Here is a 71,090-nt window from a genome sequence, read left to right as displayed (position 1 = left end):
ATGTGTCAGAATGTCCTTCCTTTTTACGCCTGAATAGTTCTCGACTGTACGTTTTGCTTATCCATGTATCACTGATGGACTGTTGGTTGTTTTACCTATTAAGAGTAAAGCTGCTATGATCATGGGTATATAAATATCTGTCCAAGTCCCTGCTTTCAATTCTTTCGGTTATACACTCAGAAGTGAAATTCCTAGACCTTGATATCCTTTGCTTGTCTACACTTTTTGAGAGCTGCAAAAATTATGCTTGGAGAATGTAATAAATTTTGAAATTATACAAATTAAATTCAGATTTAGAAACTTTGCGGCTTTTTTGCTTTTTAAAATATTTTTTTGGTTATGAAAAAAATTGAAACCTAAACAAAAGCAGTATGAAAAATTTACTTGTGCCAAAGTTTAGCTCCTTTACCCAACCTAAAATCTGCTATCCTTCGAAAATAGTATATTTTTACAACTCTATTTACATGCTAAAGACATCATTCTTAGATGGCATCTAATTTCTGGAGTTAAAGAAACATAGCATATATGTACAAAATGATGTTTACTTATTTTCCTAACTCATTTCAGAAACGCTTAAAGATTTTCAAGTTGTATTTCTTTAAAGATCATTCATTTAACTGACAACGCACACGCCCTGCAGTAAGCTCCGTGAACTCCCGACACCTGAATGAAGACGCTTCTGGAGAGCATCTTGTAAAGCCTGCTGAAAGCATCTGGTGGCTAAAAGGGGCTAATCAGATTCATCAGAACATATAGGAGCAGCATTTTTAGGGCTTAAGGGGACAAAGGTGAAAGCACAATAAAAACCAACAGACAAATGTTCATAAAATCACAGTGAACTGCAAAAGTAAACTAAGTAAACAGTGGAGTTGCTGGAGCCACCTTGGGAAAAAAATGACATTCTCTAGAGTGGTGTGGGTTCTGAGCAAGATGGCAATGGCGAGGCATGTGAACCCTGTCTCCTCATTTAATGAACGCTCACATCAAAGGCGGTGGAGGAAACCCCAGCCAGTGCTGATGCTAACAAGACTGGATTGGACTGAAATGCCTTTTGAAAGTGATCAAATGATTTCTGTGGACTATTTGGGAAGGAAAGCTAAGCAGTTTGACATTTTCCAAACACATGGGAAATAATTAATATTTTAGAAAAACTCCAGATGAGTGAGTATAAGAATGTGAAAAAACGTATACTTGTGCCAATTAATAGCTATGTGAAATCGGACAAGTTGCTTAACTGCTTCCTTGTGTGAAAGATAGAGTTCCTTGTAGTTATTCATGGACTCAACCACCACTGTGTGCAACATATGTTCTGGGTGCTGGAGAGCCAACAATAAGGTCCCTATTCTCACGTAGCTAAGATTCCAATGAAGGGAGAAGGATAGCAAAAGATAGGTTTAGAGAGGGGTAGGTGCTATGGAAAAAAAAAAAAAAAAAAGGAATTATAAGAAGATCATGTGAATATTTGAGGGAGGGTATTTTAGGCAGAGAGAATAGTAAGTGCAAAGATCCTGAGGGAGAAAGGAGCTTGGGGGATTTCAAGAAGAGGAAAGAGGCCAGTGGGGGTGGAGCGAGCAAGTTGGTGAGGATAGGAAAGTGGACGGAAATGTTAGGAGGTGTGAGAAGTGGAAAAACAGTAAGTCTTCTAGAACACTGCAAGGAGTTTGGATTTTATCCTAAGTGTTACAGTAAGTCTTTGGATAAATTTTTTTGCAGGGAGTGGCATGATCTGATTTACATTTTTCAATAGTTATCTGGCTATTGCATGGAAAGTGGAGAGAAGGGAGCTAAGAGCACAGAAAGGAGACCAGTTGGAAGGCTAATTCAGTCATCTGTCCAAGCAAGATAAGACAGTGGCCTGCACAGTGGTGGAGAGGCAGAGTCAAATGAACTCAGGCATGACTTGGATATGGGGATTGCAGGGAAGCTGAAATGAAATGGGACAGCACATGTCAAGTTAACACACGATATCCAGCTCAGTAATGTTACTGAGATGAACATGACATTGACAATAACTAAGGCCAGGAATAGGAGAACGGGGGAGAAGGAAGAGGAGATTGTGGCTTGCCCTTTCCTGTAGGACCATGAACTATCTGACTTGCTTTTAGGGCAGCAAAAGTTTGACAAAGTCTATAAAATAGGCAAGTTTTATACTAAATTTCAGAATGTAGAATATTGGAATGTTCTTTTGCCTTATGCTTTTTCTGTACCTGTTGAGATGATCATATGATTTCTATCCTTCACTCTGCTAATGTGGCATATCATATTTACTGATTTGCATATTTTGAACCAACCTTGTATCTGAGGGATAAATCCCACTTGATCATGGTGAATGATCTTTTTAATGTGCTGTTAAATTTGGTTTGCTGAGGATTTTTTTCACCTGTGTTCATCAGGGATATTGATCCATAATTATCTTTTTTTATAGTGTCCGTGTTTGGCTTTTGTGTGAGAGTAATGCTGGCCTTTTAAAATGAATTTGGAAGAGTTTCTTTATCTTCAATTTGTTTGGAATGCTTTCAAAGGATTGGTGTTAAAGCTCCCATGATGCTATCTGGTCCTGGACTTTTTCGTTGCTGTTGTTGAGAGGTTTTTAATTACTGATTTCATCTCCTTGTTGATCTATACAGATTTCCAATTTCTCCACTATTCAGTCTGGGTAAATTGTATGTTTCTGGGAGTTTATTTCTTCTAGGTTATCTTAGAATAATAAAAATTCATGATAGTCTCTTATGATCCTTTTTATTTCCTTGGAATCAGTTGTAATGTCTCCCCTTTTATTTATAATTGGGTCCTCTTTCTTTTGTTCTTGGTTAGTCTCGTTAAAAATTTGCCAGTTTTTTTTTTTAAACTTTAGTTTATTTCATTCTTATTATCATATTTCTAGTGTCTATTTCATTTATTCCTGCTCTAATCTTTATTATGAAAACTCCAAGCAAATTTGGCATAGAAGGAATGTACCTCAACATAATAAAGGTCATATATGACAAGCCTACAGCTAACATGATTCTCAACTGTGTTCCCCTATGATCCAGAGTAAGACAGGGGTACACACATCCACCACTTCTATTCAACATAGTATTGGAAGTCCTAACCAGAGCAATTATGCAAAAAACAAACAAATGTATAAATGACATCCAAATTGGAGGAAGTTAAATTGTCTCTGTTTGCAGATAACATGATCTTATACGTAGAAAACCCTAAAGACTCTACCAAAAAATGGTTAGAACTAATAAACAAATTCGGTAGTTTCAAGATACAAAATAAAATACAAAAAGCAGTTGCATTTCTATACACTAACAAAAAAACTAATCAAAAGAAATTTTTAAAAATCCCATTTTTAACAGCATCAAAAAGCATAAAATACTTACGAATAAATTTAACCAAAGTGGTGAAAGATCTGTATGTTGAAAACTATAAGACATTAATGGAAAAAATTAAACAAAACACAAATACATAGATATCCTGTGTTCATGGATTGATATTTTTCACATAAATAGAAAAGAAAATCCTAAAATGAGTATAGAACCACAAAAGACCCCGAATAGCTAAACTAATCTTGCAAAAGAAGACAAAAACTGGAGATGTTACACTTCCTGACTGTATCTCAAAGCTACAGTTATCAAAAAATCATGAACTTCCACATATAAATTTTCAGGGACATCTATTCAACACAAAACAGGAAGTAAGAGTCTCAAGAATTCACTGTGACACTGTGCTAGAAATTCCTCTAGACCCTGTAGAGTGGAGGAGTTTGGAGAAAGCTTGTTCTATAGCAGACTTGCAGAGTAGTTCCCTAAACGTATGCACGCATATGCGCACACGCACACGTGCAATACACATTCTATTTTCTCTAAGAATATTTTGGCTTAGTTTACTAGAACACACGTATTTTTTACCCGTGGAGGGCGACATGGTAATTAAAGGTGTGAGGAAGAAATGGAACTGAGTAAGAAACATGAAAAGGAGATAAAGTGCTGAGTAGCCACTGTGGGGAGGGGATAACTCAAGCGTGAATGATTCAACATTGATGTTAATGCATTTTCAAAGCAAACATATGGCATTTAGAGACAATCTGATGTTTGTGGTTCTTTGTGCACCTCTTCTTACCAGCTTGAAGTAATCAAGAGTCAATTGTGTTCTAGCCTTCTGTTAGCCATCTTGCTAACCATAAAGTATTCTACAAATTCTAGATAGAACAAACAACCCAATTAAAAAATGGGCAAAGGACTTGAACAGGTGCTTCTCCCAAGAAGATATACAAATAGATAATAAGCAAATGCAAACAGGCACAATATAACTAATCATTAAGGAAGTGCAAACCAAATCCAAGCAGCTAAACACTTCACACCTATTAGGATGGCTATTTTTGTTTTAAATAGCAGAAAATGAGAACCAATGACAAGAACTGGCAAGGATTCACAATCTACCTTGGGTGTGGCTGGTGGAAATGTAAAATGGTGCAGTAGCTGTGGAAAACAGTGTGCCAGTCCTGCAAATAATGAAACATAGGATCACCATATGATCCAGCAATTCCACTTCTGGGTATTTACCCAAAAGAATCGAAAGCAGGTCAGGTGTGGTGGCTCACGCCTGTAATCCCAGCACTCTGGAAGGCCGAGGCAGGTGGGTTACTTGAGCCCAGCCTGGGCAACAGTATGAAACCCTGTCTATATTGTAAAAATACAAAAACTAGCTGGGCATGATGGCATATGCCTATAATCCCAGCTACTCGGGAGGCTGAGGCAGGAGAATCGCTTGAACCCGGGAGGCAGAGGTTGTAGTGAGCCAAGATCATGCCACTGTACTCCACCCTGGGCAACAGAGACTCCATCTCAAAAAAAAAAAAAAAAAATTGAAAGCAGCCACTCAAATAGTTACTTGCACACTAATGTTCATAGCAGCATTATTCACAACAGCTAAGAGGTGGAAGCATCCCAAGTGTCTATCAACAGATTAATGGATAAGAAACGTGGTATATACATACAGTGGCACGTCATTCAGCCTTAAAAAGAAAGAAAATTCTGGCACATGGTACAACATGGATAAACCTGAAGACATTATGCTAAAGGAAAGAAGCCAGTCACAAAACAAATACCACATGATTCCACTCGTATGAGATACTTAGAGTAGTCAAATTCCTAGAGACAGAAAGTAGAAAGATGGTTGCTGGGGTCTGGGGACCAGAGTGGTGGGGAGTTTTGTTTAATGGCTAGGAAGTTTTAGTTTGGGAAGATTAAAACATTCTGGAGATGGATGATGGTGATGATTGCACAACAATATGAATGTATTTAATGCCACAGAACCATATGTTCAAAAATGATGTAAATGGCATATTTTTAGTTATGTGTATTTAACCACACATTAAAAAAAATGGAAGTAGGAGACACAGTCCCGGCCTTTGAATTGTTTCTGGTTGAGTAGCTCGCGCTTTATCAGGAGCTGGCTGCATTCTGGCTTTTTTTCACTCTCCAAATTAAAACAAAATGGAGTATGTCACACTCCTATTTTAAGAAGCAGGCAGCTTCCATTTGGAGGAATAAAGAATGAGTATGTTGACTTTGAATTAGAAGGAAGGAAGAGTAACCTAACACATATTTATGGATCTGAATCGCAGTTGTACTATAATTATTAATCTGAATAGAAAAGAGGCTAGCCACAGTGGCTCACACCTGTAATCCCAGCACTTTGGGAGGCTGAGGTGGGCAGATCACCTGAGGTCAGGAGTTGGAGACCAGCCTGGCCAAAAAGGTGAAACACCGTCTCTAACTAAAATACAAAAAATTTAGCCGGATGTGGTGGCTCATGCTTGTAGTCCCAGCCACTCAGGAGGCTGAGGCAGGAGGATCGCCTGTGCCCTGTTGAGATGTAACGGTGGTTTGCACCAGATTGGAGGTGCAGAAAAGTCATCAGAATCTGTTTATATGTGGAAGCTACAGCCAACAGGATTGCCTGACAAATTGGGTGATAGAGAAATGTGTGGCTGAGGGCCTGAGACACATGAGTGAAAAAGCCATTTAAGATATGAGGAAGACGGTGGTGGAGCAGATGCAGGAGGGAAGTCTATTCAGAAATTCTGTTTCGAACTTGTACTCAATACACATGCATGTGGAGATGCCTAATAGGCAGCCGATCGACCACAAGAGTCATAAAGGAGTTTCAGAATAGAGTCAAGGAGAGCATCGAGGAAGTGAGTCTGGATAGAGAGCAGGACCCAGGGCTGGGCCAGGCATTCTAGCTTTGAGAGGTCGAGGACAAGAGGAGGAATCCAGAGAGGATCCTGGGGAGGAGCAGCCAGTGACCTAGAAAGAAACCCGGAGGTTGTAGGGAACTGGAAGCCAAATGCCTTTCAGTAGAACACTGCCTTGCTGTGAAGAATACTAGGGCTGGCCAAGCCCCAGGTGGGGGTTGGGTCAAGGCTGCTGCAAAATGGGCATCCTTGGATTTGCCTTCTTAGCACTCTAAGAGGATTGATGGGCTTCAAGACCATCATCCCCTCAAGATAAATGTCTTTAGTGCTTCCCCCTAGACACTCTGAATTCAATTAGTTTAATTAGAAAACAAGTAAAGAGGAATTATCTTAATATAGCTTTGCTCCTAACAACTCAAAAAAATGTCCATGTATTTGGCAGAAATCCAAGTTCCCTCTTTTGTTTACATATTCTGAGATAATGATGTAAAGTTTTCATTTTTGAGCAAAAAGGTGGACTATCTCTCGCCCTGTTGATCATAGTTTTGTTTTAGTTTTAATAATAAATAATAAACACTTCCTGATTTCCTCATTTTTAATGAGGTAGGAGCAGTAATGTGCTAGTTAATGTTTAAACGCTATTTAGTTTTTAAGTTGAGAGGGGGACTGTCTGATTTTTACTGTTTGCCAATTGCTGTAGTGAAATTACTGCCACTATGGCTGATCGCAAACTACTAAGGTGAATCACTGAACTCAGAGCTGGAAAGACGCTAACCAGAAGCTCCTGCAAGCCAGTGGGGGCTGATTCCAGCACACCGATGGGCGGCAATACCAGCTGCTTGCCAAAAATCCCTGCAAATCTATTGCCAAGGGAATTTTTCCTCTTACAGAGAGGCTACTTGAACTCGCATCAGTTGTAAAAGTAAGCTCGGAACCAAGAAAATTGGGTTGGTAAATGACGAGGGAGTTGTGTGAAAAGTAACTTCATTGTGTTTGTACAGCAAATCTATTCCTCCACAGTAAGTGCAGTGACTTTCTCTGACCACAAGCTGCGGCATCTGAGTGTAACAGCCTGAGAGCTCAGCACGGCAGCGCTAAAGCCGGAGTGCCCAGTGGACAGCCTGGGAGTCTGGGACCTGGCCTCCAGTCCAAGCCCTAGTACAAACATTCTGTCTCACCTTGGGCAAACTGCTTAATTTCTCTGGGTCCACACATTTTCATATCTAAAATGTTAAAATGGGGGCTGGAAATAAGAGAACAGAACAGATAATCATCGAAGTTCCTCTTCTAAATCTTCAATATGCGATCCCCTGAGATAACAGGAAACTAAGTGGGAGGGTAGTTTTAAGTGACGTTGTTTCCAAAAATATCATAATGGGGAAACAGTAGAAATTCCCAAGGAGGACACTTCTTGTTAATTGCTGGATGGTCTGCAGAGAGCTGCGGTCCCTATTCTTACGTGAAAGGAAGGCTTTCAAACACGGTTTTATGGCTGAGAAACAACAGCTCCCAACTGCCCTTCATTTCTTCTTGTAATGAGATGAAATGTTTGCTTCCGTATGCCTATCTGAGAGGGTTCTCAATTAAACCCAAAACGTCTACATGAGGCCCATCTCTTTGCTGGTTTATGGTATTTCAGCCATGATTATCTGATGGAGTTATGATTCACTGCACTATCCTAATATCAACATTTGCTTCAATCTAGTCTGAAAATACTAGAGAATATCCAGATTGTCATAGTAAGAGGTAAACTGTTACACAGGAAATGTCTTGATCATCGGTGTCCAGTCATATAGTTATGAAAGTGGCCAAGAATATTCATCGTTAGTTGGCTGCTTGTAAAAACGGGGTTTTGGTAGGCACGTCTAAGAACATTTTTCTGATATACCTTCTGGATTGCTTCAAGTAGGTAATATTTCATAAATTAGGAAGCTCTGGTAGTGAGAGATGAAGAAGCGTAGTGTATTTTATCTCTGGATGCAGTGTCAGTATTAAAAAGACCTTAGCTACTAGTATTTTTGCAACCGTTGCAACTCGCCCATGATATGCAATATATGATCCAGTATAGGGGAGAATTCACAGCATCAAAGGCCCATGTTGAAAAATATATTTTAGGCCGGGCGCGGTGGCTCAAGCCTGTAATCCCAGCACTTTGGGAGGCCGAGGCGGGTGGATCATGAGGTCAAGAGATCGAGACCATCCTGGTCAACATGGTGAAACCCCGTCTCTACTAAAAATACAAAAAATTAGCTGGGCATGGTGGCGCGTGCCTGTAATCCCAGCTACTCAGGAGGCTGAGGCAGGAGAATTGCCTGAACCCAGGAGGTGGAGGTTGCGGTGAGCCGAGATCGTGCCATTGCACTCCAGCCTGGGCAACAACAGCAAAAACTCCGTCTCAAAAAAAAAAAAAAAAAAGAAAAGAAAAATATCTTTTAGATGCTTAAAAATAATTTGTTCACGAACCACTGAGAGTGATTTGAAACTCAGAACAGGGAAAATTTTCTAAACTTCATGAGATAGCCTTGGAAAGTTGAATGATACACTTAATTTTTTTTTTTTTTTAGCAAATCTGGACGCATCTTATATGGCTTAATAAATTACAGATTATCCATTAGACCTTTCTCAACTCCATACCACTCTGAACTATATTATTCTTATTATCCTTGACCCTCAAATTTTCTTGCTTTAATGTATCTGCTGGTTTTCTCATGGCTGCCGGAGAATTAATGGTACATGTTAATACACACACCATGTTGGGTGGTACCACACGTGGCGGGTAGATGGCATTCCTGAGTAAAACATTTAGGTTCAGGTCCTGACTGTACTTGAAACCAGCTGTTCGATCTTGAGCAAGTTACATAACCTCTCTGTATTTCCATTTCCGTATTTGTAAAGTAGGGATAATAATAGTGTTTACTGGCCAGGTGTGGTGGCTCAAGCCTGTAATCACAGCATTTTTGGAGGCTAAGGCAGGAACAGCGCTTGAGCCCAGGAGTTAAAGACCAGCCTGGGCAACATGGCGAAAACCCATCTCTACAGAAAATACAAAACTTAGCTGGATTCACTGCAGGTGGCGTGCACCTGTAGTCCCAGCTTTACAGGAAGCTGAGGTGGGAGGATGCTTGAGCCCAAAAGGTTGAGGCTGCAGTGAGCGGGTGACCCTGCCACTGCACTCCAGCCTGGGCAACAGAGCCAGACTCTGTCTCTAATTGTAATAATAACAGCATCTACATCATAGGATTATTGTTAAGAACTAAATTGGGTACTTCGTGTAAAATAATATTCAAAAAGTATGGCATATACCTGCTGACATATATTTAGTACTCAATAAATAGTAGTCCTCATACGTATTCTTAACTCTTGACAGTTGAATTTGTTGAACTTCAGTGTGTGTGTATTGTGTGTGTGTGTTTAGTGATGAGATGAGTTGTGTTTTGCTCTGGCTAAAACTAAAGGTAAGTTGCCTTTCTCGTACATGTATCAGCAGTGGGCAGGGAGGTCCTCGAGCGTGGTATGGCACAGGGGGAGTTATTCCAGGATTAAAATATCTGCTACGGGGACAATCTACATGCAGACAATGGAACTGGTTTGATACACTTTATGAATTGATATCTGGTAGGCCTTTCCACAGACGTTTTCACCCAAATGTAAAACATCGCGAGAGGTGAAATGACTACAGGCTGTGGCCCAATGTCCTTAATGCACTGGTATTCCTCTCCTCCGTCAAGCGCAGAAGGATATGCCTACCTCCTCAGTGTTGCAGGTGAGACAGTTCATCCAGAATACTTCCAGAAACTGGACCTTGTCCATATATCCACGATGAAGGAGTCGCTTTATACTACAACTTCCTCTCTTTTGGAAATGTGTGTCTCCAAACCATTGCAAGTTTTATGGGGCTTTAGTTGTATCTAAGGTTGGCGGCAGGTGGGGAATGGAAGGAGGGAGTTTTCTTTGATCCATCTAATGAATTAATGAATTAACCTTAGGTGGGGTTCAGAAGCCAGGCTCCTTACTGTTGCTGAAGCAGGGCTGATTATGAGCCAGCCTAACTGCTGGAAAAATGGAGCTTCGTGCTAGAATTAGGGACATGGCCCAGTCCATTCATCTTCCCTAATCGAGTTCTTGGGAAATACACACATAGATTAGCTCCTAACAATGACCCCCGGCTGATTGCTTGGAGTACCCTCCGCGGTGCCCACAATGGTACTGACTAGCTCTTTATGTCTTGCACAAAGGAAGCCCCAACTCCCCGTTGTCCTTCTCTGCCCTGCTCCCCGCAGCTCCCCCACCCCATCACCGCCACCCTCACCAATGGCTGTTGAAGTCATTTCTGCTTTTCTCCCCAGACTCTGAAATAAACAGTAAATAAAAGCTAACCTTACCTGGACTTATTAGGAGGAGCTGGGCAGTTTCAGAGGAATTAACTTTGGAAAACAAGGCCATAAACCCCTTAGCAGCGTGTGGGCAGGAGCTTAAGAAAACGCTGCCAATCTTTGTTATAGCGGTGATTATCGAGATCAAGTTAATATTGGGGAAGTTTGCATAAAAAGCATTCTCAGTCAGAGGGGAAACAACAAATACCAATTAAGTATCCCCATGGCTGCCCTCTGCTCACCACCACCTCAGCACATCAGCCACCTGGTCTATGTAACTGGCAGTCTGGCCTTGTGGGTGCCACCAGGCCATTTGTGGGGCCTGGAAAGGCGGAGGAGGGGGAGAGGAGGGAGGCAAAGCCTGGTCTCTCAGGGGACTCTCCAGAGGGTTTGATTTGCCCGGGATGCCAGTGCCCAGAGGCCACTCTCTATAGACCCTGACTTTGTTTCTTCTGGGAGCTGACCTGCTTCTACCTCCACCTCTTTGTTGCAGGATTCAGTCTCAGGGAAGGATTAAAGACAGACTGCAAGCTAAGATGGGCTTTGATTCTTTTCAAAAAGATCACACTCTACAATAATAATTACAAGCAAGCTGCAGGCAGAAAACACTCGACAAAGAGTCAGTGGCCTGAGTTCTAGTTCTGACCCCTCCACTTAATAGCTTTATCACTTTGAGCCTCAGTTTCCTCTTCTGTAAAATGGGGACCAATGTATCTGTCCTGCTCGCCTCACAGGGTTGTAAAGGTCAGATGACATGAAGAAGTGAGAGGATTCTGAAAATTACAAAGTGACATGTTGAGAGGATTGTGTGAGCCCAGGGGTTCCAGGCTACAGTGAGCCACCATCACACCACTGCACCCCAGCCTGGGTGACAGAGAGGGACTCCGTCTCTAAAATAAACAAATAATAAATAAATAAATATGATATGTGAACACTGTAAAGTGCTATTAACTTACATTAGCTTTTTTCTTAAAATTAAAACTAATTTCTGACTTGAAGTAGTTTAGTTTTTATCTCCTAGGGTCACATGCTTGCCTTTATTTCAATTTGCCTTTATATAGTTTTATTAAAAATAGATATGCCTCACGGGGAATTAACCACTGAATGATCTTTAAGGAACTGCTTTGTCCTCCACAAATATCCTCCTAACACCAGTTTAAAGGTGGGGAATCTGAGGATGTGTGTTTTCCCTCTTTTATTCCTTTGTCTTGTCCTCCAGCCTGGACGTTAAACTTCCCCCAGACCAGCGGCCCTGGCCTTTCTCAGTTTGTTTGATGCCCACGACGTGGCCTTCGATGGTGTCCTGCCCTCCAAAGGGACGCAGCAAACGCTTGTCTGAACGCAAGCGGGATGAAGAAGACGCCCCTGCTGTGGAGATCAGAGCGCCTAATGAAAAGGAGATTTTAGTTATGGTGTCCTCTAGGTCCTTGGGCTTTTATAGGAAAGCATTTTAATTCACGGTTCAGGCCACCAGTTCAGGGAAGGCCAAGGGCCCTCCTAGTGTCTCGCCTCAGATTTGAGGGGTGCGATGTTCACAGCGCCATTGTCCATCCGCGCCGCGGGAGGTGAAACACACTCACCCTCGCAAAGCATCTTTCCAAGTGGCCGATCAGTCGCTGTGGGACACGGAAGCCTCCACGGGGTCCAAAGGAGAAAGAACTGCAAGCCGATTACTCCTGAACCCTCGGGTAGGCGCGAGGCCTCCTCGCCGGGAAAAGGTCCTTCCCCAGACAGCTCGGGGCCCTCTCCTCGTCCCGGAGAAGTGTTGGAGGGTGGCGGGAGTTCCCGCAGAACAGGGGCGAGGTGGGGAACTCCAGGAGGGTCTCCTGCGGAGCCTGAGCCCGGCTGCACACTGGACGCGGGGCTCCTAGCCTCCTGCTGGACGATCGGGCGCTAGAGGTCACCCGACCAGTGGGCACAAATTGCTCTGGGGTAGGCGCTGGAGGGAGGGAGGGAGGGAGGCTGGGGCTCTTAAGTCCGAGGGGACTGGGAGGAGTTAAAACAGATATAGATGGACAAACTAAACGCGAGGCCTGGGAATTGGTACCACCGACCCCAGAACTGAGTGGGAAGAGAAAAGGGAGCAAGCTGGGGGAAATTCAAACTCGGACGAGTGCGGAGCTGGGAAGCCTTCGGCTGGGCTCCGCGCTTCCAGAGGGCATCAGGCCAGCGTGGCGGCCCTGCGGAGGTGAGCCAGAGGGGGCGAGGGGCGAGTCTGCAGCTGGGGAGGAGTTTCGTCCAGGAAGGGAGGTGACCCCCAGTGGGTAGTCTGAGGTGAGAGGGTAAGCCCGAGGCAGGGGGCGACACACGCAAGGGGAGAGATGAGCCCAACGGCGTCGGCTCCACTGAGGCAGGACTAGAGGTGGCCGCGATCGGGTTCCCGGGCCTTTCAAGCATCCAGTCGCCGATCCCCGGAGTGTGTTTGTAAAGCTTAAAACGGATCAAGAAGTAGGAGGGGAATGTTCCTAGTGCCCGCCTGGGGATGGCCAAGCGAGGACCCTGAGGCTGGGCCGGGCGAGGACCCGCCCCTCGGTGAAGGGAGGGGCCGAGAGAAGAGGCTGGGTTCCAGGCGAGAGGGGAGGAGCCAAGGACCAGTTGGCTCCCTGCCTTCAGAGCCCGGAGCCCCAGCTACTCCGAGCCCGAACTTCCGACATCTGGGACTAAGGCAGCAGCGGCCTGAGCGCTCGGCCACCCCCAGCGTGCGCAGCCCTGGCGGGCTTCGCCCGCTGATCTTGACCTAGGGTCGGAACCCGTCGGGTTGCACCGCGGCACCCGGGAAGGGCCGACTTCGAGCCTCTCCTCTCCATCTCCAAAGCGCCCCCCCGCCTCCCCACGCTCCCCATGCACCTGCCGGGCTGCGCGCCTGCCATGGCCGACGGGAGCTTCTCGCTAGCCGGCCACTTGCTCCGCAGCCCGGGCGGTAGCACCTCTCGATTGCACAGCATCGAGGCCATCCTGGGGTTTACCAAGGACGACGGGATCCTTGGCACCTTCCCCGCGGCTGGGAGCGCCCGGAGCTCGAAGGAGCGGGATAGGAGGCTGGGCGCGCGGTCCGCCTGCCCCAAGGCGCCCGAAGGAGGAGCCGAACCCTCCACGCCGCCAGCCCCGGCGCCTGTCCCCGAGTACGAAGGTGAGTGCTCACCCTTGGCTGTGCGAGGCCCTTCGGGCGCCCGAGCTTAGGAGTCTGCCCGACGAGAGCGCCCCTTCCTTAACTTGTATTAAGGCACATGGGCGCGGGGTTGGGGGCTCTGTCTATGGCGGGAGCTTCCAGTTTGCATTCAGAGAAAGTTTAGGACCCATCGCTGCCCTCAACCCGGACCTCCCTGGGCCATCTCGGAGCCCGCAGCCGGACTGGCCAGCGCCCACGGCAAGGCGTGGTCGGCCCGGGCCCAAGGGTGCTCCGGGGAGCGTCTCTGACCCTCCCGGGCCTCGTCGCCCCAGCCCCTCGCCCTTACTGCCCCAAGGAGCCCGGGGAGGCACGGCCGAGCCCAGGGCTGCCCGTCGGGCCAGCCACCGGCGAAGCAAAACTGTCAGAGGAGGAACAGCCCAAGAAAAAGCATCGGCGGAACCGCACGACTTTCACCACCTACCAGCTGCATGAGCTGGAGCGCGCGTTCGAGAAGTCCCACTACCCGGATGTGTACAGCCGCGAGGAGCTGGCCGGCAAGGTCAACCTACCCGAAGTCCGGGTCCAGGTAAAGCGCCCAGGTTGAGGAACTGGGATCCGGGAGGGCCTGAGGCCCAAACTGCAGCTAGTGTTTCTCGGAATTCACGGGCATCCACGCATGTATTACTGTCCTTCCTGGACTTGGCACGCCCAGAGTCCCAAGGGAGAGGCACAAATCTTCGATGTTCGCTGTGCACTACCCTTCAGGCAGTCTGTTCCAGTTTGTAGTACGGGCTCCCCTTTGGGGGTTTTCCTCTTCTAAACTAAAAAGGGAAGGCGGGAATGACTTACAAGATGAAGAGGCCAACAGCTCATTAGACAGAGGAAGGGGTTGGGGGCTGCTGAGTGGAAAGAGAATGCAGGTAGCTGCTCCAGGGTGACAGTATGGGAGCCCCAAATGCCACCCTCGTCACTAGCTGCGCATACCGTGTTGAAAACGAAAACCCTGTTTCCTTGAGAAGGGCCTGGCACCTCGAAGTTGAAACTTCGGGTGGATTTGTTTAAGAAACTGACTTTTCCTTTTCTGGTGCATATCCAACCAAACTTCTCGATGCAAAGGCCTTTTCTTTTTATTATTAAGGGGTTTTCGCTTTAATTAAAGCTGAATTATCTTTAATCCCTGATCATTAAAATATTTGAAAGCCTTAAATATTTGCTAGTCATCTGTGAAAAATCTGGGAGGATTTCCAAATTGGGAGAGTTTACAGAGGGCTGAAAGAGAGACATTGGGAGCAAATTTCACTGCATCTGAAAGGCAGTGGAACTACGATAGGATTTTCCTGTGTGTCTAATAAATTAGATTTCCAGGAAATGAGAATACTCGAGTGTTCAAAGCTTTTATCCATGTCTTAAAAGTACAAGACGACAAGCTGCTGCTTTTTTTTTTTTTTTTTTTCTGCTTAGTTTAAGAGTTGAAAATAATGAGTAAAAGTCATGGCTTAAAAAATATAATTCCCTAATGTGACTTGGGATTAACCAGCAAGGACAGTTCAATGTCTCCTAATTTGGGACAGTAAAGCTGCAGTGATTTCATTGAAGGGGTGGAAATTTTAGCGCCTACTTTTAAGAAAGGAAGGATGGGAGTGGGAACGAATACAAGAGAAAGAGGACAGGAAAAGCCTTCCAGTAACCTACAGAATCCAAGCAAAGCAGACTCCAGCTCCCTGGGCACATGAGCCCACCTGCATCCTCCCTCGTTGCTTGTTCAGGGGTTTTGGCTTCTCTACCTTGTGAGATTCTTGAGAACAGTGTCTGTGACTTCTTTGTGACCACAGGCCAGCACAGCACCCAGCATATGGCCATTCTTAACACATGACTATGATGTAATCAGATAGTAGAGATACTAGGCAGGGTCTCCCGCACGGACAGAGGGCAACAGTAGAGCATTGCAATAGCCCAGCTCAATCCTTCTGTCTAGAATCCAGGACGCTGGATCTGAAGGCTAGAGCTGATGTGGTCAGGAATGGAGTAGGACAAGCCGGGAAACCCAAGAGGTGGTGGGACAGGAGCCCTCACCCAAGTCAGTGTTTCATTTCTCTACTGTTGGCAAATATCTAATACTTAAGGGAGACTCGAGCCCTTAGTTATGCAGATGCATCTTTTAGGGGAGGGTACAGGGTACTTACACTTTTGTTGTTTCTCTTTTTCTCCCTAATTGCAGCCTCTCACACACTTGCCCTGCTGTGCTTAGGTGCTGGGTTGCTGTTTTTTCAGCTCTCCTAGGGGGTCTTCTGCCCTTATGGACTGAAAACTGCTTTCTCCCTTCTGAGGATGCGATAGTCTCCCCATTTCCCTTCATAAATGTAACACTAAAGCCACGAGTTTGGCTGAAGTTCTTTTGTGTTCTTTACTAAACGCGTTCTCTCTGTCTTGCCTGTGAAGGTGGAACTGGTAGTAAATATATAATTACACATTTTCTAGTGTTTTTATCAAATCAGTAATGAAGTTTCTGATTTGGAAGAAAACAGATGTTACTCTTGGCAAGGACTTTCTCTATATAAAGAAGAAGCAAAAAACCTTGTCATTGAGCTAAGGTCTTAGGGTAATGGCAAAATTAACTTTGTAATGTAAAATAGATATAATAGACTTGAAGGATTATACTCTTTGAAAGTAAAAAGAAACAGCAGAAGTAGTAAGCAGATATCAATTAAATAAAAATAAAAATATCAAAGCAGCAATTCAAATATGCTTGGGGCAAAATAAACCCACTTGCTCCTATCTAGTTATTATAACTAGTAATCCGTGAAAAGAGCTGAATTTCAACAGCCATTCTTGCCAGTTACTCTACTTAACAATATTTATACCTGTGTTTAGAGACAAAAGGTAGATAAAGCACAGAAAGTCTGAGACCAAAATACAGCAATTGAGAGCTGTACCATGCAGAGAAGAAGAAAGTCAAAACTGTTAGGAGGGGCTGCCAGCCGACAGGTCACAGAAAATTGGTGAGATCTCGTTTCAAGATTCCACCAGCCGATTGCAGAGTTAAATTCACTTTTTTCCCCTGAGTTTCTGCTCCGTACTAGGAGTTGGAAACAAATACAACCACAGCCATGGGTGAGATAAACAGAGAAAAGGGTGGGACGCCACGGAGGACTAGGACGGGACAAAGAGACTCAGCAGAAGCGAAATGGAGAGAAGAGGCCAAAGAGAGAGAGAGAGAGAGAGAGGGATGGAAAAGAAAAGAGAATGCGGGTGGGAGGGGTCGGAGGGGGTGGAAGGAAGGAAGATCCGGGCCCCTCTCGGCAGGTGCGTGACAGCTGCACCCCTAGCTTTATTTGAGGGGGAGAGAGTGGAGCCGGCCGGGCTGCATGGGCTCAGGGTCGGGGGCGCAGCTGCAGCCTCCGCTGCCGCCCGACGGCCTCTGCGCTCTCTCCTGCAGGTGTGGTTCCAGAACCGACGGGCTAAGTGGCGGAGGCAGGAGAAGCTGGAAGTGTCCTCCATGAAGCTGCAGGACTCGCCCCTCCTCTCCTTCAGCCGCTCCCCGCCCTCGGCCACGCTGTCGCCCCTTGGGGCGGGCCCGGGCAGCGGAGGCGGGCCGGCGGGGGGCGCGCTGCCGCTGGAGTCCTGGCTCGGGCCGCCGCTGCCGGGCGGGGGCGCCACCGCGCTGCAGAGCCTGCCGGGCTTCGGGCCGCCGGCGCAGAGCCTGCCCGCCAGCTACACGCCGCCGCCGCCGCCCTTCCTCAACTCCCCGCCGCTGGGCCCCGGCCTGCAGCCTCTCGCGCCGCCGCCGCCCTCCTACCCATGCGGGCCGGGCTTCGGGGACAAGTTCCCGCTGGACGAAGCGGACCCGCGCAACAGCAGCATCGCGGCGCTGCGTCTGAAAGCCAAGGAGCACATCCAGGCCATCGGGAAGCCGTGGCAGGCCCTGTAGGGGCACTGGGGACCGTCTAGGGAGCCGACCCCGGGCCGAGCGCACCGTACCCGCATCTTCTCTCCCAGGGACACCCCACTCGGCCACTCTTTCCTCGTCGTCTGCCAGCCAGCAACCCTCCAGGCATAGTTCAGGGCCGGGCGCCTGCTCCCGACGCAAGTGGAGAAGGGTGACTTTCAGGCCAGAGGAAAGGTCCTCTGGCCGCCTCCACACATTTCGCGGACCTCAGCCCTGGAGGGCAAGAGGCTGCCGGGCCACGCCGGCCACGCCGCTCCCATCCCCACCGGTCCTGGAGCCTCCAGGCCCAAAGGGCTGAAGCTCCTGAACTTGGCATTCCCAGGAGGCTTGGAGACCCCCCCAGATAACCATAACAGGGAAGAAGGGGAGGTGGAAAAATAGTTTGAGGAACTTTTGTATAAGTAGTTTCCAAGTATTTGAGAGGAGAATTAAAGACCTGCTTGTTTTGTTTCGAATCTGTTTAAGCACGCCCAGGACTTGGGGTGAGGAGTGAATATGGGGGTATGGGAGGAGGGTGCGCTGATGGGCAGGGTGGGTCAGGGAAAGCGGAGGACTGCGATGAAGCTCAGAGTTCCCTTGTGAAAATTCTGGGGACACTTCGCTGCCGCAGAGAATCGTTCCCATTCGGAAGGCTTCAGCGACCTGGACGCGCGAGGCGCCCTTCCCTGGAGCGGGCGGGCGCATGTGGGTCGGGAGTGTATGGAACTAAGGCTCAGCCGCTGGCGCGTTCCTAGTTACCATGCTAGCCCCATAGTCCAGCGGCGGCTGATACTTTGAAGTCTGACTTCAATAGAAAGCGTGAGGACCACCATCCCTAGGGTGAGGGCCCCTGGCGTCCCCGCTCCCCTAAGAGCTCCTCTCAGTTCACCTTGCAGATAGATCTCCGGTTCGGTGCCAGTCCCTGACACCCAGGGTTGATGACTAGCGGTACAAGAACTGAGGCAAAGAGATGCTTTTCCTTTTCGGAGCGGCGAGACTCTGTTACCTCCCCAACTCGCCGCACTCCAGCAAACCCAGAGTTCGGTAAAAGGTGAGGCTGGTTAGGAGCCGCTCTAGGAGAGCGTCCTGGAGCGCCCTGCTCCACCGCCCCGAGGGTTAATTCGGCTAATTCTTGCAGGCTTGCCCTGGACAGTATCTGCAATTCTTTGGCTCCGGCTCTAGGGCGGGGAAGGAATCCCGAAATCTCAGCCCGCTTCACAAGCTCCTGAGACTCGGGGGAGTCAGGGACTCCCTCCTGAGCGTCCTCGGCATCCACCGTTGACACTGGAGCTGCACCACCTCCAGCAGGTTGCCCGCCAACAGGTCCTCGGCCCCCAGTCCACCCTACAACCCCTGTCCCTAAGCGTGCCTTCCGGATGATGCCGCTAGAGCCTTAATTAGTATCAACTGGCTACTGTCTGTTGGTCCTGAGCAAATTAGTGAAGCTTCCAGTCCCCTTTCCTCGTCTAAATGAACCCTATCTCCCTGGAAGGTGGAAAAGATGAAATAAGATCCCCTGTAAAGGCTTTATGTAAACTACCAAGACCCAGGCATGACGCAATATGCATTGTAATCACGGTTCCCGTTTACCCGAAATATTCCCGGCTGTTCTCCGGTTCCTGAAACCGACTTGGGAAAAGGATGACCACGCCAGGGCTAGGAGTAGGGAACTCTCATCATCCAGTCCTTTCTTTGCGGGTCCTAAGAGGCTATTGTGTAACCAGGGCTGTGTATACCTAGACCTCCAGCTGGTGCCTTGCACGCAGTAGGCTGATCAGCAAAAATTTACTGAATAAATTCTTTTCCCCAAGTGGTAATATCTGCACTTTACCTCACAAGGATGTCTCCCTGGGGTAGATGAATGGAATAGCCCATGTGCTACCACCTCTTAGCAAGAAAAAAACCCACCAGAATGAATGTGTGGTTGGCCTGTCGTTTGTTTCATCCTTTCATTCCCTAGGGTTGATTTATTTACAGAACTTCCAACTTCATAGGCTCCAAGTGAGTACCACACTTGCTCTGTCCTCCTTCTTACTGCAGTCTTGGGCACCTGTGACCTTGAGCATCCCATCATCAGCCTCTTCACTTCCCTTAGATCATTGCCAAGATTATTCCTTTTGTCCCCTCTGTGCTGTTTTTCAATTATTTCCTTATGAGTTTTTCTGCTACCTCCCCTTCTACTGTTTTCTTATACTGTTTGGTTTCAGATGAAAATAGATTTTCTTCTAAACCATCATCAAAAGAGTGAGCCATACACGGATTTCAGAGACAAGCCCTTGGAAAATGATTCAGTAGCTAATGATTACTGAAGGGTGACTATGTGCCAGCACTCTTCTGAGAAGTTTACATCTACTAGGTTAAGTCTCACCACAATCCTACCAGGAAGATACAATTAGCCCCATTTTATAAACGAGGAGGCTGAGGAACAGAGAGGTTGCCCCAGTTTACACTGTTTCTAAGTGTTGGGGCTGAAATAACCAGAAGTGTCCATCATAGTGCGTGTTGGGAAAACATTGCTGATGAGTGCTCCTTATTTCAATTCTAGGACAGCTCATTAGGCCATATTGGGAACTAAGATCCTGAGCAGTGGGCACTAGCTGTGCTTTCAAAGGCCTCCTGAAGAGATCTGCACACGACATCTGCCCAGGACTCCCCCATCCCCAAGCCCTGCAGGGCAGCTCTGAGGGTGGGAGATTCACTGCCAGCTCAGGAGTGGGGGTGCAGATGGGGCGGGAATCCAGTTCTTAACTCTGGCTGGAGGTGAGCAGCTTGTGATAAAGAGCATTAAAGCCCGGACGACCCTGAAACACTTGGGGCCTCTGCTCAAGCTCATGGCAAGAGAAACCACTTTGCAGAAGCGCGGGCCGATGTTGGGGCACAAGCTTCCAAAACTGGACGGTTGGTTTGTTCTAGGACGGGCATAAGCCTTTCAGGGACCCCGAGCGAAGCCTGCATCGATTTCCCGAGAATCACTTTCAGTGGTTCTTGAATCTTCCCTAATGAGGCAGCAGGTTTGGCTCAGGTGATGCCACCAGTGCCCACAGAAGGAAAACAAGAACCACATGGGTCTTAAGAGGTTCCAGAAGAAAAGGCACCGTGCTGCTCCAAGCACAGACCTAGATTGAGGCGAGCGTCGATTGGCTTCGGTCAATTTAAGAGGCCTGGAGATCCTTCTTTCCCAGCCCCGACGACGTCCCGCCCTAGGAGGAAAGCAAGCAGGTCTGTAGACGGGTATCCTCTTCTGCTCCTGTGAACCGGGTTGCGCGGGGCCTGGGCGGGACTCCCATACAGCGAGGGCGGGGCGGGGAAGGACGCCGAGGATTGGAGCGCGCCGAGAGAAGGGCGGAGTCAGGCACTGCTGGGGAGCGGGGCGCTGACCGTCCTTTGAGCCTCAGGGGTTTTCCGCTGACCCCGAGAGCTGGAGACTGCCGGGAGCGGACCTCCTCCGCGACCCAGGCCACCATCAGCCAGCCCTACAGTAGTTTTTGTTTTGTTTTGTCAGAGGCAGGGTCTCGCTCTGACGCCGAGGCTGGAGTGCAGTGGTGCCATCATAGCTCGCTGCAGCCTCGACCTCCCGGGCTCAAGCGATCCTCCCGCCTCGGCCTCCCGAGTAGCTGGGACCACAGGCTCACACCACCATGCCCGGCTAATGTTTTTTGTTTTCTTTTTTCTTTCTTTTGTGTGTGTGTGTGTGTGTGTGTGTGTGTGGAGACGGGTGTCTCACTATGTGTACCCACGCTGGCCTCGAACTTCTGACCTTAAGGGACCCTCCCACCTCGAACTCCCAAGCACTGGGATTACAGGCGTGAGCCACCGTGCTGGTTGGAGCATTTTAAGTTTTGCGTTTTTTCCTAGTCTCTGCGCGCAAGGGCGGCCTGTCCATAGTACTCGCCAGGGCTCCGGCTTCCGTTGGCTATGCTCACAGCCCAATTTCTTTCCTGCACGGACGCAGGAGACTGAGGGCTCAGCCTCTCTGAATTGCTCGGGATTGCTCGGCTCCAGAGGCTCGTCTTTAAGAGAGCAGCCGTAGGATCGCGGTGGAGCCCTCGCTCCTTGTCCTGAGGTTCGACTGCGGCCCTGGACGGGTCCAGGCTGTGTATCCCTAGTGGACTTCCTAGTTCTGAAGCCGGTTCTGTCCCCTGCCGGTCCAAGCCCCCACCTGTGCTGCTTAGGAGGGTGATCCGAACTGGTGAGGGTGGGATGGGTTGGAGGGACGGGAAGAGAACCCCCGAGAGGGGTGGGCTTTGGCCAGAGGTCGGCAACTAAACTGGGACCACCCTACTGCATTTATTTATCCTAAATATATATTTAATGTTTAGGGAATGGGAATTGTCAAACTAATGGAGACAATCCCTGCCTGTTCCCAACCGTGCCCCAGTTAATTGAGAATCTGGTGAGGGTAAAGAGGGAATGCCAATTCTTCCCTCTCTAGTCTAAATTCACGGGCTAGTTAAAAGTCTTTGTGGAGACCTCCAGAGCCCACGCGCAGGAAGTGGGAGGGCAGGGGCGGCAAAAGAGACCACGACCCCCAACTCAGCTTCCAGAGAGAGCACTCCCCACACGTCGGATCGGCTTACAGTGAGGGCACCCTTGGTGCAGACCCCAGAGGCCTGGAGGCTTTAGTATTTGATGACGTGCTCTCTCCGTCATCCACCCCATGCAGCTCAGCCCCTCACCCCAGGCTCCCAGCCCCACCCCCAGCCTCGCCCAGTCCGCTTCTCCAGCCTCCATTCCAAGAGCACCTTCCCACCAACAGAATTTTATTACATGAATGGAATCCAAGCCTCCAGAAGGCGGACAGAAAAAGACTTTCAGGGAAGATGAAATTAAAAATTAATTTATTAAAAAATACAATTAAAGTAATTAAAAGCTGCACTTCCTCTCTGCTCCGGTGGCCGGAGCTCCGCAGGAGCCCTTAGTGCCTTCTCGCTCTCCTGGGAAAGGCAGACCCCGCAGCGCCAGACGGGCGCACCCGACCCTTGTGGAGGCGGATGGTGCTCTCTGTGAACTTGTCTTCTCTTTTATTGGGGACTAGCTCCAATAATCTGGTCTCCGCTTGTTAACTGTACAATAGTGGGCAGAGTTAATGACTCATTAGTGATTAATGCCTTTACCACGCCTTAATTCCTCGCTGTAAAACTCCTTTGGTAAACTGGATTAAATCATCTAGATCCTTGGCAGGACTCCCCCAGCCCTGGTGGACACGGAGACTGCCGGGTTCCCCAGCACGCTGAGCCTGATGGCTTTTTAATGGCAGGTGCAGTGGCAGCTCCTCTGCCTGGGAGACAGGAGAGCTGTGGCCCAGTTGTGACTGGGACCTTAAACAGGGTACTGTCAGCAAACCTCACTGGAGCACTAGGTCTCGAAGTTCTCTGCTCCCTCCTTCACCTGAAGGTGAAGGTAGACACCTAAATGTGACAGCTCATTTGAGAAGCGGCTTTCCTCTGCTCTGTGCTTAGTATAAGGGTGTGTGTTCATGTTAGTGGGTTCTAAATGAATTGCATACAAGGATGTCTTCCTGTTCAAAGTTGTCTACAAAATGTTTTCTCCAATCCTAACAGTGGCTGCATTCTGTAATCTCTCCAGGGATCAACATATATTTTAATGTGTCTCTAGTTGCATTTCTTTCCCATACCATCTTAATTTCCTGCTGTCTTTATCTAATCTGCAGATTGTTAGAAAGCATGGTGGGCCTAGCCGGCATTACAGCTGAGCGGGTGCCTGTAGTCTCAGCTACTCGGGAGGCTGAGGCAGGAGAATTGCTTGAACAGGGGAGATGGAGGTTGCAGTAAGCCAAGATCGCACCACTGCACCCCAGCCTGGGTGACAGAGCAAGACTCTCTCTCTCTCTCTCTCTCTCTCTCTCTCTCACACACACACACACACACACACACACACACGCAACCCATGGTGGACCTGTAATGATAAAGTCCCAACACTCAAGCAGCATGGCCTAAGGAGGAGAAATAAGGACATAACTGCACATAAATTCCCAAATGCCTACTGGTTTTCTCCACCTGAGCATCCCAGAAGCTAACCCAAAATAAATGTGTTCAAATAAAAACTTATTTTTTTGCTCTGTGGGCTCCTAAAATCTCCTTAAAAACCCTTGTTGCTCTTTCAGCACTTATATGCATCCAATGGATATGATGAGAATAGTTCTTTTTTTAGAGTAATTCTTAACCTCTTGAGGCAAGTTGTATCCCAATTTCCTTTCTGCCTTATTTCTCAGCCATATATCTTCCAAAATTTAGCTGATCACTTGGCTGTCTTGAATAAAGACATCCCCCAGCCTCCCTTTCTATTAAATGTGATTACATGGTGAACTATGTGGTCAGGAGTTCGAGACCAGCCTGACCAACATGCTGAAACCCAGTCTCTACTAAAAATACAAAATTAGCCGGGTGTGGAGTCAGGCACCTGTAATCCCAGCTACTCAGGAGGCTAAGGCAGGAGAATTGCTTGAGCCTGGGAGGTGGAGGTTGCAGTGAGCCGAGACTGCACCACTGCACTTCAGCCTGGGTGACAAGAGTGAAACTCCATCTCAAAAAATAAATAAATAAATAAAAATAGTGGCCTATGCTATTAAGAAAAAAACCCTTCTTTTGCCCCTCTCCTGCAGTCTGTTGACTGTGATGCAGGTGCTGGGGCAGCCAGCTTGGCCCATGCCATGAAGCCACATGGTGAGAATGCTGAACAACAGCATAGAAGAAATCCAGGTTCCTGGCTGGGCGCAGCGGCTTGCGCCTGTAATCCCAGCAACTTGGGAGGCCTAGGCGGGCAGATCACTTGAGGTCAGGAATCCGAGACCAGCCTAGCAAAGATGGTGAAACCCCATCTCTACTAAGAACACAAAAATTAGCCGGGCATGATGGCGGGCACCTGTAATCCCAGCTACTTGGAAAGCTAAGGCAGGAGAATCGCTTGAACCTGGGAGGCAGAGGTTGCACCAATATATTCCAGCCTAGGTGACAGAATGAGGCCTCACCTCAAAAAACAATTAAAAAAAAAAGAGAGATCCAGGTCCATCACACTGCGGAGCAGCATACTCACGCCGAACTACTGCCTGGGCTCTGTTTTGATCCTAATTTTTAGCGTCATGACCAACCATACCTAAATCCAATTCTTTTATTGTTTTTCTTTCAACCCTTATATGCAGTTAAGTACATAGACCCATCAGTTTTATTTCAGAACGTCTCTTGTATTCACCTACCTCTGCTTTTCCTCTTCCTGCCAGTTTTCCAGTTCAGGGCTCTATCATCTCACTCATGCTACATGGCCTCCCGTGGCATGCAGTGCTTCTGTTATGGCACTTCCTACATAGAGGCCCATTTTATGATATTTCTTAATTAATTGAGCCCCCCTCCCCCCCCACCGCCCCACCTCTCTCACTCTCTCTCTCTCTCTTTTAGACAGAGTTTCACTCTGTCACCCAGACCGGAGTACAGTGGTATGATCTTGGCTCGCCACAACTCCATTTCCTGAGTTCAAGCGATTCTGCTGCCTCAGCCTCCTGAGTAGCTGGGATTACAAGCATGTGACACCACACCTGGCTAATTTTTGTATTTTTAGTAGGACGGGGCTCCACCATGTTGGCCAGGCTGGTCTCGAACTCCTGACCTCAAGTGACTTGCCCGTCTTGGACTTCCAAAATGCTAGGATTAGAGGCATGAGCCACTGCCCAGCTCTCTTTCTTTTGCTAAGCTGTGGAGCTTTAAAAATGCAGTCTCCATACTGGTCTCCTTATTCCTCAATCCTTTCCATCTATCTTTCACACTGTAGTCAGAATTAGTTGTCTCAAACAATTCTTCTGCTTAAAAACAATTTATTATGGCCTATGGAAGAAGAGCCAAGTTCCTGAGTATGACATTGGAGCTTTTCCCAAATTTGACCTCATCTATCTTTCCAGGCTTGTGGCTGGCATTCACACTCTACTTTCTTTCTCTCCTCACTCTCTGTTCAAATGACATCAGTGCACTCTGATTTTCACTGAACCACCACATACTTTTTCACTTGGAGGCTTTGAACTTTAGAACTAATAAATGAGTTCAGCTAGGTTACAGGAGACAAGATCAATATACAAAATTCCATTGCATTTCTACCTAATTGCAATGAGCAATCTAAAAATGAAATTAAGGAAACAATTCCAACCACAGTAACACCAAAAAGAATACAGTAGGAATACATTTAACAAAAAGTTCAAAACTTACACTGTGAACTACGAAACTTTGTTGAAAGAAGTAAAAGAGCTAAATAAATACACAAACATCCCATGTTCAAGGATCAGAAGACAACATCATTAAGAGAGTGATAGTCCCAAACCGATCTACAGATTCAACATGATCTCTATTAGAATCCTAGCTGACTTCCCTGTACAAATTAACAGCTGATTCTAAAATCCATGTGGAATTTTAAGGGACCCAGCATATCCGAAAACAACACTGAAAAAGAATCAAGAAGATTCACAGTGCCTGATTTCAAAACTTACTACAAAGCAATAGTAATCAAGATGGTGTGATACTGGTATAAGAATAGTCATACAGATCAATTGAAAGAATGGAATCCATACATAAAGCTTAAACCTCTGTGGCCAACTGATTCTCAAAAAGGGTTCCAATACCATTCGATGAGGGAAGAATGGTCTTTTCCATTCGAACAGCTAGATATACACATGAAAGGAATGAAGCTGGATCCTTACCTCACACCACATACAAAAATTAACTCAAAATAGATCAATTACTTAAATGTAAGAGTCAGGTTGCAAGAAGTGTTGGTGAGAATGTGGAAAAACTGGAACCCTCACACACTGTTGATGGTAATATAAAATAGGCCAACCACCTTGGAAAACATTCTGGCAGTTCTTCCAATGAGTAGCACAGAATTACCACATGACCCAGCAACTCCACTCCCAGGTAAGATACATCCAAGAGAAATGAAAACTGTATGCCCACACAGAAACTTACACATGAATGTTTATAATAGCATTATTCATAATAGCCAAAAGGTGGAACAACTCAATGCTCATCATCAGGTGACCTGATGAAATGTGGTATGTCCATATGATGGAATATTATTCTGTCATGAAAAGGAATGAGTACTGATACATGCTACAACACGCATAGACTTTGAAAACATTTTGTTAAATGAAAGGAGCCAGTCACCAAAAACCACACACTATATGAATGGAAATTCATATGAAAGTCCAGCATAAGGAAATTTATAGAGACAGAAAGTAGATTCATGGTAGTTTCATGATGAGATACAGGGACATGGGGACAGAAAGGGAATAATAAGTAAAAAAATACGAAGTTTCTTCTTGAAGTGATTAGAATGTTCTAGAATGGACTGTGGTGATTGTTGCCCATATGTGTGAACATACTGAAAGCCACTGGATGGTGCACTTTGGGTGAATGGTGGGTATGTGAATTATATCTCAATAAAGCTGTTAAAAACAAGACAAAACTGGAATTCCCACCAGGCTCTTGCTGTTTACACACATTGCAGCAGGTACTCACATTGGAAAACTTTTCCTAAATACCATTTTCATCATGTTGCTCCCTTACCAGTTCAGTCCATTTGGAGTCAGTAAAGATGCATTGATTAGCTAACAGATATTGAGGGTCCACTGGCTTAAGTGCAGTGATAAATACGCCACAAAATCCTACAGTTCCAAACCTCAATGCCTTTTCTGCCTTCAAGGCTCGTCCACAAGACTCATTCATCCATCTTGTCTTCCATTTATCTTCTTAGTAACAGAGATCCTCTGCTTTAAACAGCTGACCGTCACAGCATTGAAGGTCATACTGTTGATCTCTACACTATTGCTTGGTGTGGACAATGCCTTTTTATCCAAAATTAGAGACAAGCCTAAAGTGCTAGCTACCCTGAGAAAAGAATAATCACTTAAATGCACTCTGTAATGTCAAAGACTGGCTAGAGATGATTTTTGGCCAGTGACAGTTAAGTGAGGTGGTGGGGCTGAGGCCAGAGGTCCTGTTGGGAGAACGTATGAGAAGAGAGAGGCTTGGAGGGAAGCTTGGCTTCCTTCCCATTTGCAGAGGCGATCCTTGCTGAAATGCTGGGCTTGTTTTTCCTTCTTTACCTGGGCACACACTATGTTTCCTCTGAAAGATGCTTTTTCTCTTCTCATTGCATCTTTCAGTTCTTCTTTCAAAGCTCATCTCCTCCAGGGGTCTCTCTTTGTTTTTTTTGTTTGTTTGTTTGTTTTTGAAACGGGATCTCGCTTTGCCACCCAGGCTGGAGTGCAGTGGCGCAATCTCCGCTCATTGCAGCCTCCCAAGTAGCTGGGATTACAGGTGCCCACCACCACGCCTGGCTAATTTTTGTGTGTTTTTAGTAGAGTTGGGGTTTCACCATGTTGGCCAGGCTGGTCTTGAACTCCTGACCTTAAGTGACCCACCTGCCTTGGCCTCCCTAAGTGCTGGGATTACAAGCGTGCACCACTGTGGCTGACTTATCCGTGGTTTTCTTCTATCCTTGACCCACCACCCCTTCCTAGCCCCTTCATCTCCCCCTAAACCTACTTCTTTTTGTTATTGTTGTTTAGAGCAAATGGGTCCTTGGTTAACTTGACTGTCTAATAGTTGACCAAAAATCTGCTCAAGGCTCAAGTTTTAGCCTGTAAGTCTTTATGCTGAAACTCAAACAGCTGTCTGGGCACTCAAATGGCAGCTCTCTATATTTTTTCTGTACCTTACTTTGTTTCTTTCTGGGATGAGGGGACAATCACCCCAATCTCACAATCATAGGGAGATTATTGGATTTCTTGCTGGGAGATAGTAGGATCCCTAGTTCTGCTACTGACTTGATATGTGGCTTTAAACAGGACTAGACTTCACTCTGGCTAGAGTCCCTTGGCTGGGAAACAAAGGGTGGGGTCTACAGGACCTGTAATATCTCCAGCTACAAAATTCTGATCCAGTGAACAAGTTTACTTCAGTAATTTGGCTGAGGCTGCCATCTGATGGCTGTCTTGAGAACTTCATCTGCTGAGTGTGCAGTAGACGCTTCTGTAGAATGTCTGTCTCCCTCTTGCAATCCTCAGCCATAAAGGCTTCAGCCAGAAAATGACCTTTCCTTCTGAGTTCCCCTGAGTTCTTGAGCTTCATGTAAGTATTTGCTCATGAGAGTTTCAAAGGTGAAGTCAATCACGCTTTGAATAAATTAACTTAGAACTAATTTCTTCCTGATGAGAATGATGGAGCAGCATGAAAACATGGAAGGATACGCTTTCTTAGCCTCTTGATTTTTCTTACGGTGCTCTTAGTGATATAAAAATCCCTGTGGTTGAGTTGATTTTGTCTGGGTGAGAATGTGAGTGGAAAGGAGGAGCTTTTCATCTAAGGGGAAGCATGAAGATTTTAACAAAATTGTGGAATATAAGATAAACATGCAAAAATGAATTGCATTTGTGTATACTAACAAAGAACATAAGAAACTGAAATTAAAAACACAATATTATTTACTATCACTTCAAATACAATTAAATACTTAGGTATGTACTTAACAAAACATGTACAGAATCTGTATGCTCAAATTACAAAATATTAATGAAAGAAATTGAAAAGACCTAAATAAATGGAGAGACATACCATGCTCAGGAATTGGAAGACTCAACATAATAAGGATGTCAATTTTCCTCAAATTAATCTATAGGTTTAATGCAATTCCCATAAAAATTCCAGCAACACTTTTTGTTGACATAGATAAGCTTAATCTAAAATTTATGCAGAAAGGCACATACCCTAGAATAACTAAAACTATCTTGACAAATAAGAATAAAATGGGAGGATCACTCTGCCTAATATAGAGCTGCAGTAATCAAGACAATGTGGTATTGGCAGAAGAATGACACATAGGTAAATGGAATCGGACAGGGAACTCAGAAATAGACCTACAGATACACTCACTGAATTTCAGCAAAGTACAAAAGCAAATTAATGGATAAAGGGCAGCCTTTTAAATCAACAGTGCTGGAACAGTGAGCAATAAAATGAATCTCAGCCTAAGTCTCCTTACACAAAAATTAACTCAAAATGGTGTAAAACTATAAACTTTTAGGAAAAAAATCGTAAGCATTAACCCTTGGAATCTGGAGACAGAAAGAATTCTTTTTTTTTTTTTGGAGACGGAGTTTCGCTCTTGTTACCCAGGCTGGAGTGCAATGGCGCGATCTCGGCTCACCGCAACCTCCGCCTCCTGGGTTCAGGCAATTCTCCTGCCTCAGCCTCCTGAGTAGCTGGGATTACAGGCACGCACCACCATGCCCAGCTAATTTTTTGTATTTTTAGTAGAGACGGGGTTTCACCATGTTGACCAGGATGGTCTCGATCTCTTGACCTCGTGATCCACCCGCCTCGGCCTCCCAAAGTGCTGGGATTACAGGCTTGAGCCACCGCGCCGGGCCCAAGAATTCTTAGACTTGACACCAGAATCATGATCTGTGAAAGGACTGATAAACTGTACATCAAAATTAAAAACCTTTGCTCTGGGAAAGCCCATTTTGAAGGCATTGAAGAGACAAGATTTAGACTGGGAGAATAGGCTTGCACATCACATCTTCAAGAAAGGACTGGCATCAAAATATACAAAGAACTCTCGAAACTCAACAGTATTTTAAAAAACAATCTAATTAGAAAATAGGTAAGACAGATATTTTACCAAATAGATATTTCACCAAATAGAAATATAGATGATAAATAAGCAGGTAAAAAGATACTCAACAGTATTTGCCATCAGGGAAATGCAAATGAAAATCGCAGTGAGATATGCGCTTTTGTGTAGTTAATTCCTAAGTATTTCATTTTCTTTGGAGTGGTTGAAAATGATATTGTGCTTTTAATCTCAGTTTTTGTATGTTTTTGTTACTATACAGAAATGTGACTAATATTATGTGTGTTTTACCTTGTATCCTTTCAGAATGGCTAAAATCAAAATTAGTGACAACATCAAATGCTGACAAGATATGAGTAACTGGACCACTCATACAGTATGGGTGAGGGTGTAAAATACAGCCATTCTAGAAAACAGTGTGGCAAGTTTTTTAAAATAAAACTAAATATGTAATTACCATACAACCCCGCAATCACACTCTGGCATTTATCCCAGATAAATTAAAATTTATGTTCACAAAAAAACCTTGAATATTCATAGCAGCTTAATTCGTAATAGCCAAAAACTGGCATTGGCCCAGATATCCTTCGACAGGTGAGTGGCTTACCACTTGTAGTACATGCAAACCATGGAATGCTACTTAGCAATAAAAAGACCCAACTATTGATACCTGCAACAATTTCAATGAGCTTCCAGGGAATGATGCTGAGGAAAAAAAGCCAGTCCCAAAGATGTGTAATCTGTATGATTCCAGTTATATAATATTTTCTAAATGACAAATCTTAGAAGTGGAGGACATAGCAAAGGGGGGTGATGGGATCCAGAGTGAGTGTAGTCAAAAGAGGGCCGCACCAGGATCCTGTGGCGTTGACGTCGTTCAGTATCCTCACTGCGGTGGTAGTATAATTTTGCCTAATGTTACCATTGGAAGAAACCAGGCAAAGTATAAAAGGGATCACTCTGTATTATTCTTTTTTTTTTTCTTTTCTCAACTTTTGTTTTAGGTTCAGGGGTACATATGTAGGTTTATTAATGGGTAAATTTCATGTCACTGGGGTATGGCGTATAAATGATTTCCTCACCCAGGTAGTGAGCATAGTAGCCGATGGGTGGTCTTTCAACCCTCACCCTCCATCCATTCTCCCCCCTCAAGCAGGCTCCGGTGCTTACTGTTCTGCTCTTTGTGTCCATGTGCCCTCAGGGTTTAGCTCCCACTCATAAGTGAGAACATGCAGTATTTGGTTTTCTGTTTCCCTGGTAATTTACTTAGGATAATGGCTTCCAGCTGCATCCGTGTTGCTGTAAAAGACATTATTTCATTTTTTATGATAGCATAGTATTCCATGCTGTCTATGTATCACATTTTCTTTATCCAGTCCACTGTGGATGGGCATTTAGGTTGGTCCCATATCTTTGCTATTGTGAATAGTGCTGCCATGAACATGTGAGTGCACGCGTCTTTTTGGTAGAATGATTTATATTCCCTTGGGTATACATCCAGTAATGGGGTTGCTGGGTTGAACGGTCGAAATTTCAATGAAAAGGGAAAGTGTAACTTAATTTTGCAGAGGTGCTGATGAAAGAGAAGGCTTCTCTGAAGAAGGAACACACAAGCCAAGATATAAAGGCAAGGAGGGGCAGCAGGATGTGCAAGGGTCCAAGGCAGCAAATGGCTTGGTGAATCCATGGAAACAGAAGTCCAGTGGGAGTGGAGTCTTGTCACTGAGGCAGAGAAGGTGTCAGGTGAGGCTGGAGGCAGCGGCCAGGTCTGGCCTGGCATTAGACTGCTGTAAGGAGCTGACCTTCTGCCTGTGAACAAGGGGAGGTCATGGAAGGTTTTAAGCATGAGAATTGCCTGAACTCCTGTGGTCTTGGGGCATGTGGGGAATGCCTTGGAAGGCAGCCAGGTGGCACACGGAGAGGTCTTTTCAGCCATGCAGCAGTACAGCAGAAGGATTACTCCAACCTCCCTCAAGAAAAAGATTCAGGTGATGAGGTTCATTTTGAACTCATTGAGAGAACACAAGCAGAGAAATATTGTCTCTCAGCCCTGGACTTAATAAATAAAGGGCTTGTTATGACTGTCAACCTTCTGCCTCAGCAGAAGCTGGAAATTCAGCTGAAAAATCCTGGTTCAGGTCTACCAGAAACTAAATCCAGAGGTCGCTTCACCAGTGGAGTAACAACTTCAGATTTCCTTTTTTGGGTTATGCCCTGGAAACCAACACCCATGGGGCGGGGCTTGGGTTACCCTGACAACCCACCAGGGCCACAGCTGGAATCCTATGGTCACCTGACTTGCACTTCGGCCTGTAACAAACGTTCTTTCAGTTTAAAGAATACCTGGCTTCTTGTTTAGGTGGCAGTGGTTGGGATTGCATCTTTTGCCTTTGGCCAACTCAAAATGAAGAAAGCCGGCTCTCAGGCCTGGAGGAGCAGGGATAAGTCAAACATGAAGCTCAGGACAGAGCCCCTCGGCAAATAGAGCAGAGTTAGGAGAGATAGAGGAAAGCCACTGCCCCAGTTCCCCACCAGGACCAGGACTGGACAAAGACATTTATTATTGTCTTCAAACTTGACAAAGAGGCTCTCCATCTAACTCTTTTTTAAACTGTATTTTAACATTTCACCTATCAAAAATCATCCTTCCTTGGTCTCCTGTGTAGCTAGAACTATGATGGTTTGATCCCAGGAGTTTGAGGCTTAGTGAATGATGATAGGGTACCTGTGAATAGCTACTGTACTCCAGCCTGGGCAACATAGTGAGACCCCATCTCTTAAAAAAATCATATGAAATCACTTGAAGCCTTCATGCAAGTCAAATCTCTCTCTCAAGCTAGTTATCAGGAGGCTAGGGAAAACTTCTATTTGCCAAGTTAACCTCTAAATAATGATTGTTCTTTTTCTCCCCCCACAAGACAGAGTCTCACTCTGTTGCCCAGGCTGGAGTGCAGTGGCGTGATCTCGGCTCACTGCAACCTTCGCCTCCCGGTTCAAGTGATTCTCTTGCCTCAGCCTCCCAAATAGCGGGGACTACAGGCCTGCACCACCACGCCCTGCTGATTGTTCATTTTATGAGAACTGTGCTTTCAGTTATCTCACGAACACATAAAGTGCCACAAAATTAGGTGAAACAGAGCAGAGGGAGATCAGATGTGGTTCGGGCCACACAGACTACAGGAGCTCAGCATAACTCTATGTAAGAACTGCTTTTTGGTTCATTTCTAGACACAGTGAGAACTTTTGGCCATTGAATCTCGGAAGCAGATGACCTGCTCCTAAACACTCCGCAAGCTTCCACCCAGGCTCTGCTTGCTGATTGAGAACTGCTCACCAGTAGCACTTCAGAGTGAGTTGCATTTGCCCAGCAGTCTCGCTCTTTTTTAACAGGCTTCCATCCTTATCTCAGTGACCAGCCAGGGGAGGAGTGAATCTTCAAAATCATCTGGAGGAGCAAATATTATGTGGGTAAAACCTCTACTAAGACGTTGCACATCTGGGCATGGTGGCTCACCCTGTAATCCCAGCACTTTGGGAGGCTGAGGTGGGTGGATCACCTGAGGTTAGGAGTTCAAAGCCAGCCTGGCCAACATGGTCTCTACTAAAAATACAAAAAGTTAGCTGGATGTGGTGGCAGGCACCTGTAATCCCAGCTAATCAGGAGGCTGAGGCAGGAGAATCACTTGAACCAGGGAGGCAGGGGTTGCAGTGAGCTGAGATCCTACCACTGCACTCCAGCCTGCCTGGGCAACAAGAGCGAAACTTCATCTCAAAACAACAGCAATAAAAAACAAAACAAAAAAACAAATGTTGCACACACAGTAGAGAATCATAAGCATGAACAGGAATTTAAATAATATCATTGAACAAATCATGGGGCAGTCCCCTTTCCCCTGACATACAGAACATTAAACTGGGAGCATAAATTCAAATGCCTAGAGGGAGCAGGCAGGTACTATAAACACACAGAGCAGGCAGAAGTGTGCATTAGGGTGTGGTGAGGAGTGTGGCAAAGTTGCAAATGTGTACCCCACTTATAGGGGCAGCACCAGGCAGAATTGATTGTCTTCTGAAAGCAGGTCCAGTAGCAGATCTTCCGATTCTGAGAAAGCTTGCAACCTGGACTTTTCTATGAAATCCCTGGATGTTTCAATGGCTGTGACTAATTCTAATTTTCAAGACACTTTCGAAGCAAATAGCTTATCTACAAGCAGCAGCAGACCAGCATGCTGCCAGTTCCTGACACTGAATTTAACCTGTTTTTCACGTTATTCGCCTTTCTCTTCTCCTTCCATCCCCAGGAGTTAAGTGGGAAGAAAGGAGCTCCCTCTTCAATCTGGTCTGGGCCCGTTTTTTGATTTTCATTTCTTAATTCAGGCTCAATCCCCAGCCTGTCCATTTGCACTGTCTCTAGCTGAGGCATTTTGGGAAACTGCCAGGTGGAGGAGAACGCAAGCCGAAGCTCTCTATTTCCTTTTCATTTCTGTTTATTTCAGTGGTGGAATCAGAGCAGCAATTATGTTGTTACAGTAACAGCCACTCGTGTTGCAGGGCAAAGAGAGGAGCAGAGGATGAGGGAGCCCAGACAAAAGGGAGGAACAGCCTGTCAACCGTAATCACAGCCTGAGTGCTTTGAGCAAGGGAGATGGACTAGTTCTTGCTCAAAATTCATGGCTTTAAAACTATCCAGAAGGCCTTTACATGAGCCTCTGAGTAGGAAATGGAACCTAGAACATTTCCACTTAATAGCAGTGACTAATTCTTGAGATTGCTGTATTGATAGAAGCAGGGCTGTGTGAGATCATAAGAAATGAACTTCGCACTTGTGGCAGATGCTGTCGGTGTCTATTCCAAATCAAAGCCACCCTCCTTCCTTACCAAGAGAGTATTGATTTTGTTTAGGGACTTGCCCCGCCTGCAACATGACTCATTGGTAAATCCTAATTGGGCGAGTCCAATCATTGTGGCCTGATTCCCTTCATTGGTGATGGATTCAGGGCAGACATGTAGCCCAGCTGGTTACTAAGGTGTGAGGCATTTAGAGACCTCTGGGAAAGGATTTATCCCTATTATTATTAATAGGGATAATTAATAAATGTCCCTGTTAATTAGGTGAAGCCTCAAAAGAGATAGTTCTTCTTCCTGTGAATTTTGTCAGATCTGGATGTGACGCCTGGAGTTCCAGCAGCCATTTTGTGACCATGAGAGAAGTTAGCTTAAGGACAAATTTGACACTGCTGGCAGAGTGGGAAGACAGAAAGACCCTCATCTCTGAAGATATAGTTGAGTCACTGAATTACATTGAACTAAACATGCCTGAGAGTTCTTCCTTCCCTCCCTCCAGAATTCATTTTTTTTTTTTTTTGGAGACAGAGTCTTGCTCTGTCACCCTAGCTGGAGTGCAGTGGTGCAATCTTGGCTTACTGCAACCTCTGCCTCCTGGGTTCAGGTGATTCTCCTGCCTCAGCCTCCTAAGTAGCTGGGATTACAGGCGCCCCGCCACCACACCCAACTAATTTTTGTATTTTTAGTAGAGATAAGGTTTCACCACATCGGCCAGGCTGGTCTCAAACTCCTGACCTAAAGTGATCTACCTGCCTTGGCCTCCCAAAAAGCTGGGATTACAGGCGTGAACCACTGCACCCAGCCTGTAATTCTTGTATTTCAGATCATAAATCTTTTTATCTTTCATGCCAATTTGAGTTGAGGGGTTTCTGTTGCTAACAGCCACAGGTGTGCTCACTGATACAATGTTTATTCCTAAAGGTCTACACAAATGATCTTTCTAGCTAGAGTCCTGGGGAATCATTCAGTCATCATCATCTTTTAATTAGTTTAGTGAATCCAATCACAGGGAAAACAAAAACAGCGCCATGGGTTCCCTTCTGCCAGGGTCCACATTGCTTACCTTAGTCCAATTTATTTACCAAGTCCCCTTGTTTCTAAGAGGATGTAGATGGTGTAGTGAAATATACCTCTCTCATGTGTTTGTACATAAATGTATGCATAAACATAGGTGTGGTACAGCATGAAGTGGGGTTTTTTTTCCTATAAATAGATACTTGGAAATTGTCACATCTTGGGTTTAAGTTTAGTGAAATGGTTTGGCTGTGTCCCCACCCAAATCTTATATTGACTTGTAGCTCCCATAAGCCCCACATGTCGTGGGAGGGACCCAGTGGGAGATAACTGAACTATGGGGGCAGTTTCCTCCATACTGTTCTCAAGATAGTGAATAAGTCTCACAAGATATCATGGTTTTATATGGGGTTTCCCCTTTCACTTGGCTCTCATTTCTCCCTTGTCTGCCGCGATGTAAGATGTGACTTTTATCTTCTGCCATGATTGTGAGGCCTCACCAGCCACATGGAACTGTGGGCGCATTAAACTTCTTTTCCTTTGTAAATTACCCAGTCTTGGGTATGTCTTCATCGGCAGCATGAAAACGGACTAATACATTTAAAGATTAAAGACGACATCCAATCTATAAAACACAATCTCTATTGCAGCCTTTTGTTTTCAGAGATGGAGGGCAGGTGAAGTCATGAAGACAGAATATTTGTAAACCTGGTTTCCTGGCACTCAGTACTGAGAATGAGACTCAGGTCAGGGCAATTTCATACTAAACACGGGGTCTATTGTCTAGGTATCTTCTAGTCATATCAGACTTAAGGTTCCAGCTTGGTCCTTTCTCAGATTCAATCTTTGCCATTCAATCATAGCTGACATGGCAAACACTTCTGGTTACCTATCAAACATCCATTTTCTTTTCCTTATTAAGAGAAATTTGTTTTGTTTTGTATTGTTTTGTTTTGTTTTGTTTTCAGGGGAGCAGGGAGGTGATGTGGTAGCAAGGTCCTCACCAGTAAATGGTATTTTCTAGCTTCCTTTGCTGCTAGAAGTGGTCATGTGATGCAGTTCTGACCAAAACATAGAGGTCGAAGTTTTCTCAGCAAGTTTTGTTTTCATGATGCAGATCTCACCCTTTTCTGTTTCCCTCTCTCTTTTCTAAATGAAACTGGGATGTGTTTGTTGGCTGGAGCTGCAGCCACCATTTTATAGGTAATCTTGAAAGGAAATTTAAGAAAATCACAAAGCTCTTGGCTCCAAATCCTTGGATCACTGCACTGGCCTGCACCTCTGGCCTCTAGACATCTTGTGATATGAGAGAAAATCACACTTCTACCTGCTTTAAGCCATGGATATGTGGTTTAATTTGGTCTTGTCACGTGTATCCAAAAACTATTTCTAATTAATATAGATACAACTGACAGCCAAAGTGCCACATGTTTCTATAGGAGAGGGTGCTGGATTGTCAGTCACTGGTATAAATCAATAGAAGAAATCTCTTATTTCGAAATATTAAACAAAAATAATTATCATCAGAGTAGATTTTTACATTAAAAAATATACGTTAAAAACTCTTAGAGCTAAATAAAGAGGCAAAAGAGGATATTTAAAAATATGAATTATCAAGTTTGTATCATGTCCAAAGTGTGTATGTGTGTGTGTATAATAATTAATTGTATAACACACACACACACACACATATATATATAATTATTATTTTTTTTTTTGAGGCAGAGTCTCACTCTGTTGCCCAGCCTGGAGTGCAGTGGCATGATCTCAGCTCACTGCAAATTCTGCCTCCCATATTGCAGCAATTCTCGTGCCTCGGCCTCACAAGTAGCTGGGATTACAGTCATGCAGCACCATGCCTGGCTAATTTTTGTATTTTTAGTAGAGATGGGGTTTTGCCATGTTGGCCAGGCTATTCTCAAACTGCTGACCTCAGGTGATCTGCCCACCTCAGCCTCTCAAACTGCTGGGGTTCCTGGTGTGAGCTACTGCACTTAGCCACCAAAGTATATTTTTAATGTTTAAATATTTCTTTCAAGATGAGCTAAGGAATCCAAACACTCTTGGAAAGAGTAGTATATAATTAGTGGCAGAAAGTAGAAGGATGAAAAATACATTTTCTTCCTTGAGGCTATTAGAGTTTCCTTTGGAGTGTAATGCGTCTTTCGGCATTAATCACGTGGCCCTCTAATCCACCCATGTCATGATCTACCTCTTCTGTCCATCATATATACGTTATACAACGCATATATATGTTATATAACATTTGTGAACTAAGTAGAGTGGAAAGAAATGGAGGAGAGGATTCAGTGTCACATCTGGGTCTGATTTAAGGTGATTAATTGAAAAAAAAGCCCTTGGAGGTGGGGCTAGGAGTCTTTTCCATGCACATGGTGAACACTGATCCTTTGCTGTGAGGATGACAATGGTGCATAATTACACATCTCCCTTGAAGAGTTATTTCATGTTGTCTGAACAAAACAGCTGGTGGCTAAGGAAGTGAATAATGCAACCTCCACATTCTGCTTAGATTACTCCCCAAACATCCAAGCTGGGTTAAGATACTCCACAATGATTAAATATCCCCCAAGTAGGGACTAAAAGGTGAGAATTTTGAGGCTAGAAATTGTACTGCACTGCTGGAAATGCCTGCTTGGTGTGTCACTGAACCTCTAATCATATGCAAAGACTGCCAAATTGCCCAGAGCAATCCACCCTGTGGCACTAAAAAATAAAAGTAAAAAAGACTGCTTTTCAAAGGACAAATCCAAAGGCCATTACTGCTTTCTTCCCTTTTGGATTCTTCCTTCTGAGTATCCTGCTTTACTGCAAGGATTTCTAAGGCATCTGCTCTTAAAAGCAATCTTCTCATCTTGCTGTACCGTGGACACGGATTGTGTGCTGTGCAGAACAGCCACCAGGCTCCTGCTTTTCCTGCGTCCCAGGCTAGGGACTAACTGTTCTTTACAGTGGGAATGGGCAGGAATCAAAGGGAAAACTTTGGGGTGGGGAAGGAGAGGGGCATATATTATCTGTGGTCAACCGCATCTCTGACACCCTCTCTCCATTTTGATAGGGTCCCATTATTTTAATCCCAAGTTCCCAAAGTAGAATCCTAAAAACTCCATTTCCCAAAAGCCCTTGCAGCTAGGTACAGGGATATGATGTAGGTTCCACCAATCAAACACTCATTCAACACTGATTTGGGAGTCTCAGGGAGCATGCTACTGCAGGCACAGGTGGTAGCAGAGACAGAGGAGAGAGTGGGTGCAGACTCAGGCAGTTCCGCAGCATGCATCTCATCAATACACTTAGAGACAGGGCTGTGGGTACTGAACCTGCAAGTTTAGGCTTTAGCCTGGTTCTCTGATCGTCCCTGACTAATACCTACTCATCAGCTTTCTCCTCTTCTACTTAAACTACCCAAGGGTAGCTAAAAATTACCTGACCAAATAGGCACACACATGGGTAATATGATAAAACTTTCTTTGCAAATGTATATTTTTTAATTTTGCAGGGAAGAGCATACCTCTCAAAAAGATTCTAGCCTTGACCTGGGTTTGGCACAGAGGAGCACTGCAAGGGTGAGGAGATTTGAGCTGTCCTGTCACAGTCAGAACTCCTGGAAAAAAGTGATGGCTGCGAAAACACGGGTTCACGTAGGTTTACTCTTGTGAAACAGCCTAACAAGTGATAGTATAGAAGGGGTTATTCTAGGAGCATTGTCCTATGTCCAGGAAACCTTTTCTCTTTGCCTGAAATGCCACAGTTAGAGAAAGCGTCCCCTAAGTCTGGAAGATTTTTTTTTTAGCTCTATGATTGTCCTATTGGAAGGCACATCCTTGAGAGGGCTTACACCTTCATCATCAGCGCATGGAGGCTTTAGCTGACATGGCTCAGGATCAAGTTCTTGGGAAAGAGGCTGAAGATAGTCTCATGATTAGAGAACAGGGGCCCCGTAGAGGAAGGTGGTAACACTGAAAACACAGTTCACACATTTTCCCAGGTCTAGCTGTGCATATGCTGTGAATCAACATGGTTTTAAAAGAAATTAGAAAGAACATATCTTTTATGCGGTTCTTAGGAAATCAAAACAAGAGCAAGACAAATCTCTTTAAGGTTGCAAATGTGATTTTCCTAAATGAAGAAGTTCCAAACATATGGCAAGAAGCTTCGAAATCTGTTAATGTGCAAATGTCATGATAAAAAAGGAAATGGTAAAAAAAAAAAAAAAATAGAACTGGTGAGTGTTAACAAACTGCCAGGCCATATTCTCTGAAAATGGAAGAAACTGAATTCATCTTATCCTTTATGCTGTGGAGCTAACTAAATCTGGCACTGAGGACGACTCCTCCCAGACTGGTGATGAAATTTTGAAAAAACAGTGCCACTTGCAAGGCATAAATATACTGAAAGGGAGGTTTAAAATGAATAATGCAGGGAATCTGGTGACTGTGGATGTCTAGATCCCAGCTCCATTTACTATGTGACTTGGGCAAGGCACTTGATCTCTCTAATCCTCTGTTTTCTCATCTGGTAAATGAAAATGATAATTCTCAGCTTAAAGGACTATTAGGAGATGTCCAGCAATAATATCAGCAAAATACCTGGTCATGGAAAGGGTTGAAGATTAGGGATTCTTAAGTGATGGATAGAGCTAGCCTCCATCTTCAACCTAGCCCACCTGATTCAAATGAGAAAGTAAGGGCGCCTCTGGAAAGGCTCTAAGTCACTGCAAGGATTCAGAGGGAGAGCTTCAGCCTGACTTGGTCAGTGAGCACACAAATACGTCCTGAAGCTGTTTGTTCATCTCTGCCCCACTATCCTCTCATTTGGGATTGAAATAAGAGAACAGCCTGCCCTTTGGACAATGTGTTTAAGCTTTTATTGTGAATGGTAACAGCTTGGGGCCTTGAATCTAAGCAACAGATAGCTTAGATGTAAAAAGCATTCATTGGAAGACTCTTTGACATTTGTTCACAGCAAACAAGTTCAAACCAGAAGATTCTGCTTGAAAATCATGAATTTAGTCAAGAATGAAAGATACAAGAATAGTCAAGTATTTTGCACAACGAAATCTTGTTGATGATCCAGTAGAATTGATGCTTGCCGAATGCAGTCTCTTACGCGTTTTGTTTTTCTCCTTGGAGAGAAGCCATCATTGTCATTGCTGGTTCCGCTGAGGGGTTCCTTCCTTCACGTTGAGAACCTGGAGCAGAGAGTCTACCAACTTAAGAAATACTAGAAAGAGTTCAGCAAACAGAGTGAGCTAAAGTCTAATCCTAGAAATAAATCCATTCCTACAAGCCATGAACATTACTTGTGAGCTTGTTAGAAAGGCAAATTCTTGGTTCAACCTAACACCTGCTAAATCAGAAACTCTGAGGGCGGAGCCCAGCAATCTGCTTTCACACGCCCTGCAGGTGATTCTGAGCACGTAAAATTTGAGAACCAGAGCTGTCTCCCGCCAAGAGACGAACTTCTACTTGTTTTTTGAGCTTCTGCATTTTGGGGTCTTTGTTTTATCAGCTTAATGTGCACCCTAATATGATTACTCAGGTATGTTTTAACCAACGTTGGTTAATGTATCATCTCCAGGAACTTATGCCTAGAGTAGCAGCTGGGTGGTAGATTCTGGGAATGTGGAATTTGAATTCTTACTTTGCTCCCTTTGACAGTGCACCATGACACAAATCAAAGCTGGTTTCTGAATTACATAATTATACATTACAAACCTACAAGTGTAAACGGTAGTAGTGTGGGAAACTTGGGAAGAGGATTTAATTTGGATTTCTGCCAATTCTAAATTTACTGTGGTTTGCTTGTTGTGGCTTCTGCTCAAATTAACTAAGACTAAAGAAAGAATGAGTAGTTATAATTTAAAATACTTCTTTGTTTCCGTATAGCACCCTTTACACGCTGAGACGAAAAAACACTTTTTGTCGAGACTAGAGCTTATTACTCTTCCCAAGATTCTCTGGCAATTCAGATTCCCCAACTTCCATATCAGCCATTTGTTTCTAATAAAGGAGCTACTGCTATTCTTGGGCAAATTATTACCTGCTCTGTGGCTCAGTTGTTTTGACTATGTGCTAATGAGCCCAGGGCCTGGGGTTTGATTCCCACGCATGCCAATTAGCACCAACCCAGGCTGCCCTATTAAAGGCTGCCACCTGTCCAAAGAAGCCACCACACATCTTGCCTTATGAGTCACTGGTCATAAAAGGGGCCAGCTAATGTGTGGGGGGAAAGTCTACATAAGTCCCTCATTGGCTCAAAATATTGAATAAGAGAGGTTTGGCTGAAGGGAATGGAAGCTAAAAGGAAAAAGAGGGTTGTGGAACCTAGGAAGATCAAGGACCTGGGAGGCAATAGCAGGGTCCTTTGTTGGGGTTGGGGAGGAGCTGTATTCTAGGTGGGAGCCAGCTTTACTCTGCTCCTTCATGGAAAGAGCCAAGGTCATCAGAAGGTTATGAGTGATTCTTGATTGTATGTTGCTTTTTCTATATTTGGCACTTCCTTTGGAGCATTTCAAATATTCAGAAACAAGACCTTTCTATTCTCTGTCCTGATTTGATGAGAAAGTGAGAGCAGTCCCTTGAAGGTGAGGAACACATTTACTTTCTTTCCATAACAGCCTTTGTAGCTCACTTCCCTGCCTACTAAATAAAAGGAGAAACCTAAGCTGTAAAGAATAAAGGACTGAGTCCAGTTATAATGGGAGATCAAAGGCCAACTCCACTGAAGCTCAGGACGACACACAACCACCTCCAGGATCATGGATGAGGCCATGGAGCTGACCTGAACAGAGATTCACATTGCAGAACCCATGGGGAAAAGGTTCCATTAATTGCAGAATAGAATTAAAAGATTTGTGAGAAGGGCACAGTTAAAAGGATTGAGGTTAACCTTGAACATCGCTGGGTATAATTGCTCTGAAAGTTCTGGAGCTGTTTCCATGATAGAGTAATCTAGTTTCAGTGCACATTACACACATCGTTTATGAATTAAGTAAATATCTTTGTCATCAAAACATAGGAAATGCTCAGAGTTTCTAACTACATCTCCAAGAGGGTTGGCAACAGTGCTTGATGTTTTATTACTAAGATGGGAGAGGAGAGCATCTGCAGATATCTTTTAGTTTTAAGAACAGTCCTTCAGCCTCTGAAAACTCCTGATGCTAATTCTGGCAATGCTTGGCCAAGTTATTAAGCTCCTCTCTAACGCTCCCATAACTCTAAGATATGGGAGATATATGGGTTTCTAATAGAACTATTCTCTTGGCAATGCTTCCTTTTGAATAAGATCATTGTAGGTTGTTTTCAATTTTCATAACATATTTTCATCGAGGTGAAATTTCCAGTGCAAGAGAAGCGATGAAATATTTTGGTCTCTACAAAGACTGACAGTGGAATTTGTTTTCATGTTACCAGGCAATAGAGCCAAAAGGATAGTACCAATGTGTGCAATAACTAACTATTCAACTGGAGGTGGAATGAAATGAGGCCGGCTTTGTAAACCTGTACAAAGAGAAACAACGCATAAAAAGAATAGAAAAGCGAAGCCTGATTATGTTTTATAATCTTTTTGATGACCTTTTTCAGTTCACTTGGGATAAGTACTGCTCCCTTTAAGCATTCACTTCACGGCCTCCCACTCAACCCATCCTGCTATACTGCCACTCAGAGCACTTTGTGGAGCTGTTTTTTTGCAATTGCCTTTGAAGCTTACAGAATAGTCTTTGGAATATGGTGGAAAATTTGGGATCCTTAAGGAAAGAGTTGAATTTTCCAAAAGATTTCAAAGACATGCAGAGCCAGATTGAGGAAATAAAATAAACTGGACACTGCTGTTTGTTTCAAAAATGAGACACTTTAGAATAGCAACATGATTGTGTGTTAGGAGAGGGGACTACTTAATGGAGGAGCTGTGAGGGCAAGTCAGTTTCAAGGTCTGTAAAAATTATTTTCAAGGGTTTTGTGGTGGCGATTTTGTTACTCTTTAGACAAATGAAAAGGGTTCTGCTGTTGGATATCCACCTACAGGAACTCCAGCAAAGCACTTGACTGTGAAAAAGGCATGGCCAGCTAGAATCTGAAAAGTCACCCGCAAGTTCCCAGAGCCCTCGGAGTATGGGATCCATCTAGAAAGAAGGAGGCTGAAGACATGACACCTGTGACACAGGTATGGACCAGACAATCACCTGGGGTTTTGTCCAAAGTTGGTATTTATTTCTGAATTGGTTTATTTAATCCTGGATTTTTTTTTCCTAAATAAAAGCTACAAAGACATTCCCTCTAGGTGCTTAGGGCAACGGATGGACTTTAGTTTCCATTTAGCATAGAAATCCACATTCGGGAGGCCGAGGCTGGGGGAAATCACTTGAGCCCAGGAGTTTGAGACCAGCCTGGGCAACATAGCCAGTCTTTGTCAAAAAAAAAAAAAAAAAAAAAGAAGAAAGAGAAAGAAAGAGAGAGAAAGAAAGACAGACAAACGGACAAGCACATAGCCAGACCTTGCCAGAAAGAAAAGAAAGAAGAGAAAACAAAAGAAAAGAAAGAGAAACAAAGACCACAATAGGCCCAAAAGGCAGTGAAATAGAAAGCCTCCCTCCAGAAAGCCAACTGAGGCTTGGCAAAGGCAGCTCTGAGCCTTTAAAGGGGCTGTCAGTCTTCACCATGAAAGAGTGAAGAAGGAAGCTCTTCAAGCACTGTGAGTGGAAAGCAACATTATTTATTGTGTGAAGCAGCAAGAAGCAAGGCCTTCAGCCTGCATCCTTTATATTAAGATCAGTGAGGACCATTTCTGGAGGCTGTCTTGCATGGTACAGACTGAGGCAGATTGAGCACAGGATCTTACCCTGATTTTATCAATGAAAAGCCATGGGACTAGTTTCCTTCCTTCTAAAATGGAGGTAATAAGAGAATCTTCCTTCTAAAATTGCTGTGAGCATAAACCAAGAAAATGGAGGTAAACTGCTTAGCCCGATAACTGGATTATAGTAAATATTCAACAAAACTAGCCGTTATTGTTATTGCCATTATTTTGTAGTTTATTATACATTTCGTGGAAACTTAAAAGTTAGTGATAATCACCTCATTTTCAGTTGCCTTACTTTCTTCCTATAAATTTTATTCTCTCTTGTATCTCGTTCACTGTCTTTGTAACTAAGCATTGCCAGTTTGGTATAATTATTTTTCCCTATCCTCTATAAAAGCATATACAGGATGAATTTGTTGACCTCAGACCTTAAAATATTAGGATGAAACCTGAACTTGGTACTTCTGTAACAAATATGAAGATGTGCTACTTTGTGTCAAAGGCAGAAAACAAGAATCCTCCCTTCTAAATATAGGAATGTCCACTAATGTTCACCAGAAATAAATGTAGAATCTGTAGGTCCACAGGGATTTACTCAAATAGTTTGCAGACTTGCTATCAAAATGTTCTGGAGGGCCTGGCTGTTAAAAATATATATATCCCATCCATGCATAATGGCAAATAGACAAATTGCTGGGGGAAAAAAAAAAAAAAACTCCTAAATTGGAGTTTGGAATCAATACCCTTTTGACTATTAGGCCAAAAAGAAGAGAACATAGAAATTTTCTATTGGCTTAGCATGTATTGGTGTTAGCCTAATGTAGCAGCTGTAAAGGTTTATATCACAAGCAATTTTATTCTTCCTTATTTAAACTTGCCCTCTTTCACCTCTCCCCAAATACCTCCCACCCCATCTCGCATGTATCTTTCTTTTACCTTTGCATTTTGAACCTACATCTTTGAAGTTGCTGCTATCCTCTGAATCCCACGAAGGCTGGTGATGGCCCAGGGCCTCGGGTTGAGGTGGCTGGTGGCTTCTATTCTCCTTGGCTTCTATGAGACCCAGCAAATTCCTTGCAGCTTCTTCCCACCTGATGTACTTTCTCAGCTGCTGCTTGAGGCTCCCTCTTTCAGAAATAGAAGACTCTCCTGTGCTCTTTTTCCCCATTAAGTGCCCTGCAAAATCCAAAACAAAAATACTCAGAATGCCACACGTTTAACCAAAGGGAATGAATGAATGAGAAATTTGAAAGGACACCAATTGTGTTTGTGCTGCTTCCTTCTAAATGCAAAATAAATCACATTTTATTATTAAGAGTTAGTTCATAAATGACAGATAGATTTTGCTCGCTGTTCAAAATGTGCAATGAGCTAGACAGAATTCAGAACTGCAGCCCAGGAACCCTGGGTTTGGTTCCAGCACCTCTACTAACTAGTTAGGTGACCTCTGCCAAGTCATTTAGCACCCCTAGTCTCCAATTTTCTCAACTATGAAATGAACAGGGTAGACTAGATTAAATCTAAGGAGGCTTCCATATCTAAAATTCCATCATCAATTCTGTGTGCTCCAAATTCTATTCCCAACTGAAAGACGGAGTTGAAACATCTTCCCCAGCCAATTTTGAATTGCTGCTGAAAATAAAAGTCTCCATGCTTTTCTTTGTGTGATTTTTACAAAATATTGGTTTCCTTTTATCTGTAGTAAAAAAGTACCAAACGAATTTTTCATTTAAACTTTCTCAGAATTTTTGTTGAGATTGAACCTAGGAAACTACCTAGATTTACTGTTTGTTAAGAGTGTAGCGAAAAACAAGTGGAAAACAAGCCCTAAGTAACACTTTCCAGTGCATAAATGCAGAATTTTCTCTTGAGCGTCTGAAAGTCTATCAATGGCTCCAGGGATGTGTACCTGCCATGTCAATAAAATTTTTAAAAACTGCTGTTAAGGAGGCCAAACCACTAAAAACATGAAAATTTACGTATACAAGAGAGGATAACTTGGAGTCAGAAGTGAGTACAGAATTCAAGGTCTGCATTCTTAACACTTTGGATGCTTGCTTATTATTCTCATGTTATCTACTTTTTACAGTTGATTTTTCCTATCTCCCTGTAATTGGGCTTGTAGTGCTTTGAAATTTCTAACATCAACAAAACTATGGTGCTTTTGATCTAAAGCGCACAAGGAAAAAGGTCTTTGTGGTCCCAACGCTACTGGCATTAGAAGTATTTAAGGCAGACATCACATTTGAAAGATCTTCAGTCTTAAAATGGAAAGAGATCCCTTCCCAGAAGTTCTATCTACCAACAGGGAAGCCCTCACTGTAACTGTATTGCTTTTATGTGTATTACGATTTGCAGTTTATGGGATGTTTAAATGTGCTTGATTTCATTTGATCCATATGCTAATTGGTTTTGTGAAAACGAGGCTTGCCAGAGGTCACACAGATGTAAGCAACTATTTTAGGATTCAAATCTGCTCACAATCTAGATTACATTATTATACTGCTTGTCAATGTCTTTTGACTTGCTAAGAAATGTAAGGTAGCTAAAATCATTCTGGGATCTGGAAATAAGGATAAGGTCTACAAAAGGCTTCCTGATGTCATAAAAATAGGGATTATATGTCAATATATCATGATGTATTATGTGAGAAAAATGAATTATTTGAGTATTAAGGAGCATTAAAATGAGATTCTACTGCATTGCAGTGTGAGCACTTGCCAAATCGCTTATGACACGAGACTTCACACAATTTCTGGATCCTGACTGAGGATACTGTCCCAAGTGAAGTCCTGGAATCCTGAATGAGTGGCTTCTCATTTATCAGCTTGGTCATGTGGTACTCAGCCACTCAATAGCCTTGCATTCAGCCATAACAGTGATTATGTTGTGCAACTTCCTAGGAAGGAGCGATGCATTTGGCTTTATTTATATGGAGGAAATTGAATCATGATGCTTGGAAGCAGGATTAGAACCCTGATACTCCCAGTAATGACCTAGATCACCTTGCCCTCCTAACTGCCTGTCATCTAGTTAGAATGCTGGAAACAAGAAAGGAGTTATTGCTAGTGAGGCAGAGGAGTGGTGGAAATATCACACATAACAACCTCATTTTTGTCATGCCTGAATAATTTTGTGGGCTCTTCTAAAATGGGAAGAGAAAGTCATTCTCCATTCTGTGATTGTACTAAATTTCAGTACTTGCATATATGGGAAATGTGTGGGGATCAGTTCTTCACCTCTAGATCCCTAGACTGGTTGTTAAGGAAAGCATGCTGTCTAGAATGTCCCAGGGAAGCACATGTTCCCTGGACCCTATTTCACTTTTGAGCTGGGCTCTGTCAACCAAATCATCGTCTCCATGGCAACGTGGAGATGATGCCCACTTACACCTCCTCTCTCAATATCATTTGTCAAGTGCCCGTATCATAATAATGGAAATCTCACCATAGACAAAAGATAGGCACTTGGGAAAAAAAAAAAAAAAAAACCTTGCTCAGAGAAAAAAAGGGCTTTTGTTCTTTTTATCAATCATTTAAAGATACTAGTAAAGGGCAGGTTTGAAATATAAATGAATAAGGCATGGATGAAAGTGTTGAGTACTCCTAAGAACTAGTTTTTCTGGACCCACACTTAAATTCTATTTCACAGTTCCCAGGGCCATAACAAGCCATTCTGCAACTGAATACTGGTATTTCCAAATTCAACCTTCTGGGGCATGTCTCACATCCAAGTTAGAACCACAGTTAGGAGCATTTCACGGGTGCACATGGAATAGTTGCCAGTGGAAGTGTTGACATATATTTTCATCACGCAAACCAAACGTTTCCATGAACATCAAGCCAGATAAAAATCTGCTAAGTTTTCAAGCTGTTAACCTGTTTTCCATTGCTGCACCGTGCTTCTCTCAGCTGGAAGAAGCAATTCACTTAACAAGCCTGTAAATGTATGCTGACAGCGTACTCATGGACAGCAATATGTAGCTTTAGTTTTATGTAATTAAAACTAAACTGCATGTCTTTGGTGATAGGGGAGGATAAGCGTTTTCTTGGGATAATTGAAGGCTAAATTTAAAATCTAACATCACTCATCCTTGTAAATGTTCACATTCCAACAGAGGGCATGATACTCAAAGCAAACTTTTTCTCAACCACAAGTTAATTTTAGGCCAAAATGTGAGTTTCTACTTCACCTCCCTCTTTCCCTTGCTCCTTCTCAACTCTGCACAGCTATCAAAGGGAAGAAAAGAGGTGCATTTGAGAATAAATATGACAGTGGTATTTGAGGTCACCACTGGTTGATACACTTTTGGGTTAAAAATCCTCAAGTACCGCTATGAAGGGCAATTAAATGGCAGACGCACTAAATACCTGGAGGTAGATGTTCTCTAGAACTATAGAAAATCAAGATTGGCCTGACTGGCACCAGAAATAATACGATGTTGGCTTCCAGTTAACTCGATTGTCCTCTTTTGGGACTGCAAGAGTTACCTAATAATAAGCTTTATTAGTACAATAATATAGATGAGTAAAAAGAGATTGGAAATCCAAACGTTTCATTCCACATTTCCAGCTCCATTGGCAGGTGGCTGGGCCAGATAATGGCCACTTGATCTAAGCTCCCAGAAGCTCTCTTTAAGAAGCATAATTCTAAGTGCGGATTCTTCAACACCTGCTAAGCATCCTTCATTCTTGAAATGGAGAGTTTTTCAGCTTCAGCCATTCCAGTCTCTCCTCTCCACACCAGGAACTGGGTTCCTCCCGTTCCTCAGCGATCACACATTCTCAGCCCCGGAACTCTCCAGACGGCAAATGATTATTTCAGCAGCAGTGAAAACCACTCTATTGCAACCCAGAGATCTCGACTTCCCTCTCAAAGCACACACAACACAGAAGAGCTCAGGAAGCAACAGTTCCAGTCCCACCCCTTTCCCCAAATTCTTGGTCTTCTATCAAGATTTGTGAATCAGCCAATATGTGAATTAGCAAGTACCTGTTCAACGCACCATTCCCCGGCCCCCCTTCTAAGTAGATGGCTAAGGAAACACACACACACACTCACACACACACACACACACACACACACACACACACGGCCTTAAATCTCTTCAGGGATTAACCAGCTTCCCAGGGAGCTGGTTGGTGTTGTTGTAGTTGGCTATTGTGGGGCGGGTGGGATCAGGAAGTGAGGAAGCTGGACGCTCTGCATTTGCTGGAAGCTGTGCTTGGCGAGGTGGAGAGCCCCAAGGTAATGCTGGGTGAGCCGAGGCTGCTGGGCGCTTCCTGCCTCCCAGCTGCACAAAAGCCCTGAGTGCCCGAGGTGCGGAATCCTGACCCCATCTGGAGGCGCCCTCAGCACCCGCAGCGAGGAGGTCCTCTCCACCCGGGTTCTGGGGGCCATGGCAAGGGAGCCTCCAAGCCCGTGCCTAGAGAGCAGGACTTGTTGCAGAGGGAATAGGAAAGAGCTAAGGGAAAGGTCGAAGTTCTGAGACTAGAGGGGAGGAGAAAGAGCCGAGCTCAGAAGGGCAGAGAGATCGGAATGAGCTTGGAGAGCAGGTGAGATTCCCCAAGTGCAGACCCTGCTGGCTGGGAAGACGGAGGGCAAAAGGGCAGGGAAAAGAATATCGCTGCAAAGCGAAGAGAGGGACTGAGAAAACTCCAGAGAGCCACAAACAGGCGGGATTCAGGCACTGCTCGCTGAACAGATGTAAAACGCGAGGCAGGAGCGCTGCGCCCTCGGTCCCCACACCTGTGGCTTTGCGGGGCGTGTGGGCGCAGCTTAGATTTCAGCCCACAAGAGTCCGAGTTGAGGCCACCCACCGACCTGGACCAAGGATCTGAGATGCTCTCGAGGGACAAAGCTCCCCAAGAGTATTCAAGGAGAGTAGCGTGCCAGACTGGTTGAGACTAGGCAGACAAAAGGGGATGTAGGATGGGCACAGAGGGACGGGGATCTGCACTGTTGTTGGGTGTTTGTTTCCCCTGGGGAAGACAGGGAGACAGATGGGAAGCGAGTGGGAAAGGATCAGGGAACCAGCCTGCGGCTGGTGTGGGACTGATGGGCTGCCTAGAATGGGGAAAGGTGGGGTGGAGTTTTAGGAGAACCAGGAAGGCGTTTCGGTAGAAGGGTCACAGCAAGCCTAGCCCCCAAAGCAGGGCACGGGAAACGCAAAGAAATGGGGAGACAGTTCCCCTCCGGCTGGCTGACCCGAGGAGGACAAGCGCGCGCGGCTCCCACGGCCAGGACACTCACCCACCGCCCAGTGGTTGCCGCGCGGGTACATCTTGGTCAGCACGGTCCCTCCGCCAGCCGGCATCGGGACCGCGGGCCCCTGGGGCGCCTGGCAGAGGACCAGCGCCAGCAGGACCAGCGGGAGCTCGCGGCCGCGCATGGTCCCTGCGGGAAGCCCTTGGAGCGTGGCGGAGAGGCTGGGCGAGGCTGGGAAGTGCGCCCTCCCGGCCGAGAGGCGACGGGTGACCCGGACCTCAGAGGCGCTCCGCTGCCGCAGCCGCTGGTGCTACTGCTGCGGCCTCCACCAGAGCCCCGACTTTATATGGAAGCCCGGGCGGGGGGGCGCTGGGGGGTTCTTCCACCACGGACCCGACCGCTCTGACGTCTCCCTATAACTAGCCGGGGCGCTGGGACGCCCGGTCCGGAAAACCATCCATCTCCCCGCCGACTGATGAAAAGGCTGAGTGTACATTGCCCCCCTCTTTTTCCCTCATAGCCCAGTCCGCCTTCCTCACATCGGATTAATTCCTCCGGTCCTCGACGCCTTCCATCCAGCACAATTTAGTCAACTCCTCCCTCTCTAGCCTCGCCGGCGCCTCCAGTGTTAGCTGCCTGGGGATTCCTCGAAGGGGCGACCCCGCTGCCTGATCTAGGGCGGAGAGGGGGTGTAGTTGCAGAAGGGTGCGCTCTAAAGATGGATGCCCTGTGATGGATGGGCTTTGCTGGAGGGATGTGGCATCGCCATTGAAAGGGACTTTTGCTTCTCCATACCTTCCTTCTCGTAGGTCACTTCCTTGCTGTCCCAACCCATAGATAGGGCTTGGACGTAGATAGGGCTCCAGACCTTGCCTCCTTCTTGCAGATCTTTTTTTTTTCTCTCTCTCTCTCCTCTCTCCTCTCTCTCTCTCTTTCTCTCTCTCTCTCTCTCCTCTCTCACCCAGTAACCTTAACCCATCCAGTATTCCCAGGTAGCCCTGCCCACCTGTATGGCAAGACAAAAGATGATGCAGAAGATACCTGGTCCTTTTCGCAAGCTTGCAGCTTCCAGGGGACAGAGAAAGAAACTGCTTGTATGCCAGGTTCCCTAGGCTGCATCTACCAGAAAGCTCAAACTGTCCCTAACTGCCACACACACACCTCTCTAATGTTGCTCAACGTCCCTCTGCTGCTACTGTTCTCAGATCTAAAGAATGGTCACCAGCCCAATCCCTGAGGTTCTAAATACCATGGATACAAAGGGGATCGGCACCATAGCAATGCAACAATAAATAGAAGCTGGTAGGATGCTGTTGCCCACGTCCTGGCTGCCAGAGCTGGTCGTGTGGTTGGAACAGGTGAAGTCTATTTCTTCCCAAATGCTGGTTAATTGCCTCCCTGGTGGGTCTTTAGTGTCCCATGTCAACATGGTATTGATAATGATGAAGCTGAAAACATACGCTTGTGTCTGAGTATCTGCTGATTCCTTCCTTCCTTCCTTTCCTTCTTTCTTTCTTTTTCTTTTCTTTTCTTTTTTTTTTTTTTTTTTTTATAGAGTCTCACTCTGTTACCCAGACTAGAGTGCAATGGCACAATCTCGGCTCACTGCAACATCTGCCTCCCTGGCTCAAGCGATTCTGTCTCAGCCTGTAGAGTATCTGAGATTACAGTCGTGCATCACCACAACCAGCTAATTTTTGTACTTTTAGTAGTATTTATATTTAGGGGTTTGACCATGGTGGCCAGGCTGGTCTTGAACTCCTGACCTCAAGTAAGCTTTGGCCTCCCAAAGTACTGGGATTACAGGCATGATCCTGGCCTTCAATATATTCATAAGTGATTATACATGCACATTGCATGATTGAGTATTCTTGGATTTGATGAGTATTTTCATGTATACATCTGGGTCTCAAAGAAAAAAGTTAATTTTAAGATCATTAATACTATAGTAGCCAACAAAATACAATAATACTATCCTCAGGGAGTGATCCAAGCAAAAATCAAAAGGTGCACAGATTGGCCTGGGCTCCATCCCTCCTGGGTTCCCAGCCTCTCTGCATTCTGTCCCCAGGCTCTTTCAGTAGGCGAGTGTTCCCCTGGCAGGTAACTGATCATCCCTAGGCTTGCTCCCTCTTACACAGTGAGCTTGCTTCAGCACAGGGACCTGGTATTGTTCCTCTGTGTGTCTGCAGAGCACCTGGATCATCGAATGAACAATAAACCTAAGAAGTGCCCAGACCTAAGAAATGCTGTCTGTAACCCTAGATCTTTGGAGACATACTAAACCCTTACCTCTCCAAATTAAGTTGTAGAAAAATGCTCTTTCTCTTTAGTTTAACCAGGATTATTTTAGAATCTTTCAAATGAAATCTCTGCCTCCCCCATCCCCATGAAACTAAGGGGAAACCACTGTAAAGACATTCATTCCAGTGTAGAAATAGTTCTTTAGAAAGCACAACACGGCCGGACACGGTGGCTCATGCCTGTAATCCCAGCACTTTGGCAGGCAGAGGTGGGTGGATCACAAGTTCAGGAGTTTGAGACCAGTCTGGTCAACATAGTGAAACCCTGTCTCTACTAAAAATACAAAAAATTAGTCAGGTGTGGTGATATGCACCTGTAATTCCAGCTTCTCAGGAGGCTAAGGCAAGAGAATCACGTGAGCCCTGGAGGCGAAGGTTGCAGTGAGCCGAAATCATGCCATTGCACTCCAGCCCAGGCGACAGTGCAAGACTCCATCTAAAAAAAAGAAAAGAAAAGAAAGCACAACACTTCTGCTAATTCAGGCAACACTGTTTCATGTGTCCATTACAGGCCAGGATATGACTAGGCCCCTCCGTTCACCTTAGCTCTTGCTCTAAGGCCACCCCAGCCCACAAGTTTCTACCTTGGCCTCCCAAAGTGCTCAGCTGGGCCACACGACTTGCTGTGGCACTCTATAAGGTCAGTACTCATGTCATCTTGCTCGAGACTGCATCCACAGTGCCTGGTCCAGTCTTAGGCACAAAGATGTGACTCAGGAGATTTGAATGAGTACACCGTCCTCCAGGAATAGGAGGCTGAGTCCAAACTCCTAAGCAGAAAAGACAGTGGACTGTTTCCAGTTAGAGAATGGAACCTTTGCATGTTTGATTCAGCTGATATGAATAAGCCCCAGTAGATCCTGACTGGGTGCCCTCTCACAGACCTCTTAAAATCCTTACCACGGACAGCCAAATAAATATGATTAACCCCACTGACGTAGCCAGGGGAAAGCTGAACTGTTATGAGAAAGAGACCTTGCAATGCAATGACCCATTCAAAAGAGAAGTCAGTTTCTCTTTTCTGTGCAGGGCAGGTGTTCCAGGTTGGCAGGCAGCTTGGCTCCACATTGATATTCAGAAACCTGAGTTCATACCACCTTGAGTCTCTGTCATTCTCTAGAGCAGCACCACTCCATGGGCTGGCCTGCAGGGAGAGAAGGAGCTTACATCAGAATGTAAGTCAATGCGCTGCTTCCTTCATCAAGAGCATCTTACTGTGAAAAAAAAAATGTATCAGCCGTACTAAACAATGTGCGTAGGGATGTCATTGATTTCTGTCCTAGCACAAGATCTTTACCTCACTGTAGATGGGAAAAAAACAGTTTGGGGATAAGCAGCTGATCTATGGACCACATGTGATGAGCACTTTCCCAGAGCACTTTCCTCTCTGCACGGCTTGGGTGGGAGGGGCTAAGAAGGGGAAGGTGGAAGAGGCACGCTCACTGTCTTAATATACCAGCCAGAATGAAGCATTTATCGCTTCTGCTCGTGTTTCATTAGTAAAAAAATCAGCCACATGGTCTTAGCTAACTGCAAGAGAGATTAGGGGGTTACAGTCGGAATAGTCAGTTATACCTGGCTCTGATTGCATCTCTGTGGAAGAAGGAGTCCACAGAGTTTGATGATAGCTAAGAAACTCTCCCAGAACCAATCTAGAACCTGATAGTCCATGATTTATGTGGTGTCCTTTTAGCTCAGTGACCCCAGACATTTCATCACCGAGTGCATTTGTAAAATTATTTTACTCCATGGAGCTCAGGGGGATTTTGTTATTTGGGGGTTGGCTTTTGTTTCGAGAAAGGGTCTGCCTCTGTTGCCCAGGCTGGAGTGCAGTGGTGCTATCACAGTTCACTGCAGGCTTGACTTCCCAGATTCAAGTGATTCTCCCACCTCAGCCTTCCGAGTAGCTGACACTACAGTTGCATGCCACCATGGCTGGCTAAGTTTTGTATTTTTTGTAGAAACAGGGTTTCAGAGTGCTGCCCAGGCTGGTCTTGAACTCCTGGGCTCAAGCTATCCTCCCACCTTGGCCCCAAATAGTGCTGGGATTACAGGCGTGAGCTACCGTGCATGGCTGAGTTCAGGTTGTGTTGAGATTTTAACTGTGAAACAGATTATATGTATTTAGACTTCTCATTTTTATTCATCAAAGACATAAGAAACCATCTATCAATCGAGATTCTAATCAGATTGAAATAAGGAGCATCACCACAGAAAGTCGATGTAACTCCAACCTAAATCAATGAAACGCTGTATTTCAGTTTCTTCGTGGCTTTTTAAAATATGGAAAATAGCTCATGCATCTCTACCATTGCTCTTAGGGGATTCCAGGCTGAGAGTCTCTGCTTATGTTTAGTGGCTATTTTTGCCAAATGACAATAGTTCTGTGAGGGGAAATACCTTAAGCTGTGACTGGCCATTTCTATGTGGAGCCAGTGAAGGCTTTGAGGGCTGGTCTTGCCGCAGTGAGATGCTCCAAGATTCCCAGGTCCAGGCTGGATGGAGGAAGCAGAGAAATAAGGAGAAGGACGGAGAACAGGGAGGCAGTGGTGAGGAGTTTAGGAGTCAGGCTGGCCTGGGCTCCAATTCCTCCTCTGACATTTAGGAACTGTGATTGGCACCTCACTTAGCATGGGCATGTCAGTTTCTTCATCTGTAAATTGACTTGATAATGCTTTCCTCCCTAGGTGTTAGGGCAGTTAAATGAGATCATGCATATCTATTGTCCAGCAGCTACTTATTCTTTAATAATAATGGACAACTGTAATTGCAGCAAGCTAATTTCTGTGTTAGATTGTGATTTTCAAGATAACATCATTTTCTTGTTCAAAGCCTAACCCACTGTTGTGCTATTTAAGTCTCCTGAGAAGGTGATTTTACAAATAACAGCTGCTGCTTAGTGAGCATTTTAGTATGTGCCAGAGACTGCATGTGACTGTCACGTGCATTTGCTTATGTGGTCTTCACAGCTGTCCTATGAAGTCCGTGTTGTTTACCCCATTTTATAAATGAGGAAACTGAGGCTCAGAAGGTTAAATAACTTGCCCAGCACCCAGATGGTAACTGATAGACAGAGCCAAGAGGTGACCTCAGAGCCATCTGATTCACACATCTAGTGACAACAAATTTCTTTGTAGTTCCATGGTTTTTCCAGAGTCTGACAAATGGCACCACCCAGCAGGCATAAAAGAGGGATTAAAAGATAATTTTAGAAGAGATACCAAGGACAGTTCTTAGAGGCCTTTGAGTGAAACCTCACTGGGGTTTCCTCTCTTTGCTTGTTTCCTGTTCTCCACCCACCAGCCCACCCTGTCTCTAGACCTGTGCCTTCCAACTTATACACAGAAGCAGGTAGAAATGGTGCAAAAAGAAAATTTGCTGTGGGGAGAATAATAGACTCATAGTTTTGGCTACAGCAGAAATGGCCAGCGTCCCAAAATATAACCCACAATGTTTGAAACTGAAAATATATTTCTGAGATTCAACTACTTGAAAATCTTACTGCACGGTCCTGCTTGAAATTCGGCTCTTCCCAGCGTGTCGCTGATTCCCTTCCACAGTCTTCTGTGTTGCCAGACAGATTGGAAGGGGCGATTGCCTCCACTCAGGCTTTCCAGTTTATCTAATTTAAGGTTTCTCAACCTCAATGCCGTTCATATTTTGGGCCAGATAATTCTTTGTGGCGGGGCCGTCCGGTGCATGGCAGGATGTTAGCAGTGTCCCTGGTCCCTACCCATTAGATGCCAGTAGAACCTCTCGGTTGTGACAACCAGAATATCTCTAGACATTGCCATTGTCCCTTTCTGGGGGTAGAAGTGGAGCCGCCCCAGCTGAGACCCAGTCGTCTAATCTGACCACCCATTTTCCGTAACTGCATCTTTGCCCATGCTCCTGGTATTCTTGAACGTCTCCAGTGCTGGGGAACTCGCTTAGTCTCGTCTTCTGAGAACATCGAATTTAGAACACTCGTCCTTATCTTGAACCTAAATATGTCTCCCTAGCTCTTCCCTGTCACATGGTCCTATTCTGCACTGCCCTCTGGTCCCTGAGTTTTTGAGACACCATCATGCCCACCCTGTCTTCTCTGTGCTACGCTTCCCTGGGCCGTCAACAGCTCCTCACATGTGATGATCGTTCCTCCCTTCCCCACCCTGGCTGATCCATTTGAGCATCCGTCAGTGTGCCTATTTCTCCTTTAAAGTTGAGAAAGTGAGAGACAGGGGTGTCGAGAATGGCCACAAAGGAGCCACTTCCTTGGATCACCTCCAGAGGAAACCAAGCATCAGTCAAGGGACTTGGTGAGGAAGGGGTACTATTTTCTAGAACTTTCCACGGGTATATTCCTAGGCCTCTTGGCCAAGAGACCCAGGCCTGGGACAATGAAAGCCACTGTGTGCTCTGGGTCAACCCTGCCTGGGAGGCTCCAGATGTTATACCCACTCCTCAGACAACACAGAGGTGAGGAGTAAGGCAGGAGGGGACCAGGGAGAGTAGGTGATGGCTCAAGGGGTGGGGCTGGTGGGGTTCTGGGGCTGAGCAGCTCTTGTGCTTTCTTCTAAGAATCCATCTGCAGAGGCTATGCCCCTCATCCTGGCTTTCTAACTGTCTTTGTCAGGACAAAGTTTAAAACGACTATACACATTGGCCAGGCGCAGTGGCTCACACCTGTAATCCCAGCACTTTCGGAGGCTGAGATGGGCAGATCACATGGCTAAACACAGTCTCTACTAAAAATACAAAAATTAGTCAAGTGTGGTGGTGCTCATCTGCAGTCCCAGGTACTTGGGAAGCTAAGACAGCAGAATCTCTTGAACCGGGAGGCGGAGTTTGCAGTGAGCCGAGATCACGCCACTGTACCCCAGTCTGGGCGACAGAGCGAGACTTCATCTCAAAGAAAAAAAAAAGACTTTAAGTATGAAACAACTTTATATCTCTACATAAAGAGCTGACTGCACAAAGGTAAAGTGATTATCCCCGAATCATCACTTCCACCCTCCCATCCCCACTCCTACCCAACCCCCAGCTAGCTGGCTTCTCCCAGCCAAATTCTCTCAACTTCAGCCAAGTAAAGTTGCAATGAAGTTCAGTAACAAGTTCCTAAGGAAAAACTTATTTAGAAAAGTCTCTGAAATGCCATTAGTTTAATCTGATTTGACTTATCAAATCAAGATCCATGCATCCATCCCTCTTGTTCTCTTCTCGATGGCGCCCAGCATTGCAACACCCAGGTTTTCAGACCCATAGATTACATTATGGCAGAAACAAGGGTATCTGGAAGGGCCTATAATAGGCAAAGCCTCCTTGCACAGTCTCCTGGGAAGGCCCAAGAAGGGATGGGCCCTGATGGTGAAGCGGTGTCATGCATATGAATGGTTATTTGCAGCCTGCCCACCATGGTGACAGAAAGACTAAAGCCAACTCAGATGAGTTATCAGAAAGCCTCTTAAGACGAATGATCATGGCACCAAATATTATAATACCATGACCATCCTTCCCACCAAATTGGTATTTTAATTCAAGTTCATTTTTCAATGTTTAAATTTTTTTTGTAGAGACAGGGGCTTGCTATGTTGCCCAGGCTGGTCTGTAACTCCTGGGCTCAAGTGATCCTCCTGCCTTCACCTCCCAAGGGAAGGTGGGCTTACAAACATGAGCCACTGCACCTGGCCCAAGTTGAAACTAGTGTTGGCCCTCTTAAGGTGCAGAGTAGTACGGTCCACTTCAGATGTTATTGAAGACAAAGGAGGGACACTCTATAGGTATCCAGAGGCAGTGAGAGGAGTATTGCCTCAAAAGTTGGGAGACTTTATGCGACCTTTGGTAAGTCACCCTCTGGTAGTAAATATCATTAATGATAAGGTTTTTGTATTAATATCTTATTAAATTCTTATTGATGAGTAGATGGTTTTATTGTCTCTTTCTTGGGATAGGAGAGTCTTGGAAAACATAACCACTTGTCCATGGCCAAGCAGCTGGCTGCCGTTAGAACCCCGGCAGTATAGTGCAGACTCTCCTTTCTAAGTACCACCCTTCATGGCTAACCCAGGAGCAGCAACTTGTACATGGAGGCCCTAGAGCTTCACTTCTCTAATTCCATGGCATTACCTCTCTGTGTGAGTCAGGGTTCCCCAGAAAAACAGAACCTGCTGGATGTGTGTGCCTGTATGTATATAAATCAATGAGAGAGGAAGAAAGAGACAGAGAGAAATTTCTTGTAAGGAATTTGCTCAAGTGATTATGGAGGTTGACAAGTCCAAAATGTGCAGGCTAGGCACACATAGGAGACCAGGGAAGAGTCACAGTTCAAGTCCAAAGGCAATCTGCTGGCAGAATTTCTTCTTGCTCGGACAGGTCAGTCTTTTTCTCTGAAAGCCTTCAACTGATAGGATGAGGCGCACCCAAATTATGGAGGGTAATCTGCTTTACTCAAAGTTTACTAATTTAATTGTTAATCATCTAAAAAAAACACCTTCAAAGAAACATCTAGAATAATGTTTGAACTGCATACTGTGGCCTCGCCAAGTTGACACATAAAATTCACCATCACACTGTCTCTTCCTACTGTTGAATTGGGGCAGTCACTGTCAATGCTGCCGCAGCCCCTAGAGCATTCTGCATTTCTACTAGGTGATAGGAAAACCCCATGTTCCCTGGGGTGCTGCTTAAACAAAATTGGAATTTTCTGGAAGGAATCTGGCTAGGGACAAAGGAAGCAAACAGGAAAACATGAAAATGGAGATGTAGACAGACTTTTAAAAAATAGAAATACTTTATTGAGGTAAATTTACATATTAAAATGTACCCATTTTAAGGGTCTACTTTGTCGAGTTTTGACAAATGTATACAAACACCACAATCCAGATACTGAACATTCCTGCCATCTGTAATAATTCCCCCCGAGTTTAGTAAATCACTGATAAGCTTTCTGTTACTCTAGGTCTGTTTTGTCTTTTTAGGGTTTCTCATAGATGGTCCTCTCATGTATGCAGCCTTTTGTATACGGTGTCTTTTATTTATTTATTTTTTGAGATGGAGTTTCACTCTTGTTACCCAGGCTGGAGTGCGATGGCGCGATCTCGGCTCACCGCAACCTCCGCCTCCTCAGCCTCCTGAGTAGCTGGGATTACAGGCATGCGCCACCATGCCCAGCTAACTTTTTGTAGTTTTAGTAGAGACAGGGTTTCACCTTGTTGACCAGGATGGTCTTGATCTCTTGACCTCGTGATCCACCCGCCTCGGCCTCCCAAAGTGCTATGCTTTTGAGATTCAGACCAGCAGTGGCATGCATCAGATACCTGTTCCTTTCTGTGGGTGTTCTGTTGTGCAGCTATCCCTCAGTTTGTTTGCTCATTCACCAGTTAATGGATATTTGGGTGTTTCCAGTTTTTTGGGTTTTGCAGGGTTTTTTAATTTTGCTTTTTGTTTGCTGGCTAAAATCTTTTCCTGATTTAAAAAAAAAAAAAAAAAAAAAGGCCAATGTTCTGTGTTTGAAGCCATCATGTTGTTTCTCCATGTTTGAGTGTGCCTCTAATTCTGACTTTATGTGCTGCACAGAAATGCCTGTTGGACCCTTATTCTGGTGAATGCTCAAACTCCTCCATGGGTTCTTGCCCTGGCAAAGGAGTTTTCCAGAACCTGCTCCCACAGATTCATGATTTCAATTCATGAACAATGGGGAGAGGCACATCTTATCCCCCTCCTGGCTCACGCTTTGGCTAGAATTGTCAGCTGCTCCAATCAAGACACTGCAGGAATCAGGTTGCTTAGTTGAAGAGAAGAGAGAAAGGGTGGTAGATATCATTGGAGGAGTGGTGAACTCTGCAGGTAAGATCGGCCCTAGAGAAAATAAAGAAAGCATTTACTTTCAACATGCTTCTCCCCTATATCATCTGGGAATTTATTTGGCTATAACAAAAACCTTAACAGTGGCTTAAACAAATTGGGGCTTATCTGTTACATGTAACACGAACACAGTGGTGGACAGATACTAGCAATGATTTCCCATTTCAACAATGCAAGGCTGACGTCTCTGTGTATTTCTTGGCCTTTCTCTCAAGATGGCTGCTAGAGCTGCTAGAGCTCGGTGGAATGTCTACAGTCAAGGCAGGAAGAAGGTGGGATGGCAGTGCCATCTGCAGTGCTTACCCAATACCCACTTTTCCTTTCTTCCTTGCAGAGAGCCCCAGGTCCAGGTTCAGGCAGTGGACCACGGATCAACTCAATTATGGTAGTCCTGTGTCCTGCTTTCCCAGTCTGCTCCTGGGCAGCAGTGGCCATGTGACCTAGCTTTGTCCAGTGAGACTTAGGTGGAAGTCAGCCTGCAGTGGGTTCTGGGAACGTTTTCGCCTTTGTGATCAAGGGAACAGATGTAGATGGCACTGCCGTTCCACCTTCTTCCTGCCTTGACTGTAGACATTCCACCGAGCTCTAGCAGCCATCTTGCAATCTTGAGAGAAAGGCCAAGAAATACACAGAGACTTCAGGCTTGCATTGTTGAAATGGGAAATCATTGCTAGTATCTGTCCACCACTGTGTTCATGTTACATGTAACAGATAAGCCCCTATTTCTTTAAGCCACCGTTAAGGTTTTTGTTATAGCCATGTAAATTCTCAGTTGATATAGGGGAGGAGCATATTGAAAGTAAATATTACCTTTCTTTCTCTAGGGCCGATCTTACCTGCAGAGCTTTCCACTCCTCCAATCTGCTAGGACTCTTGTAGGTTTTTTTCAGATTCCCTCTTCTGCAGTTTATTTCTCAAGGAACATGGGTTGATAATCCCTGCCCCTTCTCTGCCATTTACTGTGTGACCTTGGGAAAAACACTTAACCTCTCTGTGGTTAAGTGTTTTCTCATCTGTACAATGTGACTAATAATATCTGGTTGTTGCAAAGATTTTTCAGAGCTAAATAAAGTTCTTAGAACAGAGTCTAGCATATCAATAGGAACTTGGTAAGTGGTGGTGGCGATGATGATGATGATAGAATGATGACGTGCAAGGCACTGAATCACCTCGTAGCCATATTAGGATACAAACTTTACCCGAATTTCCATTTTTCCTTCAGCAAAACTCTATAACTCTGACCTAGGATGGCAGGTCTATTACACTGACCTGCTTCTTCAGCTGCAGAATCTCCTTAAAGACACAATTTGCTAAATTCTTTAGTCAACCTTCCAAGGCGTGTGGAAGGAATGACAGGTGTCCCTTCAGCTTGTCCACCCACCTCAGCCTCCCTGTGTGTGTTCTCTGATTCCTCAGACCTTCAGGTGTGACCAAGCCTGACCATGTGATATTTTCCTTTTCCATGTTAACATTTTACCTTATTGAGTTCTGACCAAGGTTCTCAAATATTCAGGCCCTTTGGTAATTTTCACTTTAATTTATCTCTTGTATTTGCCATTTCTTACTCATTTTGCATTATCTGAAAATGTAATCTAAGTCAAATTGACTTTCCCCTCCAGGTTGTTAATGAAGACTGCATATTGGATAATACAGTTTCCGGTACTGAGCTCTGCTAAATCCTTCTTGATTTTTATTCACATTCAGATCTAATTTAAGATGCCACCAATTATTACTCGTACTGACCATTTGTCAACAAAACCCAGAACTATGCTACCGTCAAATCTTCCAGGCCCCACCCCTTTAATTGATTATGAATTGCTTTGGTCAGAGGTTTCACATCAAGTAAACGTTTTAATGATTTCCCCTGAATTCCCCTGTGGGGTTTCAAGTTCATAATTGTGTTCAAAAATGGCTGTGCCTGTGTCGGGGAGAATAACTGGAGGCTTTTGAATCTGCCTGGCTTGTTGCTCATTAGATTCTCTTTCCTCATGTGCGTAGAGATCAATTTTCTTATTAAATTTCTTAACTTCTTACCTGGAAGGGCTGGCAGACCAAGAGAATATTCATTTCCTGCGTCATCATGTTGATGAATGTTCTGTGTCTCTGTGTCTGGGATCCTGCCAAATCCCAAGATTTCTGCTGCCTCCTCGATTTGCACCACAGCTTTCATACCTGAAAGCCTGAATCGCCCCCCACTTCCCTTGGGGCACTGAATTTTAAATACTCCAGTGGTGCTAATTTTGTCCACATACCTGGCCCCCACCCCTTCCCCGCCCCCGCCAGGACATTAGCAATGCCTGGAGATGTGTGGTTGTCACAGCTCAAGTGGAGGGGACAGTGCTGCTGGCATCGAGTGGGCAGGGCCCAGGGTGGTTGCTAATCACCTTACAATGAACTGCACAGCACAGAGCCCACAACTGAGGACTTTCTGGCCCAGAATATCAACAGTCCTGAGGTTGAGAAACTGCCAAATTTAAGCTCTTCCCAAAGCCACCCCTTTCCCTCCCCTATCACCACCGCCAAGAAAGAGGAAATAACCTGATTGAGACATGGAGAACTGCCGCCAACTAGCTGTTGACTTTACCTCTCTGGCCAGGGTTCCCTCATTGTTCAGGCCGAATGGGGATGAGAATTGAACTAGAGGTACTACATTTCTAAATCCCATTTATGTTTTCTCCCTCTCCCTCTCGTCTTCCCTCCCTCCCTCCTCTCCTTCTTTCCTTCATTTCATCCATCTTTTCTCCTTCCTCCCTTCTTCTTTCCCCCACTTTTCTCCTTCCTTCCTCCTTTCTTCAGCAAATATTTACTGGGCTCCAACTGTGGACCAAGCACTTCCATAGACACTGTAGATGCAGAAATTAACAAAACAGAAAATTCCCACCCATACGGAGCTGATGTTCTAGCTGGACAGTGAGATCGTCTGTGAGGGGAGGAATTTCAGAGACCAGTGGGTGCTGGTGTTGAAGGACTACTCCTTAGTTCAGCTAAAGACGGGGTCCTTATCCCACAGCCACGAAAATACAGGCTTGCAGACAATTTGAAATGTGAGTAAAGTAGGGTTTTATTTGGTAAAAAGGAAAAGAAGGGGGAACAAGGACTCTCTACAAGGCCAGAGTTCCCTGCTGCTGCACTTCCTGCCTCAAGTTTTGAATCCCAGGGAGATCTTCCCCACAGAAGAGGAGGGGCCAGGTTTCTCCAGGCTGCAAAGTGGTCATCTTCCCGAAGCTCCACCCCGGTGCGCAGGCCTGCTGGAGTTTTGCCAGGGACCCCTTATCCCCGCTAAAGAAGTACATCTAACTGCTGTTAAAATAAGGATAAGGATAAAGACCAATCCTTTATTTTTCTCAAGATGGAGTCTTGCTCTGTTGCCCCAGCTGGAGTGCAATGGCGTGATCTTGGCTCACTGCAACCTCTGCCTCCTGATTCTCCTGCCTCATCCTCCTGAGTAGCTGGGATTACAGGTGCACACTACCCTACCTGGCTAATTTTTTTGTATTTTTAGTAGAGATGGGGTTTCACCATGTTGGTCAGGCTGGTCTCGAACACCTGACCTCATGATTCACCGGCCTTGGCCTTCCAAAGATGAAGACCAATCTTAGCTGCTTCCTGCTGACAGAGGGTGCTGTTCTGGGGAAATGGTAGTCACATCTCAGAGACCTATTTAAGGGCTCCCAGCAGAAGGGGCCATCGTCATAGGCTCCGGTTGCATGACCATTCAGAGTTTGATGGCCTGAAGGCAAGAACGGATGAAACAGGTTATTAGAAAATATGTATCAAAATGAAACACGGGGGAAGTAAGGACAGGTCAAAAATCCCAAGGCCTTCTACCAATTTGCACAGGGAGATGGGGACTAAAAGTCTGACGGACAAAAAAAAAAACTTGACCCTTTTGCCAGCATGTTGGGCTTCTGGGTTTCCTCTCCCTGAGCCCAATCTTAAGTGAACCAGTTTAAGGTCTGGGAAATTAACTCTTTCCAGTTTGGAGGATGCATCCGAGGGGAGTGTTCTGTCATACAGAGACACAATTACCTATCAGTGAAGAGCAGACAGAGGAGAAGAAAGGAAAGAAGTCACCTTTTAAAGGAGTCCCAGGGGTTCAGGATGAATTCAAAAGGGGTACAGAATGAAGATGAATGGCTACCCATCTAGAAAGAGGGGAGCAGGCATCCCTGGTTCCCTTCTCTTCCTAGCAGATACCCGGGGTCTGAGGGAGAGAGGGAAGAGCATCCGCTTTCCTCTTCCGTCCCTGCATTCCCAAGTGCCAGCGATGTTGGCAGGCACCGCCACGTGTGCCAAAGCGGCTTTCACCCGTGAAGCAGGGGCCTGGGAGGTGGGAGCCATCCACTCTTACCTGCTTACACCTCATCTCCCCTGCTGTCAGTAGCTTTGAATTCCCCAGAACTCATTTATGCCATGGATACTAACATGGCCTTTATCCATGAAACAGGAAGCTCGGGTTTGTCTTAATTGGCGGGAATCAGCCACATTCATCCGCAGTGTGCCTTTTAACCTCTGTTGTCATCTGCCTCTGGATTGCTTAGATCCAGCTTTCTTCCCTATGGGTTGGCCCTGAAGGTTGAAATTGAGTTTGGGACAAAAATATATCCCAGGGGGTATTGCATGGACTTTTTATCATAAGCCAAATGCTAAGATAAAACTGTGGAACTGAGTCCTCCTTCAGTAAGAAAGGGAAAAAGATGTCCTGTGAAACACCCAGATAACGGGTGGCTATGGTTATGCTTTGCTGGGATTTGAGTGCATTGTGCTGGGCTTTGGTTAGCTCCCTTTCTCAAAAAGGAAACCTCTGAATGATGGGCATCCTATTTATTCCCATTACCAGACAGGATTTACAGAATAATTGCTCAAAACTAGAATTTTTTTTTTTAATTTTAGATGGAGCCTCACTGCTTTGCCCAGGCTGGAGTACACTGGCCTGATTCTAGCTCTCTGCAATCTCTGCCTCCCAGGTTCAAACGATACTGCTGCCTCAGCCTCCTGAGTAGCTGGGACTACAGGCACATACCACAACACCTGGCTAATTTTTTTGTCTTTTTGGTAGAGATGGGGTTTTGCCATGTTAGCCAGGCTGGTCTCAAACTCCTGACCTCAAGTGATTTACCTGCCTTGGCTTCCCAAAGTGCTAGTGCGGGGACTATAGGCATGAGCCACCACGCCTGGCCAGAGCTAGAATATTGATCCAGAATTTTACATTTTCCATCCCTCTTGTTCTTTCCAAGCTGTAGCTAGAGGTTGCTGGTAGGTTCACAGGGAGAAGCAAGGTTAGTCTAAAATGTAGGCAAAATCTTAAAAATAACTAGTGAGTTTAGAATTTAATGACAAGAATATGATAAGTTTTGAAACATAATTTCTCTCTCTCCAGTCCTCATTTTTGTTTAAAAAACAAATCATCATAGGACTGACTTTTATACTTGGCTTGATAGTTTGCATAAAGTGCAGCAAGAATAATTATGCCTCTACAAGCTTTTTGGATTGGCTTTGATGGAACTCTGTTCCCCAAGGAATCTCAGATAAGACCTTTTAAAGCAGAGTTCAACCTGTGAGTTGAGTGATCCTCTCCTCCCAAGGTCCCAAGATAAACTTGGAGCTTCTGGACCTGTTAGAAAGTGACATTCTTTACTGACCACAGATCAGGAACCCTGGACAGGACTGTGTTGGCAAGGGTATGAGGCCAGTTTCCCCACTGGGCTTTTATCAGCTCTGCAAGTAGAGATTGACTCCTTAAAGGGAAGCATACCCTTTCAGTCAAACCCTTGGTAAAATAAACACTTTCTCCAATTTTTGTCCTGTTGCAAAAGAAAAATGGATTCTCATTGCACTGATGCAAACAAATATATTGCCATAAGAATGCTCACAGATAGTTTCCAAATTTTAGAGGAACCAAGCAGAGAAAAACAAACATGCTCCAAATGTTGTTCATAGGCATATATCTTACTCAATTATTAAAGGTCATAAATAGTTCAAAATAAGTTTCCTTGACTCTGAAAAACAAAACAAGGATCAGCAATAATCCAAGCAAAAGTCAAAAGGTTGCTTTAGCTTTCTGAGTTCAGTCTGTTTAGTTAACTCTTGTTTTGCTTGATGTTCATGAACACTTCAGCTCTTTATGAGTCCTGTACATTTTCCTTTATTCCTATGTTACAATATATAAAGTTATTAGAAGCCTATATTTGAGAGCACATGTTAAAATCCTACAGCTCGTAAAAGACCATCTTTCGAAAAGGATTCAAACAAGACAACAATTATCTATGAACAGCAAAATGTCCAGGTAGTTACAGTTAGAAACACAATTGACAAAGAAGTTTGGTAATCTCGTAGTTTACAATAACTTAATGTGACAACCCTAATTATGATTGGTAGCATATACTTAGACATAAGAATTTTAGAAATCCCATACAATTTTTGGAACATATTTTTTTTTTACCAAAATATAACCTAAAGAAGACTGAACATCATTTTGGCAATACCATGTACCTAAAAATGTCACATAATTCTGTTTACCTCTCTTTTCTGGATGTATGGGGGGCCCTCTAATTCATCCAAAAAGCCATGTCTGCAGAAGAACCTCTAATTCCCCTGTTTTATTTTTTTGAGACAGAGTCTTGCTCTGTTGCTCAGGTTGGAGTGCAGTGGCATGATCTTGGGCTCACCACAACCTCTGTCTCCTGGGTTTGAGCAATTCTTGTGCCTCAGCCTCCTGAGTAGCTGGGATTACAGGGGTGTGTCACCAGGCCCAGTTAATTTTTTTTTTTTTTTTTTTTTTGAGACAGAGTGTTGCTCTGTCGCCCTGGCTGAAATGCAATGGCACGATCTCAGCTCACTGCAACCCCCACCTCCTGGGATTACAGGCATGAGCCACGGTGTCTGGCCATGAGCATTCTTATATATGATCTTTGTACACGTTTGTAAATATCTCTGTGTGCCATAGTCCTAAGAATGGAATTGCTGTGTCTAAATATGTGCACATTTAGAATTTTGCTGATCATTTCCAAATTGCCCAGAGGCCACCTTTAAAATGGTGCCATGTGACTGCACATGGTGGCATCTCACTTGTTTCACTTTTGCCTGAAATATTTGATCTTTCACCACATACTGACTTCTCAGGCAAAGTAGATGGTTAATGACTGTTAGTCAATTAGTGTGTTGGGTTCATTGCGGCTGGGAAGGCTCTCTGGAGTACCTGCCGGTATTGATATTTTTGAATTGAAGTTAACTGTTAGTCCTTATGAACAGAGTGGATTTGATAAGCCTGGCTTCAGCTCAGGTTAGAGGGTGTCCCAATCACTTTCATAATTGATAAATACAGGCATGAAATTTATCACAATTCAGATTCTAATTCTCCCATAATGTACTGAGTTTTTATTCTTTATTTGAGGCATAAATACCCTAACAAAACATGTTGAATTAACAGTAAAGTTGGTCATGGGGAAATTCTTTCCTTTGAGCCCCCAAAATCACCATTTAGCTTTCTTGAATGCTAAAGAAACCAGATAAACCCAATTTTGAACAACTGAAAAGTAGATTTGTTAATACCAAGGAATGTTCCCTTATTTGAAGGAAGATACTTGCTGATTTCGTTTGTTTTCCAACCTCAGACAAAATGATCCAGGGATGGGCTTGGGGACAGGAAGTCATTAATGCCAGTAATCTCATTGCTTTGCCATTAAAGTCATATGTATGGGAATGACAAGAACAAAAGATGGAAATTGCCACACAGTTATCATCATTCGGCTTATAACATGGTGGCTCCAGTGACTTCCAAGGACAGGGCTGATAAGGTCTGAAAATACTCACATCAGGCACTAGAGGACATGGCTGTCTACACATGCTTGATGCAATTGAGGCAAATCTAGAAAATGGCGTTAAAAAACATACTGCCTTGAAGTCTTCTTTTTCCTTCTGCATGTGTAGACTTGTTGCCTGATTTCCCAAAAGTTTGTACTTTCTATGGAGTGTTAGATTAAGTTATGTTTTTATTTGTAGTAGAATTTGTTGTCCCTTTAAACAAGAAATGAGTGGGACAGGCGCAGTGGCTCACGCCTGTAATCCCAACAGTTTGGGAGTTCGAGGCGGGCAGATCACGAGATCAGGAGTTCAAGACCAGTCTGACCAACATGGTGAAACCCCATCTCTACTAAAAAAAAAAAAAAAAAAATTAGCCGGGTGTGGTGGTACATGCCTGTAATCCCAGCTACTCAGGAGTCTGAGGCAGGAGAATCGCTTGAACCCAGGAGGCAGAGGTTGCCACTGCCCTCCAGCCTGGGCAACAAAGCGAGACTCCATCTCAAAAACAAAACTCAAAAAAAAAAAAAAAAAAGAAAACCAAAAAGAAATGAGCAAACAGGAAACTTGCTACCCAACTTGGCACTTCCCCAAATTGAGGATCTTCCCTAACCCAGGTGACACTGTCATCTACCCCCAGCATGTTCTGCTTGGCTTGCATTTTCTGAGATGGTTCCCTCTGCTTGGATACCCTACTTTGATCTTCCCACCATTCCCTGCCATCAATTCTGCCCCATCCTCGGGAAATTGACACACCTCCGTGGGAACCTGAGTCTTTGAGCTGCATACAATAGAACCTTCTCTAGGCGTGGCCTCTTTTGGAACTGTCCAGCCCCCTGACACCTTTGGCCACAGCCCTTTATTCCAGGGAAGCTGGTCTCCCTCTTTAATCCTTGCTGTTCTGCTGGCCAGGAATTTCCTTTCCACCGGCTCTGGTTATGCACACCCTACTCTTCAAGGCTCAGCCCATGTACCATGCCTCCAGGTGGTCCCCAGCCAGCCCAGCCGTGGGCTCTGCTTCCAATGCTTGTTCTGACCCCTTCGAAGTTGAGGCAGTCATCATCTTCTGTTCATTGGTACTCAGTCTCCTCATCCAGATTGTATGTGGCTCAAGGGCAGAGACCAAGTCTCAACCTGGAGGCTATTTAATTAGCAATTGGCCTGGCAAGGAGGTTTCTTTGCCCAAGCCAAATAAGCACAGAAATGATTTAAAGCCAAGCTACCGCTTCAGTAACTAGCAGAATGATAGTCCCTTGCTGAGCGTAGTCAAAGTCTTCCATCTGCTCATGGGAACCAAAACCTGGTTCTGGCCAACATCACAAACCTGTGCAGTCTTGTCTTCGGCCCAGCCTTCGTTGTTTTTGCTCCTGGCTTTCCTTTCCTCTTCTTTCTCCCACTTTGATCCTCTCAGTGTCCTCAAGTTCTCTTTGCTTGTTCCCTTATGTGAGTAGAAATCCTATGATTTATATGTTGATCCGTGAACCTTTTACACCTAAAGCAAAACACATTTGCGCACATGGACTCATAATAACTGCTCTTTATTGACAGTTTGCAAACATGACTACAGAAAAGACAATGGCTCTTTTAATCCTTGAAAAACCCCTATAAGGAAGGTATAGATCTCAGTCCCCAGTTTACAGATTAAGAAGATGAGAGTCTGGGAGTGAGGGAAACCACTTAAGAAGCAAACAGGGGAGCTGAGATTGATCTCAGGTCCCACTGAACTTCAAAGCCTACACTCCAAACTTCCAGTTGGCATCTTCCCCCTCAGTTTAACCTGTTGCACTTTAGACCTCATCTCATTATGGTGTTTTCAGTGTATTATGCATAAAGTTTTGTGATTTGGGTATAATTATGGTTTACAGATATTTCCCTTGGCTACAGACATTTTAGGCATTGGCCCAGAGAGAGATTATCTTTTTATGGGAAAGGAAAGAGATCCCTAAAATTGTTAGTGGCATAAAGAGCTTCCTGACACTGTTAGTGGCTAAGGTTTGGAAGATACCTCAAAATCCCATGCATTGCCAGACCC

General features: G+C 45.0%; 2 protein-coding genes across 3 annotated transcripts; one reads left to right on the top strand and one right to left on the bottom strand.

Moving 5' to 3' along the window:
• Window positions 1-13,152: 13,152 nt before the first annotated feature.
• RAX (retina and anterior neural fold homeobox) lies at window positions 13,153-19,494 on the top strand. Its single transcript, XM_032293644.1, has 3 exons — window positions 13,153-13,690; window positions 14,002-14,255; window positions 17,106-19,494. The coding sequence occupies exons 1-3, from the start codon at window positions 13,402-13,404 to the stop codon at window positions 17,595-17,597; spliced, it is 1,035 nt and encodes a 344-aa protein (XP_032149535.1). The 5' UTR covers window positions 13,153-13,401; the 3' UTR covers window positions 17,598-19,494.
• A 21,454-nt stretch (window positions 19,495-40,948) lies between these two features.
• Window positions 40,949-51,441, bottom strand: GRP (gastrin releasing peptide). Of its 2 annotated transcripts, none has more exons than XM_032293642.1 (3): window positions 51,159-51,441; window positions 45,843-46,082; window positions 40,949-41,295 (listed from the first exon to the last, which is right to left on the bottom strand). In XM_032293642.1, exons 1-3 carry the CDS (start codon window positions 51,295-51,297, stop codon window positions 41,210-41,212), a joined length of 465 nt encoding a protein of 154 aa, XP_032149533.1. In that variant the 5' UTR covers window positions 51,298-51,441; the 3' UTR covers window positions 40,949-41,209. The 2 variants fall into 2 exon arrangements, with proteins under 2 accessions (XP_032149533.1, XP_032149534.1); XM_032293643.1 differs by having other exon boundaries at window positions 45,862-46,082.
• Between the last annotated feature and the right edge of the window lie 19,649 nt (window positions 51,442-71,090).

The sequence above is a fragment of the Sapajus apella genome, unplaced genomic scaffold, assembly GCF_009761245.1.
Source record: "Sapajus apella isolate SASKATOON/1434 unplaced genomic scaffold, GSC_monkey_1.0 scaffold30, whole genome shotgun sequence".
NCBI lineage: Eukaryota > Metazoa > Chordata > Mammalia > Primates > Cebidae > Sapajus > Sapajus apella.
The sequence above is the reverse complement of the archived record's forward strand: the minus strand, read 5'-3'. Positions and strand labels throughout refer to the sequence as shown.

What these genes read in the sequence shown, in the direction of transcription:
- RAX (XM_032293644.1), top strand. Translation starts at nt 13,402, where the DNA reads ATGCACCTGCCGGGCTGCGCGCCTGCCATGGCCGACGGGAGCTTCTCG. An exon ending in GCCTGTCCCCGAGTACGAAG is followed by an intron (nt 13,691 to 14,001) that starts GTGAGTGCTCAC and finishes TCGTCGCCCCAG; the next exon opens with CCCCTCGCCCTTACTGCCCC. An exon ending in TACCCGAAGTCCGGGTCCAG is followed by an intron (nt 14,256 to 17,105) that starts GTAAAGCGCCCA and finishes TCTCTCCTGCAG; the next exon opens with GTGTGGTTCCAGAACCGACG.
- GRP (XM_032293642.1), bottom strand. Translation starts at nt 51,297, where the DNA reads ATGCGCGGCCGCGAGCTCCCGCTGGTCCTGCTGGCGCTGGTCCTCTGC. An exon ending in CGGCAACCACTGGGCGGTGG is followed by an intron (nt 46,083 to 51,158) that starts GTGAGTGTCCTG and finishes TGGATTTTGCAG; the next exon opens with GGCACTTAATGGGGAAAAAG. An exon ending in TGTAGGTTCAAAATGCAAAG is followed by an intron (nt 41,296 to 45,842) that starts GTAAAAGAAAGA and finishes TCTCTGCTCCAG; the next exon opens with GTTCTCAACGTGAAGGAAGG.